General features: G+C 38.7%; 3 protein-coding genes across 3 annotated transcripts; 2 read left to right on the top strand and 1 right to left on the bottom strand.

The window, feature by feature from the left end:
• The first annotated feature begins 7,039 nt into the window (after positions 1–7,039).
• On the top strand, positions 7,040–11,777 carry LOC139716054 (sulfotransferase 1A1-like). The gene is made up of 4 exons (XM_071627607.1): positions 7,040–7,193; positions 9,786–10,045; positions 10,998–11,118; positions 11,740–11,777. Exons 1-4 carry the CDS (start codon positions 7,040–7,042, stop codon positions 11,775–11,777), a joined length of 573 nt encoding a protein of 190 aa, XP_071483708.1.
• An 18,671-nt stretch (positions 11,778–30,448) lies between these two features.
• On the bottom strand, positions 30,449–43,897 carry LOC139716082 (uncharacterized). The gene is made up of 9 exons (XM_071627635.1): positions 43,835–43,897; positions 41,379–41,463; positions 39,755–39,995; positions 38,142–38,899; positions 36,896–37,138; positions 35,852–35,982; positions 34,392–34,570; positions 31,364–31,452; positions 30,449–30,671 (listed from the first exon to the last, which is right to left on the bottom strand). The coding sequence occupies exons 3-9, from the start codon at positions 39,987–39,989 to the stop codon at positions 30,537–30,539; spliced, it is 1,770 nt and encodes a 589-aa protein (XP_071483736.1). The 5' UTR covers positions 39,990–39,995; positions 41,379–41,463; positions 43,835–43,897; the 3' UTR covers positions 30,449–30,536.
• Positions 43,898–47,169: 3,272 nt separating this feature from the next.
• Positions 47,170–61,256, top strand: LOC139716053 (matrilysin-like). The gene is made up of 8 exons (XM_071627605.1): positions 47,170–47,185; positions 48,147–48,235; positions 50,542–50,668; positions 57,265–57,452; positions 58,428–58,635; positions 59,340–59,498; positions 60,394–60,501; positions 61,240–61,256. The coding sequence occupies exons 1-8, from the start codon at positions 47,170–47,172 to the stop codon at positions 61,254–61,256; spliced, it is 912 nt and encodes a 303-aa protein (XP_071483706.1).
• Positions 61,257–72,089: the final 10,833 nt, after the last annotated feature.

The raw sequence follows: 72,089 nt of genomic DNA, 5'->3' as shown, positions 1-72,089 counted from the left end.
GTCGGTAGATTACACATACAAACACTGGATTTATTCGTTTTAATTTAACTTTAATCCAGATGACCTCCAAATCATTTCCACAAATATCTATTTCACAGAAGTTTAAGCTTTTTCTTACATAGAGTGCGACTCCTCCCCCATATCTTGATCGATCTTTACGTATTACAGTAAAATTGTCTATAAATAAATCCGTATCTGAAATTGTTGCATCACAATGAGTTTCACTAATAGCTACAATATCAAAAGGATCATTACCTAACAACAGACTCAACTCATCTATTTTATTCGGAAGAGAGTTTATGTTAACATGACATATCTTTAACCCAGAATAACAAACGTTGGGAATTATACCATCAATGAGTTCGTGATAGCTGTTTTTGTTCTCCACAGATTCTCTTTCATTGCGTTGTATCTCTTCTACGTTTTCTTCATTCGCGACATAATTCACTGATTCTGCTGAGCTAGCAGTGTTTTCGCGGTCTGCATAATGATAGTTGTAGTAGTAATGATAGTAATAATGATAATAATAATGATAATAATAATAATAATAATAATAATGATAATGATAATGATAATAACAAGATCTTATTTACTCAGGGTAGCCTCTTCAGTATTGCCACTGCTCTACCAGAGGGCCCTGTCATTATTATTCCCGTAGCGTTGCCAGGTACCCTTTCATCACACTGGACCGAGAGGGACACAGCGGGTAAAAACATCTCGTCCAAGGACGTAAAACACTGGGCGGGATTCGAACTCGGGTCCTCCGATCGGGAGTCGGGAGTCTTATCCACTATATGCCACAGCACCCCTACAGCGCCACCTTGTATCCGTGTTGATAATGTTTTCAGTCCGTAAATTATTTCCTTGCAATGGCTTACGTGATCCAAACTAACCGAATGTGCACCTTTGACTCATCATTTTCATAATGTACAAACTCATGGGCGTCACCAGGGGGGGGGGGGGGGGGGGGGGGGTGCGTTGGGTGCGAACGCACCCCCCTTCAGACAAAAAAAAAAAAAAAAAAAAAAAAAAAAAAACTTCAGTCTGTGAGCGACCTCAACGCCGGACACTAAATGATTATTATTTTTTGTTATCTATTGTTGTTGTTGTTTTTTTTTTGCATCGGGGACAAAAAAAATATATATATATCGTAGGCAAAGGTAATTCGCACCCCTGGTTCTGGCAGCACTGATTTTATACATAATTATCTACTAGTACAAGTGTATTCTATACAGTGTTGACTATATACATAGATTTTGGACATCCTTCCCATACTTGGTCACTTCCACGCCACCTCGCTGGTCATACCTCCCCCAGTCATGAACATAAACCGACACCCTTGACTACCAGTGGCGGATCCAGGGGAGGGGCGCACCGGGCGTCCCCCCCCCCCCGCCCCCTCTTAATTTCCAAAGCGAAAAAAGTATAGCTACAAACGGCAGTTTTTCGACTGTAAAATGTTAAAATATTCAATCTCGCTCGCTGGTATATAGTCGTAATGCCATTCTCCTGAAGTTGCTGCCGGTAATTGCCGGCAGTCCCCCCCCCCCCCCTTACTGCAAAAAATATAGCTACAAACGGCAGTTTTGAGACTGTAAAATGTCACAATTTTCAAGCTCTCTCGCTCCGCTGGCTCGCATTTAGATTCTCCTAATATTGCTGCCAGTAATTGCCAGCAGTTGCGCCCGGTGCGCCCCCTCAATTTCGAAAGCAAAAAAAGATATAGCATCAAACGGCAGTTTTGGGACTGTAAAATGTCAAAATTTTCAAGCTCGCTCGCATTTAATCTTTATGCAATTCCCCTGATGTTACTGCCAGTACTGTCTGCAGTTGCGCCCGGTGCCCCCCCCCTTAATTTCCAAAGCGAAAAACATATAGCTACAAACGGCAGTTTTTCTACAGTAAAATGTCAACATTTTCAAGCTCGCTCTCTTCGCTCGCTCGCATTGAATCGCTATGCAAATCACCTGATGTTGCTGCCAGTAATTGCCAGCAGTTGCGCCGGTGGCATGCGCTCCACCCCCCCCCTCAATTTCCAAAGCGAAAAAATATGGCTAAGAACGGCAGTTTTTGGACTGTAAAATGTAAAATTTTCAAGCTCGCTTGCATTTAATCGTTATGCAATTCACCTGATGTTGCTGCCAGTAATTGCCAGCAGTTCCGCCCGGTGCGCCCCCTCCCTTTATTTTCAAAGCGAAAAAATATGGCTAAGAACGGCAGTTTTGAGACTGTAAAATGTAAAATTTTCAAACTCGCTCTCTTCGCTCGCTCGCATTTAATCTTTATGCAATTCCCCTGATGTTACTGCCAGTAATTGTCTGCAGTTGCGCCCGGCGCACGCCACCCCCCTTAATTTCTAAAGCGAAAAAATATGGTTACAAACGGCAGTTTTTCTACTGTAAAATGTCAAAATTTTCAAGCTCGCTGTCTTCGCTCGCTCGCATTGAATCGTTATGCAATTCACCTGATGTCGCTGCCAGTAATTGCCAGCAGTTGCGCCCGGTAACATGTGCTCCACCCCCCGTTAATTTCCAAAGCGAAAAAACATGGCTAAGAACGGCAGTTTTTGGACTGTAAAATGTAAAATTTTCAAGCTCGCTTGCATTTAATCGTTATGCAATTCACCTGATGTAGCTGCCAGTAATTGCCAGCCGTTCCGCCCGGTGCGCCCCCTCCCTTAATTTCCAAAGCGAAAAAATATGGCTAAGAACGGGAGTTTTTGGACTGTCAAATGTAAAATTTTCAAGCTCGCTCTCTTCGCTCACTCGCATTTAATCTTTATGCAATTCCCCTGATGTTACTGCCAGTAATTGTCTGCAGTTGCGCCCGGTGCCCCCCCCCCTTAATTTCCAAAGCGAAAAACATATAGCTACAAACGGCAGTTTTTCTACTGTAAAATGTCAAAATTTTCGAGCTCGCTCTCTTTGCTCGCTCGCATTGAATCGTCATGCAATTCACCTGATGTTGCTGCCAGTAATTGCCAGCAGTTGCGCCGGTGGCATGCGCTCCACCCCCCTTAATTTCCAAAGCGAAAAAATATGGCTAAGAACGGCAGTTTTTGGACTGTAAAATGTAACATTTTCAAGCTCGCTTGCATTTAATCGTTATGCAATTCACCTGATGTTGCTGCCAGTAATTGCCAGTAGTTCCGCCCGGTGCGCCCCCCTCCCTTAATTTCCAAAGCGAAAAAATATGGCTAAGAACGGCAGTTTTTGGACTGTAAAATGTAAAATTTTCAAGCTCGCTCTCTTCGCTCGCTCGCATTTAATCGTTATGCAATTCACCTGATGTTGCTGCCAGTAATTGCCAGCAGTTCCGCCCGGTGCGCCCCCCCCCCCCCCCTCCCTTGATTTCCAAAGCGAAAAAAATATGGCTTTTGGACTGTAAAATGTAAATTTTTCAAGCTCGCTTGCATTTAATCGTTATGCAATTCACCTGATGTTACTGCCAGTAATTGCCAGCAGTTCCTCCCGGTGCGCCCCCTCTCTTGATTTCCAAAGCGAAATAATATAGCAACAAACGGCAGGTTTTTTTTTGTTTTTTTTTTTTTACTGTAAAATGTCAAATTATTCAAGCTCTGACGCTCCGCTCGCTCGCATTTAATTTTTATGCCTTTCTCCTGATGTTGCTGCCAGTAATTGCCGGCAGTTGCGCCCGGTGCGCCCTCCCCCCTTTATTTCCAAAGCGAAAAAATATAGCTCCAAGTGGTAGTTTTTTAACTGTAAAAGATGAAATCCTAGCTATGCCGGTGCCCGTTCCCCGCTTGGTTTCCCTCAACAACAGTAAAAGTCTGGGGATTGAGAGCTTCCTATATTCCAAATGTCGGTCCAAAAAAAATCTCGTTACATTAGGGTCAAAACGCACCCCCCTTGAAAAAAAGCTGGTGACGCCCCTGAAACTTGTATACTCTTTGCACACAGCCACTTGCCTCATTTTCAACATTGTGTATTAAATCACCATTAGATTCCGACATAGAGATTTGGGAATACTTATGCCCTTTTGCTAATACACATTCTTTTTTGGTCTCATTCAGACGGAGAAAAACACAAGAAGAAGAAAATGAAAAAGGGCGATAAAGAGAGAGGGAGAGACAGGGGGTGGGGGATAGAAGAGAGAATCACATATAGACACAATGGGAAGGAGAAGTAAGCAGTGCATTCATCCAGGCTTTTGAATCGGTCGCTTCTTTTCTCTCTCTCTCTTTTTTTTGTGTATTTTTTTCTTTTGTGTTTAAAAATTCTTTTTCATATAAACCAATTGTCTTGAGTAATGATGACATTTTTGTGAATGTGATATTGACTGTTGTTATATAAACTAATGGTATAATGCTGGTTTTAATGTAATTACGGTAAAAACTCCTGTGATTGTTATGATAATGACATTGGTGCAGGGTATGATTTATTATGAGGTTAAAGCAGGAGAAGTGAAAGAAGAAGAAGATAACAACGAAGCTGAATTCAAAGGATATTATTAAGTAATTATGATAATTCATAAGAATGAATAACGGTATTAGAAATATTGTAACTGTAATATGTGTGTTTGTTTTGTAGGAAAGGTTAATTTCATTGTGCGATAGTTGTGATGAATATGTTTGATATTCTTTTTGTATTCTATGTATTTTCTACTATCTTGTACATGTTTTTAAGTATTCAGGCCCATTCATGTAAAATGTCGACAAGTCAGCCTGCGGGCTGCAACGGATATTATTCAACAACGTATACCTTTTCAATTCAATTCAATTCAATTCAATTCAATTCAATTCAATTCAATTCAATTCAATTCAATTCAATTATTATTTTTATTATTACTATTATTATTACTATTATTTATAGTGCGCTTTTCCCACAAGGCCCAAAGCGCTTACAATCAATTCTAAACATGTACGACAGTATGTATAATTGGATAAATGTTACAGCTACGAACTAGTTGCTACTGAAAAGATGTGTTTTCAAAGCTTTTCAATTCAATTCAATTCAATTCAATTCAATTCAATTCAATTCAATTTAATTCAATTCAATTCAATTCAGTTCAATTCTTCTTTCACAAAGCAACTTCGTATATTTACATGGACTCGTACTTATTTACGATGCCGTTATAGTACACACACAACATAGCGATCAGTCTTTTTCTTCTCACAGACGAACAGTGAGACGAAAAATGGAATTGTTTGTTCAAGCTATGCTGCTCCTGTATGAATGCCTTTTGTACTGCCGTGAAATGTTCACTCCAAAGAAAAGAGACACTCTATGCTTTGGTACAGCTCTTAAGATTATGATACACTGGTTTACAGGTTGAAGTTCATTCTGTGCTTCAGTGGTATACACAGATGCTTTCAATATCTAATCTTCATGCGTTCTGTGTAGTGCGCGTGAATCCCACACGGATCTGCCTGGAAGCGGGGCATATCAAGGTGAGTGATGATATTCTGTTCAAGTTGTTTGCACTTTGTTCAGTTGTTACTTGAAAAGAATCTATATAGCTGCCGGAGAGGTAGACTGGTCGCCCCTTAAGAAGGAGAATACCTATAATCATAATGAAGACTGATAGAACTAGTGTATATATAGCACATACACACACAAAGTATCGACAGTGAGTGCAGTATTCTCGATTCTGAGACTAGCTGTGACAATCCAACCCATGTAGACCATGATTATTTGTTTGATATCAGGTTAGTCGAATGATATCGAAAATCCAGATGTTTTGATGGTGGTGACATGACTGTAAGAAACACTTCATAGATTGCAGTAACACAGATGATCAGAATTCAGTCATGGCATTACTTTATTTTTTTTAATAATATATTTTCTCAGTCCATGTAGTCTATATCCTTCTTTTTTTTCGCCTGTGTTCTAGGTACTTTACACACCCAATTCAATCAGACGTTATAGGCTTGTAATGTTTGACTGTTTTACCCAATAAAACATTTCAATTCATTATTCGATATGATTTTTACTGTCAATATTCCCGTTTCTAGATTGTTCCAATGATTACACGTTGTCTAGTATCATTGTTGGAAGCAGTTGAAGCTCATTAGATAAGACAATGGATACTCTTTCTTGAGGTCCTTAGTTCGAGTCCATCTGCCATATCATTTTCATCCTCATGCTCTGAGCCTCTCAAGAAAATGCATATGAGGTTTTGAAATTGCATGCTTGTAACATGGACCTACAACAACCATGGACCTGTAGTAGGTCCATGCTTTTAATAACTTCGATTGAAAAGCTCTGTTATCAAAAGCATAAAGTTTGTAAGGCAAAGACTATTCAAACAATGCGCTGTTGTATACGTGTGTCTGTTTACGTGTTCTGCGGGACTCCACCTTTGTCCCAGAGTCTATGTAGGCCCTATTGCTGTACTCCACAACTGTCCACCTACTCGCTTCCCAGTTCGGGAAGTTCAGCTTTAATTTCCTGGGACAAATTTGCGGCCGACAGCCTGCGAGTGGGGATCTTAATAAGTCTCCAACCTATACGTTTTCCCCTATGAGCTGTACGATTGCAATGTTCTCTATCAAAGTAAATTTACACCTGCATTGGGATCTTAAAAAGGCATTCCAAATTACCTTCACATCGTGATTCATAAATCGATAGTGCGCCATGTACAAATTTGTGAAATTTATAACGTTCCTTGAGCCTATAAACCAATACTGTGAAAACCAACGACATAATACACCGAACAAGGAAAATGACACAGGAGGCTCACACATATCCAGTAATGTAGCAATGTGACAACTCTATCACAATTCCCCTTGCTTAGCAAGAGTACCTGCGTGCAGACTTTTTGCATGCTTTTTTTTTCTGCTTCCACGAGCACCCAAATCATGTGTTATGTTGAAGCTGTTCGTCACCATCCTCGTTCATTGTGATTTGTTATCAATTTGTAAAACATTCTCATTTCTCATCACAATCTCTATAAGTTCTGAAACTCTGTGCGTATGAAATAAACAATCAAGATGTTTTACTGCAAAAGTATAATTGTCTTTGATGAATGTCTCCTTTAAATGCTCTCTATCTCCTAAGCATCGAATCTGACGGAAAACATGAGTGATCAGAGCCAAGTCCCGAACCTCTTTCGGACTCACACCTACAAAGGGGTCGTCTGGCCCAACATCATGCTGGATTCTAGTATCGATGCCATGGCAACGTTTGATGTGCGACAAGATGACGTGTGGGTCGTGACCTACCCAAAGTCAGGTCAGAGGTTACACTATACCCGCTCGTATTTGCGTCACTCCCACTGCTTTACAAAAAAAATAAAGTTTTATCGGCGTCCATACACTCATTGTGCATGAATTGTTGATGCAGTACTCTTATGTGGGGATATCTATGGATGTAAATGAAAGTCCACTTAAAATTCAGAATTAAAGTTGCCTTTTATTGTGAAAGAGAGTTAAAATTGTACAGTAGCCATGTTTTCATTTATCAATGCAGGCTATTTACTTTGCAGATTAATATTTTCCAGGCATTTGATGATAAAAACCAATACGGAATTCAAGAGTATGTATGCAATATAAAATCAAACATTCTCATCAGAACAGTTTTAGATTCGAGGGTTCCGACTGATGTTGCAGACCTAACATTGCTCACTGTAAAAAAAAAAAAAAAAAAAAGTCAAGGACTTGACTGGAGCAACTAAAGTGACACTGAAATACTCCCGTACACAACGAAAAAAGAAAACACCACAGGAACAATATGCTATTATAAACAAGGGGATTAAGGAATTCCGTAAAAAAAAAAAGAAGGGGGGGGGGGGGGCTTTGCAAAATTAAAGCGGGGCGTACGCGCACCCTCCATTTTTCCTTTTTATTGCTTTTGTTTTTCAAATATTAAAGGGTGGTGCGCGCCCGGTGAACCCCCTGGATCCGCCACTGATAAATGCTACAGAAAGACAAGATTTGACATTGTTTGAATTAGGCGTGTCTTCAAGTACTTCAAATTTGGTTTGTTTCCGTTTTCGACGAAAAAACCTCACAATGTACACCTCACTTTCTTTAGTGATTGCAATATTGTAAATAAGACATTGTGAAGTGCGCAGAATAAACAACAGTAATTGAAACATATACAGTAATGAAATATGCATTGTGCTAAAAATGGAGGGACCTGCTGAAAAGACAATGCTTCAGTGTGGGCCCCTCTTGGAAAATTTGTCGGTAGTCATTGTCATAATATCTACCGTTGAGTAAAATCAGTTCTCGTGAAGAGTTAGCCTTTTGTCAAGGCCCTTTCGCTGTAACGGGCGAGCGAAGCGAGCCCAGCCGAGCGCGACAGGGCGAGGGCCTTTTGAGATCTGCATCACACGTTATTATTCATGACACACGAACCCTACTGAAAATTCATATCAATGGGTTCCGGTCGAGCAAAGGAATGGCGCGCTCCCCACATCCTTCGTCTTGGCGTTGTTCGCACGCATCACCTACCACCAGTGAAGGCCTGTGGCATGCATTCGCTGTATGCAAATCGGGCTCGGGCAGACAGAAACGGTGATTGGTCGACTTTTGCTCCCGAAATCGGGAGCAGAAATCGGTACTAGTAACTCAAAGGGCTAACAAAGGGTGCGTTCGAGCGCTCTCCTAAAGCGAACTGTACCGTACCGTACTCGCGCCAGAGGAGCGCTCGAACGCTCCTAAAGTGTACCGTACCGTACTGTACCGAGCCAAAAGTGGACCACTTGGGGTGCGTTCGAGCGCTCTCCTGAAGCGAACCGTACCGTACCGTACCCGCCCCAGAGGAGCGCTCGAACGCTCCTAAAGTGTACCGTACCGTACTGTACCGAGCCAAAAGTGGACCACTTCCCGATGTGCTCCAAAAGCGTACCAAAGCGTACCAAAAGTTCGTTGTAAAACATGCGCGTATCTTGCGCATCATATACGTCACAATGCAAAGACATCATTCTCTTTGTTCGGGACAGCTGTAAGTTGTTCAAGCGCCAGGTGGATGACATTCTTGCGACAAAATGCGTGACCTTTTCTAAAAAATAACTCGTGAGGTACGCTTTCTCAACAATGCGCTCGAACGCTCCAAAACTGGCACAGTTCGGTACGGTACGCTTTGGTTCAGTTCGCTTTGGTTCGCTTTAGAGCGCTCGAACGCACCCAAAAGGATGCGAAGCAGATCTCAAAAGGCCCTCGCGCAAACCCACTCGGCTGGCCTCTCTTCACCATACAGCGATAGAGCCTTGACAAAAGGCTAGTGATGAGTAGGTTTGCGATGCTGCCATGGTGAATGTGTGTGTGTGTGGGGGGGGGGGGGAGGGAGGGAAAGGGAGGGATAGAGGGAGAGAATGTGTGTGTAGGCCCTATATGTGTGTGCGTATCTGGAGAAACGTTTCACCGATTGTCTTATTTTCATTTTAATTCAATTCAATTCACATTATTTCATACTTCTTACTTATGAATATCAAATCAGAAATAATAGTACAAGTTCTTTTACGTTGTCAACAATGTTCAATAACGAACAATATACATGGTAATAACACAGCAATTGTAATAATAACTGGTCGAAATCGAAATGGGGTTGAACAAAGAGAAGCATGACAGGACCTACATGAAAGCAAGCTTGTTTGCTGAACCCCGAATAATCAGTGTTTGTGAAAAAGAAACGAAGAACGGATAGAAGATTAGACTAGGCGATTAATGGTACCAAATAAGAGAAGCGGGGTATGCCTATGTGATTTAAAGAAAAAGAGGTAGAAGAAAAGTGAGTATAAAGTGACTATAAACTCAACTAAACGTACTACGTGAAACGATACTGATCATCAATCGATTCCTGTTTACGATATTCCACAAGGCACCCACTGGATGATGGAGATCGCCGGCCTTGTCTTGGCCGAAGGCTGTCCGGAGAAGATCGATCGATCGATGTTCTCCGCCAGCATCTGTATGATCGATGTCTCTCAAAGACTGCCCTCTACGAGGTCTGAGGAAGAGTTAGAGCCGCCGGACATGGCGCCCTTCTTGACGCAGGTGGAACGAGCTCCTTCCCCCAGGCTGATCTGGTCTCACCTATCCCTGGCCCTCTTGCCCCCAGACCTGCTTCAGCGGGCCAAGGTAGATAAACTGATCGTTGAATAGTAGGAACAGGCTTATGATCAAAACACGTGCAAAAGTAGGACTTAGCACTGAGAAAGGAATGTGTAATTAACGGTCACGACTCTAATTGGGGTCATCCCACGAGCTCGACACCCACGATTGATATGGCCCACGAACTAGACATTGAAAAAGGTCCACAAATCATACAGCCCATGAGCTAGACATCAAGTAAAACACTTGGCAAATAAGGCCCATGAACTCGACACTTGGGAAATAAGGCCCATGAGCTTGACACTACCTACATTAAGTCTTGTTTGCCTAGTGTCGAGCTCACTGGCCTTATTTGCCCAGTGTCAATTGCTCGTCGTGGGCCGTATAGCTCCTGGGCCTATTTTCTTGATGTTGTGTTCCTGGGCCTTGTTCATTAAAAAATCTCATCTAATGGGATATATGACTCTTTTTGTGACTAAAGAGTGGGTGTCGAGGTAGTGACGTGCACCCAGTTTATTTTACGATGATATTTTAACATATTAGATAGAGAAGGAGGGAGGAGTCAAGAGCGAGAGAAAAAGAATCTGATATAAAAGAAAGGGAAGGAGGTTGAGAGAAAGAAAGGGAGGGAAAGGAGAGAAGAGAGTATAAAAAAAAAGAAAGACAGAAGATGAGAAAGGAGAGAAAAAATAGAAAGGAGAAGAAGAAATATAACGAGAGATAGAGGGAGATAAGTAGATCGTGATCAGACATGTCTTTGAGTTGAAACAGCACACTTGAATGAGAAAGCAACAAAATCACCTGAGCCATAGTTGGTGATGTGTACACTAACTGGTTAATGTATATATACGTAGTAGTCATAACGTCATGATATCCAGTAGCGATAGGGGCCTACCTGTATATCGCTCATCTTACGGGATTGAAATGTTCACGCATTTTGGCGCCTTTTAAACCAGAATAGTATTTCATTCGATTCCAGGTGCTATATCTAGCAAGAAACCCGAAGGATGTCGTGACTTCCATGTATAACTTCTACACAAAGACTCCAATTCTGAAGGGAGTTCCGTTTGAAGCAGTTTTCGACCAGTTTATCAAGGAAGGTATTGTCAATCTGAATAACCATGTTTTGTGTATAAGTATACTTTTGTTTCACATCACACTCTTATACACACATACACGCTTTTGAATGTTTCTACACATAAACGGTGCTATATAAGTGCTGTTTCATCATCATCATCACATACACGTACATACATACACACACACACACACACAAGCACACGTGATATATGCACATAGAATTATACATACACGACTTTAATCATACCTACACACATTACTACAAGCATGACCTTGTCTAGTTACAACATGGATCCCAAAAACATGATTATACAATGCTATAATACATGAAGTCACTCACTACATGTTAGGGTTCAAAAACAAGGAAAGTGAGTTGCGACTAGTCCTTCAAAACCACCTTTTCATAAGAGGGGTTTCTTATATCCGATCCCTTCATATCAAGGTTCACTATTCAATATATTATGCTTACACACATAAACCCATGTTTCATACTATTACATTCCACTTCATTTCGTTTAATTTGATTTAATTTAATTTAATTCAATTTAATTTAACTTAATTCAATTTAATTCAATTCAATTCAGTTCAATTTAATCTAATTTGATTTAATTTAATTTGATTTCATTTCATTTTTATCAAAGAAATAATGTACACAAGAGTGAAGTTTGAAGAACAGTAGGCCTATGCTTATAGGATGGGTGTATGTGAAAGGCCATGACATGAAATACGCAACAGTCACGTAACAGCTAAGAACCACACGCAATCATAACATAAATGCATTACAATAGAGAGAAACACGAAGGAAAAAGAAGAAGTAGGAGAGTTTCTTGAGATTTAGAAATGTAATAACACTTCAAACTTGTGACACTAATTTACTTTTGTACATTTGACTTAATCTCATTTCATTATCATTTCATTCTATTTTCCATATCCCAATAATCAAAATTATTGCAAAATAGCGTTAACGATTTGTATAAGACGGTAACATTGCATGAAGTAAATGCAAATGCAAACAATAGTATAACATACAATAATAAACCTGCACATAATAGAAACACATAACATACAAATCGTTTCGACATTTCGATATTTTTGACACAATCAGAAAAACAATCCAAATCAATGGTTCTTGATAGAACGCTGTATAGATTTTAATATTTCAGATCGTGGCAAGCATAGTAGTTGATAATCATTCTTATTTCTGTTGTTTTACATAATTTATGCACAAAAGAATTCAAAATAAAATGATTTGAAGTGAAATTGGTTTATTTCCAGCGTAACCATTATCCATAAGGATATACACGTGTACCTGTGTAATGGAGATAATGTTTTATGACCACTAAATGCGATTGTGTTAATATGATGTATGCAAACAATTATGCACATAATACGTAAATGTTATAACGCAGCAATATACGTAAATCAAGCGTACTGGTTACGACATTATTACAACGACGTTATACATCTCATCATTTCTCTGTGAGATTGACAAATTGAAACACTTCACAGCCCCACGCAAGACTCACATTTTTCACCAGGTATTCAATTGCTAACTCTCTTGGAAGAGTGTGCGCCTTTGAATGTTCATAAAACAGATATGTCCCATGGCGCCATACAATAATGCTGTAGATCCTCCTCCTCCTCCTCTTCCTCCTCCTTATCATCATCTTCTTCTTCTTCGGATTGATTTGTTTTTCCACCACAGCTGTAGCCTTTTGCAAAGGCAGCTCGCTATAATTTCAGCACACAGAGAGCAATGGACTCGTACACACAGCGCTCGACCGGCGAGCTGCGAGAGTACTGTAGTTTATAGCTCGCTCCTGTCCGATCGCTGTGTGCGTGCGAGTCCACTGGTCTGCTCGCAGCTGTATGAGAGTCTATCTATTGCGAGCTGCCTTTGCAAAAGGCTACCATTACTGTCACTTCTCCATTTCTTAGAGATTCTGTGGGAAAATTGGGCTGATCACGTGAACGGATTCTGGGAAAAACGGGAGGAGGAGAATCTTCTCTTCTGTACCTATGAAGACATGAAGAAGGTTTGGAAAATATCTATATTTCATTCACCTATTATTGATAATATCATATTTGCCATTGTATGGATATTTCTTACTGATTTTTTGGCATTTGACTGACTTTTCTGACTTCTTCTGTGACTAAAAAGGCATTATTTGATCGGGTTCATACACCTTGACCACTCACCAACAAGTAATTATCATCTTATAGGTAATATCTCATCACCTACATACATCCAAAGCTGCCTTAGCGGCCGCCTAGTGTATACGATCATTGAAATCCCCCCCCCCCCTCCCCAGAGAAAAGTCATGTTTAAGACCCTGTCTGTCGTGGCCATTTGTCTACAACAGCCACTTTTCTTCTCCCTTATGATATATGTGACCGCTATGGACATGTTTGAATGTACTTGGCTTGTTACTAATTGTATTTCAAAGTAGGCCTATGCCATGTTTTATAATGGGGCACCTTAATTTTTCAAAACTCGCAGGTTTATTTCTTTTATGCCGTCTAGCTAAACGTAGGAACTCCAAGCCCGATTTCTTCATCAATTCTTCACCTTCATTGAATAACCCGTAAAAAAATTGAACTTTGCAAAATGTTTTGTTCTGACTTGTAAGGATCCAACCGAGTGGGTGAGAAGAATTGCGGAACACCTAGGGCGCCCTCTAACAGAAAATGCCTTACAGCGGGTGGTGGCCCACAGCTCATTTGCTGGTATGAAAACGACTTACACGAGTGTCGAGAAAAATTCGCCGTTCACGGCACCAACGTTTGGTAAAAGCCTGCCCGAGAGAGTTCCTTTCCTTAGTACAGGTAGGTATGAAGACCTGAATATAAGAACGACCCAAGTCCAATTTTTGGCCAAATTCAGTTTGACATGGAAAATAGTAGCTTATGCATGGACTCATCTTGTGTATAAATGATAAATCCCAAGTACCCCCGGAAGTGCCTGAAATGCATGAGTTAAATCTTATATTAATGTAAAAATGGAGGACTTGGGTCATTCTTACATTCATATAATAGCGCCCTCTCTCATCCTTCTCTCCTCTCTATAGCAGAATATCATGTATATGAATCAAAGAACGACCCAAGTCCACCACACAAAATGGCCTCTCCACAATTAATGTAAATGTTAATTGTCATGATAATATATGTTCTAATTTGTATATACAATGTTGCCTTCCCATCACAGTTAAATAGAATATTATTGGACAAATAAAAAAGATATGAAGTTTTTTTTTTATTTTTTAGTTTACTCGAAACATTAATGGTCTTCCATGGACTTGGGTCGTTCTTATATTCATATACTCTGATACTTGTCACGGTTTGTCATCTCTCCTTGTTGTCTTAGGTAGATTTCTATAAGTTAAATCAGCAAACAGAACGGCAGACAAGTAGTGGTAAAATCCTCCCAATCGACTTTGTCTTGAAAACAAATGAAATTAAAGATTCCATAAGATTTGATGTTAATTTTCAACTTAAATCATGTAAATCAATTTCTATCCTTCCTTGCCTTATATGGAGTGGTGATTCTTTTTGCTGAGTTTTAGTTGCTCTTTTCTCAGAGAAGGTTTGTAAAACATCTTTAAGAGTGTCTCATGATCAAACGCAATGTCGAAGAAATTTGCGGCACCATCAGAATGATCAGAATAATAACATTGTATGCACAAACACTGTGTCGAGATCAAGGTCATTGTTCATTGCATTCACAGAAAACAACATCAACAACAACAGCATCAACAACAACAACAACAACAACAACAACTTACTTTTGCAATGTAGAATCGAATCAAATCACGAAATTCACCATAGGCCCTATACAATGGCGGCATCTAGTTGTTACCTTTGCGTGTTTTTTTTTTAACTGGCACGAACAGTATTCCACATTTTCATATCACTTTCAAGTCGTCGTCGTCGTCAGCAGCAGCAGCAACAACAACAACAACAACAACAACAACAACAACGCTTTCACATTTAACTGCCTTTTCTTTAAAGATCTATTTAAAAATTGCTATGCTAAGCATGTGTACCTTTTTTGTTTTGTCGTTTTCAGGAGAGGTCGGAAAATGGAAGAACCGTTTCACAGTAGCCCAGAATGAAATGTTTGACGAATGGTACCAAAACAGATTCAAAGGATCGAGTATCAGATTTTCATTCGAATGATACGTCTGTAGCAAATTATCGCACCAGCGGTTACAGTTCGTTATTTAGAAGGTTTGTTAATCCGAAGAAGAAATAAAATTAGTTATTCCGAGAGTTCGTTTACCCGAAAGTGAAATTTTTCCCCATCATTGCGAAGGCTCGTTAATCCGAAAAAGAAATAAGTTTCGTAATTCCGATGTTTCCTCGGTGCGCACGTTCTTTCATATTCAAATTAACGAGCCTTCGGAATAACGAACTTTTGGAATAATGAACCTTCAGAATAACGCCACGCACACTGACAAATAAATCATTCGTATTAACGATACCTCTTCAATTCCGGATGAACGAACATCTAGGTACAGAGAATTTATGTATTCGGAATTGAGAACCTTTGGATTAACGAACCTTATTTCATTTTCAGATTAACGAACCTTAAAAATAACGAACATCATCCGTACCAGCTAGCAACCACCCTCTATTAAATTATATTCTATAACCATCTCGTGTAGTCTAACGAACATTACTATCTCTGTCGTTGTGAGCATCTATTGTGCAGTACAATGTGAGTCGGAAGATCCACTGCAGTATTCCGTGCAGATAGATTTATCAAAATTGGCAACATTTTCATGATCACTATTTTGGAGTGTATACTGCTGTTGTGAAAAAGTCTGACAAGAGGTTAATGTAAACCTTGTAATTACAATCAAGTACCGTTATAGGTTCTTGTCATAATTACGTATGTATATACACGTACTCGTTATGCATTCGTGATCTGACAATTATTTCATTTGATTATCATTTCAAAGTGTGTTTAGATTGGTGAAAAAGTTTTAAGTATGCCAGGAAATGTCATCAAAATATTGTATCGTTGTGGGCTGCGGTTATTTGTATGTATTAGTAATATTTGTGCTTTGATTATGGCGCTTTAGACAAAAAATGTTGGTTATAATTATGATCATTATATGATTTGATTTATATACGTGGCTGCAAAACGACAACAAATAAACAAAACAACAACAATAACAACAGTAACAACAAAAACACAATCATTGTTCCGTGGAAACATGTGACAAGTTACATTATAATTTCATATTCTGTGGTTTTAATTACACGTCTGTTATTTTGTTTCGTTGAATTTGACTGACGACACCGTAAAGTGAATAAGATGGGGTGGTTTGAAACTGACTTTATACGGCACAAAATTAATACTCGCATTGAATTCGTATAAAAATGAATACATCGGCAAATGACTAGTATACCGCAGGGTTAGTATATCAGCTTTTATGATAGAAATAACATTAGCAAATGGACTTCACTCGAATTCAGATGAACTCGATCGGCACGTAAACAAACCTTTAAGAGGTATAGATTCCGCTTAAAATTCAGCCTGGCATTGAGTGGAATCCAGAAAGGAGAACATTTAAAGTTTTCCTAGACTCGTAAAGAAAAAGTTAAAGGGCTCTGGAATCTAAAGTTTCAAAGACGTTTTGCGATCCATGCCACACGTACACTGTCACTGGCGTGCCTGCACAGTAGCAATAACGGAACAATATCATCTCGAGTTTGCTGAATGCTAGTAATCGAAAAGCCGTTATTACATGTGTGAGATGGCGGGGGCGGGGTTCCACGTGCTCTATCAGCGACGGCTGTTGGTATTATTATGCTACCCATCTGTCCAGGCCAATGTGTTCACGGGTACAGAAGGTCACGTGTGACAAGAGGAGGTGACTTCTACAACTCTCCATAAGGAGCCTTGTTTTGGCCAGAAAGGCGAGAAGACAACTTGTACAAATTCGCTCAGGAACATTGTTTAAAACGAGAAAAATGAGGAGGCGATTGGTATAATTATACACTACTATATGCATACTCATTTAAACTCGCCAAGTCGCCTTGTCTGTGACAAAAATGCATGAAGGCGGCTGGTATAAAGGCGTGGAGACATCTGCTTAACACGAAATACTAGTAGCGTGAAGGCGACATCTACAAAACTCTCCAAGGCACCTAGTTTCAGAGACAAAGACACGAAGGCAAGTTTTAAAACTTTACAAGTCGCTTTGATGTCTACGACGAAAAGGTTAGTTTGTTATTTAAAAGTTTCTCTCGCCCCCCTCCAATTGTTATTTGGATAATACAAAGGAATACATTGCGAGTACCCACTGTGAGTTTGAGTCGAGTTTATTTATTTAACCACGGTAAAAAAACTTGCTATCATTACTTTTGTGAGCCCTAGCCCATGTATTGCTTCCCAGTTTATACTTTGTCAGACGTAAACAGTGTATTTGTGTTATTGTATTAATTGTGTTATTTTTACGTGATTATATGTAATGTTATTGTTTATTTTATTTATTTTTTATTTATTCAAGATTTCATGCAAGTTCACAAAATAGGAGTGCATACAAAATGTATAATAAGTACATCTCGTATTGCCAAGACAGAATATATACGATAAGTATACATTGATAAGAAGCAGTTACAGAAATAGTATACAACTCTAAGAGAGCTACATTATTCAAGGTAACGAACAGGCAAAGGAATTGCAACATAAGCTTAAAGCTTGAAAATCGTTGCAACCCCCGTGCACACAATCTATATGCTTGCAAATATTTAAATAATGAGTTGGGGGGGGGGGGTATTTACAAAGAGAGGAACATGAGGGGGGAAAGAAGAAATGCATGTGTGGTGCCTATTTGTCCTGTCGGACATTGACAAGAGAGAACAAAAAAAAAGATTAAAGTGTCAAGTCATTATAAGCGAATTATACTGATTAAATTTCTCATTTCTGATTGTCATTCTCATTTGGCTGAATAAATAATAATGATGATGATAATAATAATAATAATAATAATAATAATAATAACAGTAATAATAACAACAACAGCTGTTTTTCAGGAAGGTGTATGTGTGTGTGTGTGTGTGTGTGAGGGTGTGTATATGTACAACTGTATGTGTACGTTTGTCTGTCTATGAGCCTGCGTGCACGCTTATGCAGTTTTTTGTTTTTGTTTGTTTGTTTTTTACTCACACTCTGATGGGGTGCTACACATTAGATGCGTTTAACGTTGATCCAAAAATGAAATAAAAATTCGCAATATATATATATATATATATATATATATATATATAAAGTTTTGTTAGTCCGCACCTTCTTTCATATTCGAATTACGTAGCCTTCGGAATAATGAACTTTCGGAATAATGAAACCTTCAGAATAACGCCACGCACACTGACAAATAAATTATTCGTATCGACGAAAATCATGAAAAAAGAATAATGCTGATGTAATCAACTGAATGAACTGGTTGGCCTTTTGAATGTTGATCTCGATGAGCATTCAATTAATTCGCTCGAACGTTGTAATCGTGAGATGATCGCTCTTTTAGACATAATGGGCTCAGCGTGCAACACAAAAGGGAGTATTTGGTGACGTCATGGTTGCCCATTTTGAGATTTTGGAGGCCAAACATGAAAGCAAAGGTAACTAATCATCAACCCATTTTGAATCTTCGTTGTCCGATCGGCCACAAAAAGGTAAATTTGGTAGCCCAACAACATTTTGTGTGTGTGTGTGTGTGTGTGTGTGTGTGTGACTACATGTATAATCATACACTGTATATATATATATATATATATATAATAATAACCAAACCGTGTCTTCATTTATCGTTCTCTGCTGAACATAACGAATGCACGAAGCAGAATCCACTTTCAGCGCTGGAATCAGACTTTCAGCAGCAAGTTGGGTAAAACAGATATATGTATACAATTATATATATATATATATATATATATATATATATATATATATATATATTCATCTTGGAACTTTCAACGTGTTGGACTTCTCGTTGGCTCCATGGCGTACTTGAGACTCTTTCTTCTTATATATAGGATATAAGAAGAAATAATACACACATGTACATGTATATATGATAAACATGTTATGTTATGTTATGTATATTATATACACTTGGAAGCATGTCTTGATTCTTTTAATGTTTCTTGGTGCAATATTATGTACAGATGTTATAGTGACGAATATGAAATGCGTACACACTCAAATGAGGACACACAAGTTTACGAGCAATACGTGCATGCCCTCGCAGGTGAAAGCACTGCTTTATTTTCCTCATCTATGAACACTTCAGCAGAATCACAACCCTGTGCGGTGTACACAGCGAATCACGTGGTATGGACTGGGCATGTCTACGGCACCCGAACACGGCTGCCTGAACGTGACATTGTACAAGTTTCTCTCATAGCTCTGAAGATCTTATGAAAAAAAAAATACTAGTCCATGATATGCTTTGACAATCATGAAGAAGTCAGTTACCAGAGTCTACTCGCTTGTTTGACTTGACAATGTGGAAATGTGCAGTCAAACACCGCCTTTTCAACAAAATCACCAATGCACACAATGATACCAGCAGAAAACACTTCAAATTGCGTGGTCGGCAAAATACATCAATGTCCATATCACATACATGTACAGCAATATCCTCAACAATTACAACGAGCGCTTTGCAACAGTGTCGATCCAAGTCAGAAAACGTATAGGTTTCTCCGGCGTACTGCACATGCGCGTACAGAGTTGTGAATCCACTGATGAGGGCAGTGTGATTTAGCAAATTCTGAGCACGGCAACTTCTGCTGCTAACACAAAAGGACTGAACATCAAAAATATCATCTTTATAAATCTGATAATATATATAAGCTCTTTTAAAGTCATAAAAGATATATATGAATTTACAAAGTATGACTGAAAGCGCTTAATAGTACTTGATACACTTCGTTTTTTTATACAAACACTTAATTATGATGAATACTAGAAGCTGGTGGAAAAACGCATGTGGTAGACAAAATACCGTTTCTAAAATCATACGGAAAGTAGAATTAGATATGAAGTCTGTAAAAAGTGTGCAATACGTATCATTTTTTACTTCATATTATGTACACAGGTATACCTGAGGCCCTGTTATATACAGCCAAATCCTAAATCAAACAGAGTTACTGCAAATATTCCGTACCAAAAGGAGCATTAATCATATGTGCAGAATTTTAACCGCCCCCAAAATCAAACGAAGTCGAATTCCATGTTTAATTCCAAAGATAATAATTCTATAAACAGGGCCTTGTTGTCGCACATCTGCTGTCCTAAAAAGATACATTATTCAGTTGCAGGAGGCAGAAATTTCAGCCAATATTCATACATTGTAAATGCCTTACCATATTAGACCCTACCTGTACATATTCAATTTGCCGTCATTTGTAATAGATACCAATACAGAAGCAATCACACAGCAATAGCTCTAGGCAAAAATAGAGCCATTTGGTCCGCCAAATCTACACTCACAACCTTATAGCGCCATGTTTACAACGCCACTACCACAAGAACACAAAATTAGCAGTAGCTTAAAAAGTTCCTCATTTTCTATCTGTAATAACACGTATAAAAATCACATTACTCACATTAAAATTAGTGCTCTTGTGATAAAAAAAACAAAGAAAAAATTAATCATCTTAGAAATTCATATTTCTGTGGGAGATCATACATTACGAATTTTGAAAGTTAAATTTGTGTAAACGATTGATTTCAAATTTGTCCCATAATTCCCAATGCATCTCGGCTGTATTCGCTTGCCTGTTGATCCTTTGCCCGAGTAAACTATTTCTTTAATTTTGTTTGGAAATTGAGGACTGAAACCTTGACATTTGCTTAAGACTCAATGGGCTCAAGGAGGATTTAACTTATTATAGAAGATTATTAACATCCTTTCTTTTTTTTTTCCAAATTGTTCAACAACATGAGTTGACAAATATGTACTTTGTATAACGTATCACTTTTTTGTTTTATTAGAATAAAGAATACATAATTTTGAATTGAAAATTGAACCGGATTTTATCGAATTGAATTGAAAATTGAATTAAATACAATTCATACATTATTCATCCCTCAAAATGTAATGTTATTCATTTCACGAAAAACTGTATGTCTCAAAAAAAAGTGCATCACGAAACCTCAAACACAATAATGGATCTCCACGAAACAATTAACGTGTGGGTCATGACAGTGTTCAGGGTATAAAGGTTTTCAGCCGCAGTCTCCATACGGAAAATATAGACCCGCACGAAAACAAACAAACAAACAAAAAAACAAAACAAAACAAGCGAACTACCAAACCTATATTCCGCTATGGGACAATAGTATCTTACACTCGGTATCACACAGACAATTTTGTGAACGACCTAGACAAATTTTCTCAGAATCAGCAGATAACACATGGGATATAATAGTTCTCATCTCTAATAGAAATGTACAAAATAACCAAAAACCCTGACAGAGTAACGTTAGTTTCATATGTACAGATAAAATACGTCATTAAATTACAAATTTCTCACATCATATACAGAACTTTGTTTTAACCTGAGCCGTTACAAAAACAAAATTCTCATTTTTTTTCTTTCATTTCAGATTTATGACAATGCTACCATCTACCACAGTCGGTTCTATTTCGAAGCGAAATTTCTGATTTAATTGTAACATGTCAGATTTCAAACTTTCACCTCTTAAATGGTTGTAATGATGGTAACTTACATTTTCAATCACATTCCCTGAAGCAAGCTGAACACTTTGTTTGCCATTTACGTGATAAAGTGTAATACTGCAAAATTTTGTCAGAAAAAAAAAAAAAAAATCTTCATTGAAGCAGCTATGCAGACACTATACAGACTTTGTACAATCTTTTGCCCTTCTCTTTCACAAAGAAAAAAAAATGAAGTGGCAAATTCTGAGTGCTATTTTCAAACCAAACTTCAATTATCAACGCAATATGGAATACTCTGTACATTTTATCATTAGTATTATCATTATTTTTTTTTGTACATTGATGTTATGTCTCAACACTATGAAAAAAAAATAGAACAGAGATTACTGTATAATCGATTCTGTTATCTCATCGCATGAGGGGTAGGGTATAGCTGGGCATGAACAGCTAACTTTTTAATTTCTATAATTCACTTATGTTTAAATCTATTTCTTAAATTGAACATCTCTAACAGGAGAACATACAACATGCAAGTACAGTACATAATGAAGACATTTCCCGATGAACTCACATAGTTCCTTTTACACCTGAGTACGCCGGAGGAAGTTTTATACATTGTACATTCACGAAATCACAGTCTACGGCCAAATTTACAATATTTGATTCTCTGTTGTCGGGGACAAAATGAAATAAAAAGTATGCACAAATGTATAACAGTAAATATTTGATGATTTCCCTGAAGTAACTACTGTACATGGTATATACTGTGTATAATACGCAAACAAAATAAACAATGGTATCATTGGGTAAACAGCTGCACTTACAAATAACAAATGCAACACTCACAAATATACTGGCTTCCACTGATGAGGAATGAACTCTTTACTTGTCAAAATATGACTGCGTGTGATCCCACTGTAATTTAAACTGTTCCTCTTCTATGACTGCCTATTGTCAATGAAAAGGCAACATGAAGACATTCAGAGATTCTAACTTTTTAGTTATAGCAAGAAACTTGACAAATGTTTCACTTAAATTTGCATTCAGGCCAAAACTTTTGACATCATATGTCAAAACATTGATTTTTCTGTCTGTAAAAGACAAACCAATACATAACTATGTAAACATATTGTGTAATACATGAATACCTTCGCTGACAACTCGTCAGTGCAAGCATACATGGTCTTTGGGATTTTTCTTTGTTTTTGTTCTGTTTTTGTGGCCAATTTTAATATTCAAGTCCGTTCAATCCTATGCCACGTCAGCTTTCTCTTTCCTATTAAAATACATATAATCAGTGATGATTCGCAACTTGTAGATGGTTACCATTGATTATATCCCTTCTGATACAATTTCTTATGACAATAAACTTTATATATCAAAGATGAGTATCTAGTTTACATTCTCAAAGAGTATGTTGGCGCTTTGAAGAGGTTTTTAAAGTCCATAAAATTACAGGATGGACTCGATGCCCATACACACAAAGAACAGGCAAACCTCCAAAACTGATGGATAAAAAATCTCAGGTGCTCGTTGAAAGTTTTGGAATGCACTCATGAAGTTGGAGTGTCAAAAATCTTGTCTAAAATTGTTGAACCTCTCACTCGTAGCATTATGTCAGTTTCCAGATGTGTGTTGTACAATATCATCAAAAACCAGAAATGTGTGCCACCAGAAACTGCTTAAGTTCAAAGTGAACATAGATATGCAAATCTTTTTCTCACTTGATCTGTGGGGTAACCAGAGTAAAGTGGTTGAAGGCATCCAAAAGTGGCATTTCATTCTACAAAATTATGAACTTTGCATTGAGCCATATGCAAATCTTACCTCATATACTGAAAGATATTGTTCTATGGACTTCATAACCATCTTCACCTCTTCCAAATAAAAATATTTACAATTCCTGTCAGTAAGATGTCATTTTCTTTCCATGGATTACAAACAAAGCTCTTAATGATGAAACACACTCTGTCACATAGACAATATGAGGTTTGAGAGTGTGCCTACAAACACCATTTCAAATCTACCGCAATGATAATTAGGCCTACATCACAGCAAGAACAAATTGTTATGTTCACTAGATGTGTACACAATAATGTCATCAAGTAGTAATATACACACATATGTGTGCACACACACACACACACACACACACACATCTGATTAGTAACTATTTGGTACATGTAGGGCCTACATTAAAATACACAAGCAGGTGAAATTATACCCCCCCCCCCCCACACACACACACATAAAAAAATACATGCATTCATTCGCTGAGTGTTTTTCTATTTTTGTTGTTGTTGTTGCCATTAATATGGCATCCTGCCTGAGAAAGCATAAAAACAAAAACGGGGTAAAAAAACTGTACATCCTATTTGTTTAGCAGTGCATTTTGAAGACCAGTCCCTTTTGAAGACAGACTTTCATGTCCTTTTTTTTTTTCTGCTTCTTCATCTTCTTCTATTACGGTGTTGTACTTGCATCTTCAGTCTTTTTGCTTTGATTTAAAGCGCCTTGAGCATTTAATTAAAGTGGAGAATGCCGCTATAGAAATTGCATGTATTATTATTATTATTACATCGATAAGCATCACTGACTTAAAGGAATCCCACAGAACGTATAGTTCTGCGGCTTACGCTGAAGCCTCTACATTACATCACTTACATTTACATCAAAGCCACATTGTTATGCCATTTGTATTACACTATATCTTGAAAAAAAAATGGCACTTTGATACCAAACCTGATATTTGGTAGATATTATCTTATATGGATGTGTGAGTAGTATTATGGCATTACCATTCACTATGAATTCACTTAAGTCTAAATCATTTGATTCACTGTACTTCCCCAATTTTCCCATAGAATATAGAGGGAAGGGATTTCACATTTAATAGCATCTTGAGCTTGTAAATATAGAAAAAAAAATAGAAAAAGGATGTATATCTCATCTAATTCAAAATTATTCCGATTGAAAACATTTTAAGAATAGCTGGGCCTAACTCATGTCAGCTAATTCATTAAAAAACAATAAAAAGAGGTCATTCCTAAGCCCAAGCTACCATGTGTGAGCAATAATTAAGCCTTTCAAGGTAATTAAACATTTCTCTATGCACTTTGACATCCATTAACATTCCTGCCAACATGTAAATGCATACAAACAGCAAATTAAGCACACAAACATTCCACTGGACAGGTGACAAAGGTCAGCCTCAAAAAATTTGCAGAAAAGAAACAACAGACAATTTCCCACAGTACAAATACAAAATTGCACATGTGTGCAACAATATGGCACAGCTTCATCTACATAATGCTCTTCACATAACCATTTAAGAAAGTACACTGTATATCAGCATTTGTTTTGATATTTGATTCTACTGTCTTTTTTTTATGTTATGTGGGTACATGCTTTAAGTGTGTAATCGTTACTAGGCATGGCACATGTATCTGGCCATCCCTCCGAATACTTGATATCTCTAACAACAATCACAAACAAAACTGAAATAAAGAGAACAGCAATGTATCAATGCCTTTGTAAAAAATAATGAAAATATTATGATACACTCTTTTGTTCTGATTCAGTTGGTTTAGCTTTACCAAAATTAAGCCATACTATTAACCCTATTCTAACTGGGCTATTTGAGACCAAGTTTTTACTGGGGGTGGGGGCCAATTTGACCCCCCCCCCCCCAGATCTCGGCCACCCAAGGCGCGATCGCCGCAAAATTTTGCCTGAACATAGAGCCAGATGTCAACTACAAGATTACATGGTCATACAATAGAATGATATTGATTTTCTATTTTTAGTAAATTAATTATGTACATCTATGTATGAAATTCGTATTTTCACCTGTAACTCCATTAAAATGACTGAAGAATTGCTAAATTTTTGTTTCAGAATTCCTGAAGACACATCAAACAATTTTCTTGTAAAAAAATATCACAATCAAAATCAATTTCTTCTGTTTTTTATTGTTTTGTTAATTTCTTATGTATTTTATTGTTTTCTGACCTTTTGTTTTCTACTGTTTTTGTCCAAATTTTGGTGCAGGCACTTTTTGAAGCTTATCTACATTAGAACTGACTAATTGCAATGATTAAAAGTGGAAATAATCTAATTTATGTCAATTTAACAAAAAACACAATTTTCATTTGATTTGCACACGGTATCGTAAGTTTGAGCTGTTTTTGGGTTGACATGCATACAGTCAGACCGCAGCACATATGCTAATGAGCCGATCCGGCAAGATTTATTCAGCACTCTCGTTGACGATCTTTGCGTTCGAAAGGTGTCTAGTACGTGCGAGATTTTGCGAGAGTTTGACAGGGCTATGGTTTTCAGAGTGTAGCGACTTGTACAAACATTCATCATGGCTACAAGTCACGGTAAATTGTTCTCCAGACTTTGATCTTTATTTTGATACCAAATTTGCATATGATATCGGTTCTTATCATGACGATATAATCAGTTGAATTAGCGTAAATTTTACCTGCTTTTCACGGAAGATTTTGTCGTCTAAAGTTCGTTTTTGGTTCCTGACCAGATTAGGAAACTGTTGTTTCTGATTTTGGCTTTTTCGTAGAGAGGAAACTTAGATGCTCATCATATATTTAAGTCAAGGAGACGCAAGCATGATTTATACTAGTTTTTCCGTTTTGAAATGTCTGTAAAATTCACTCTCAAGCCGGAAGTATGCTCCACACAAAGTGTACAGTGGCGCGAAAGAGCTCTCTCATTGGACAGTGCTTGCATTCAGTGCTTGAACTTGGCTTGAACTACACGCGTGCCTGTATGCAAGCATGCGCTATGCACGCACGTGGCATGAAACCGTAGTAGCGTAATGATGTAATGCAAGTGCTGAATGCAAGCGCTGTCCAATGAGAGAGCTTACTCTTGAGATTGCACGGTTTCGAGCTGACAAGCACTGACATTGATGTATATTTTACTGGTTCCTGACCGGATTAAGCAACAAATTGTCAAGATATTTACATAAATACAAAGATTAAGAGATGGACTACCAAATAATGCATTTTCATTGAGACGCAAGGTGAATTTGGTATTCTTTTGACGTCTTGAATGTGTACTTCACAAATTACGGTATGATATTTTTCATTTACAATAATTTGAGTAACATGTGACGATAGCTTACATATTTTCCTTAAATTTGATACCAAATTTGTGAATATAAGGTGCATTTTTGTTGCCGAAAGCCAAGGACAAAATCCCCTTACGCAGCTCATTATGTATGCAAGCCTCGAGCGGGCTTGCATACGAGTTGAATAAATACGAGCAAATTATCGGGTGCTGCGGTCTGACTGCATATGCAAATCATTTCGTAACTTCAGAACGGTGTACCCAGACATTGCAAATCTGGTCTCAAAATATGCGGGAGACTTCAATGAAAAAAGTCATGAAATGATGCGGCACCATCTTTGCGCGTTGGGGAATCATGGTGCGATGTGACCCCCCCCCCCCCCCCCCCCAGTTAAGATAGGGTTAAACCACCCCGTCACAGCCAGAAAATACGTAGGTTTGAAGACCGCAAATAAATACATGATGGACTGAAGAACATTGCTACCGTGATCTTGCATCTTCAAAAGTTGTTTTCATGATATTTCATTACAGTTTATGTCTTCCTCTGGAAAGTTTTCACTTTGATCAATTTAAGGGATGTTGAAGCAGGGGGTTGTGGAATTAATACCCCCTCCCCCCCCCCCCCCCAAAAAAAAAGAGCAAGTGAACAAATAAACTACATGTAGGTACATAAATTAACAAATCTGGGGGGAAAAAGGTATCTAAATTAATATTAAATCCTTGACAAAACAGAGAAAAGAAATTTATGATAGGGAGAATGACTCTTCAATAACTACACACTTCACTGAAAGAAGAAACTAGTGTAAATGTGGATATTTCATGCGATTAATTCTCCGCGCTCGGCCGGGTAAGATGACTTTCGCATGTTTCTAATTCGGCGGAATCAAGACATCAACTACTGGGACATATGGCAAGCAAAAATTATCCTGTGCTTTTATTTTTGTGCTAGTTTCTGGTTGCACAAAATGCATGAAAATTTGCATTTTTGCAGTACCTAATTTTCCATCAAAAGTGGGAATAATCTACTTCCTATATCAACAGAGGTATACAATACTAAAACACAGCAAAGTCTGTCTAGACATCTGTTAATGCTGACTCTGCAACACTGAGTGATCCAGACAAGGAGCTCATTGAACAAACTAAATAAATAATGAAGAACCGTCTAAATAGTAGTGAATTACTGAACTGTTCTAGTCAAGGTATACACAAGAAATGCATTGTATGCCATACATGCACACAAACAGCTATGAGGTAAGAGGATCCACCCAAGTTTGTGTACCCATAATCCATAAGATGGCTTTACTCAAACCCTGAATAAATACAATCCGTGTGTATCCATGTCAATGAGGGGCAATTTGTCGATCAGTTGCCAGAGAAACAACTGGATGCAAGAAACACTAATTTGAATAAATATGCTCTACTCACTGCTATAAGGGATCAGTGCCATCACTGGCAAATGGGCAGGAAGTCGGTAGTCTCGTGGATATGACACCTGCTTAGCAATGAGAAGGTTGTGGGTTCGAATCCCACCAGAGTATGATAAGCCCACAACCCTCTTCGAGAGTATTACTCAAACACTAAATAATCAGTCTGCACTTATGTCAATGAAGGGCAGTTTGTCAATCACTTGCACGAAGAGCGTGCCTGCTAACAAGCCAAAGAAAACAATGTCTACCCTACATCACATCCCCCCCTTCCCAACTCCCCCCCCCCAAAAAAAAAAAGATAAGATAAAATCAATTCGAAATGCCAAGCTCAAATACATGTATGCCAAACATTTTGTAACGTTTCCACAAAAATCATTTGTCAACACAGAAAGTCATAAATTTGCCACTACATTTGGGTGATATATTGCGGCAGCACTATCCCCTAGTCCTCAGACATAGCAGCCTCTCAAACTCATAATTCAGTTCTCTCAACTTTCATCTTTGTCTTGAAATGGCACTACCTATTAAAATGAAATTAATATTGACCTACTGGTTCATTGGGTAGGGCCCTATACACTGTATCTGAGCTGCCAGCATTCATATGTCAGAATCAAGGAGATTTTGAAGAGCAATCAGGGAGATATTATACAAATGATGCACAGGATAGAGTGGATCGGTGAGAATTGGATCCACGAGTTGAACTTTGGAACTGTTTAAACCCATGAGCGCAGCGAGTGGGTTTTAAACTGTTCCAAAATTAAATGAGAGCATCCAATTCTCACCGATCCACTCTATCCTGTGCATCATTTGTGTTATAGAATGGGCCCGTAAATTCATGAAATAAAACCATCTTCCCCATCACCCGTCAAGTACACTTGCTACACTATACCAGACTTGAGCCATGCGTTCAGAGTTTACCAAATGCATGGCTCAGAGTGGATCAGTACAAAGCAATGCATTCCATTACAATAAGCCAGTTCGTAATTAGCTCATGAACACATTGGTACAAATGACTTTTCTTTTTTCTCAGTTGGTTAGGCACTTCACTCGTTTTCAAAAAGGTATGATGCATATGCTTGCTTGACATAACAATTTATGGAATTCATGTTCAAACAAAGAGTGAACTTGCGTTTAGATCAGGTGATCAGAATACCCCATCAGTTGACAATTTAGCAGGCATCCAATTCATTGTTTTGTATTGAATGCAGTAACAGTCTATTTCCTTTTATATTGCAAAATACCATTTTTGCTATCAGGTGGATGCAGTGGCAAGCACCATTTAGATAAGGAACAAATGAATAATCATCGCATCACAGATGCTTATCTCAGTGAATTTACAAACCAAAATGCTTGTTGGTACAAATGACCTTTTTCTGCTCATGCGCAAAGTGGAATTACGAACTGGTCTATTGACCAATCAGATTGCAGAAATTCTAAAGCCCATTTTTTAATTCTGTATAAATATTATGCATCTCAGTGAGCATTCAGTCGCAAGGGAGATTTTTACACTTAACTAATGCAGACTTGAAGAGCTGATGCACCACGCCATGCCCAGGGTTGTGAGTATTAACCTATAGAGGAAGAACTGACTCTGCTACAACATACATTTCCCATAAACACCTGCACAAGAGAATACGTGGGACTAGCCTTCAATGGGTTAAGTGTGTGGTTGACTTGCATTCCATTGTTGACAACTGCTGTTTGATTATTATACCAAAAGAATACTTGACTTTCCACACTTGCATACACTGTCACCTCAGACTACACACAGTTGGTCTCTCACCAGTGCTACAGTTTGAATTGATATGATGCTGTAACACATCAGAACCCCTCGCTCCCTCCCACCCCCCTCCCCTCTCCCGTATCATAAAGAAACATTGCAATTCTTGATAGATGTTATTCTTGCACTGTCTTACTAAAATGTGCTCATCATCATAGTACTTTCATGTATGTAGAAAACGATATGAATCCACTTTCCTTTCGACAGCTCCACTACAGAATATAACAAAGCAGATGAAGTGCTGTCATCAAAAAACAACAAACAGATAAAGACATGTACTGCATAAACCTGGTACCCCTCCCCTCCCCCCCCCCCCCACAAAAAAAAGACTAACACAACGAAAACAATAACAACATACCAATCACAGGCAGACAGAGAAGAAAACTGATATAAGCATAGTTTGGCTCTACCTCGGGTTCGTTGACCCTTTCTATTATTGCTCAATAGAGGGAGCTGGCTGTAAAGTCATCCACAGGGAAATAGGAGGTCAGTGTGGTGTGGCCTGCAATCTTCTGGGCCATGAGGGCGCTATTGGCCGCCTTGGTGTCAGCTGCATCCTCAAACTCCACAAAGGCCTGTAGTATTGAGATGGGGGATAAAAACAAACAAACTCTGCTACACACAAGGGTATGAAAATTTGCTTGTATAGAACTGCCATGCTACCTGCTTCCACAGTAACAGAAATTTCTACTTTCATAAAGCTACCATTCTTTTTCTCATGAATGAAGAATACAATGTTATCTTCTAATTCGTGATGAATAACAATAGGAAAGAGTGTGTCACAGGAAAACACACACCTGTTTTTAATATGGTGACGTGACAGTCACCTAAAAATAAGTCTTGAAAGCAGATCTTGAAAGTGTGCAATGTAGCATGCACGAGGCATGGTCCACAAGTACTAAAACAGGCACACTTCCATGAAATACTTACCGAAGTATGTTCTCTTTGATGCTGAAAACACAATGCAACACGAAGCTTGACTTGCGTTTTAAATTTATATCAATTTCGTAGTATAAAGACTCCAAATTATTTTACACAGGTCCTCTTGAAAAGAAAGTCATTTATTTTTTCCAGAATTGGAAGATTGCTAGTAACCAAGGCTACCAGCTGTGCACACAGCAGCATATTGCTCTAGTGCAAACATCTGCAAACCTTCAAGATAAGCCTGGATGTTTCTCACAATACAGCACAGTGATGCAATGCTTTCTTTTTCAATAACAGTAAAGAAAAAGAAGGGAAAGTAAGAGCATTGGAAACAAGATCTCACCATGCCTTTGCCTGATCCTTCTTTGGGAATGACAAGGGTCTTGATTGGTCCAAATTTGAGGCACTCCCGTTTGACTTCCTGATAGAAAGCTGAAAGGTGGAAATCGATATGAAATCGACCCAAGGTTATTCAAGCATCTTTGTGTGGTCATGCACTAAGCTTTTTAATATAACTTGAAAAGCCTTTTCATCAACATTCAGAAATCCTTCCACAATGGACCTAGTTATAAAGTCACAAGTTAATTAGGTAACTCAAATGAAGCAAAGCACCGAAGTTCAACATAAAGGCCTAGTTAACACAACGGGGATTAGGGGGATTAGGTAATCTCTATTCATTGACAACCTGGTTTCAGACATCTGTGCCAACTGGTGAACAAACCACTCAAGTGTGCATGCTTGTTGGTGAACTAGGCATAGTAAAAGGTTTAGATATGTGAAAACATACAATACAAGGTACAGCTGTTCTTACAGTGATGATGACTGAAGATGTCTACACTAGGTGAACTATAGTATATGGCATGATTAACATAAGGTTAACAGTAGAATATTGTATTTCCTTTGTTCACATAGAGCATCAGATAATATCGGACAGTAAAATCTTGAATGTTGTAATGGTGGCAGGTGGGGCAAGATAAGAGAAAGTACACCACTTTCATGGATACCAACCACTGTATATCAAAGACTGCGTTTATCATCTTTCTCCTATTTGAAAAGCCCTTTCCAAAGCCGTTTCCAAAGCCCTTTAGAAATGACTTCCAAAATAGTTGCGTTTATCAACTCATCGCGAACACGAAAACTGGCCTTGTCACTTCGCAGCTGCATTGCGCAATTTGACCCGAGGAGAAGGGGTCATATAACGGAACCACAGCCAAAGCCGTTTCAAAACAGCTTTGCATTTACAATTTTGTATCTTGCTTCAAAGGGCTTCTAGAAACAGGTTTCTGGAAACCTGTTTCGGAAAGCACAAATTTGTGGCTTTCAAAAAGGCTTTCCGAACCCCATAATCAAAACAGCTTTGCGTTTATCATCTCGTAAAAAATCCCAGAAAGCCGTTTGGAAAACCTGTTTCTGCCGAGTAAAAGAGTTGATAGACGCACCCAAATATGAAGCTGATGCATGAGAAAGGAAAGAATAAGTTCTGAGGGGAGCCAACACATCCCTGTAGGGTTGATAAAGCTGCAAATGTAAAGCATAGGATGGACCTTCACATTTGCACATTGGCACAATTTGAAACAGGTTATTTTCAGTGAGGAAAAAACATTTCAGCTGACGGCTTTAACAGCATTACTACATTTGTTTTTAATACATACATGATGAAGCGTTCGGATATAAAAGCAGATAAATGTCATTTTCAATGATTCTTAAGGTCATCATCAAATGTGACCGTGCACCTCAAAACGAATATAAAGTCGCACACACTGATTTTGCGTAAGGACTGAAAATAAGTGAAATGGGTCAACCTAGCCGAACTTGACTTTTTCATATTCTCTGAAAGAGCGGGTCTTCTTTTACATTATGCTAAAATTTGGTATCATAAAACGGGCAGGAAAGCGTGTTCTTTTAGCAGTTTATCTCGAACATTTTTTTGTAGAATAGTGTGATTAGGTGTGTCTTTAGAATCCCTTTCAATTTCTGAAAAACCTTGTCCACACTCTTCACTTTCAACTCTAATAACTTTTGAAAGGATAGTGCTACTGCTTTTAAAGTTTGCATTATTTATGGAGAGAATGTGGTAATGAGGCATGCTAAATTTCAGTTTAATCTGATAATCCCTTCATTGTTGTTACTCTGGTGGTTTACTTCCTGTTTTTTGTCCCATTCATTGCACAGCCAGCACAGTTTTGTAAAGATTAAGCGCTTGAATAGACACTGTACTTCAGAGCCTCTTTTCTCAGTTCACATTTTTCCTGAGTTTGTGCTTTCTTTCCAATACAGTGTATTTAGATAGGTTAGGAGAGTCCATTTTGATTTGAGTTATACATCATTTTAAAGCTTAAAGTCTGCTCTTTCAGAATATGGTCGTTACTAAAAATTCATGTATGGCGACTTTTTGTTTGTTTTGAGGTGCAGGGTCACAAATAAAGAAAATCAAATCTTTTCAATGATACTGCACTCCTCACTCAGCAAGATATATCTCTGAAGAGATCAACATCGTCTCATACATTTAATTCTTTTGCTTTGCTTTTCAGCAGCTTCACTCTCAATTTGAGAGTCTCAAATATCTCAAGCAGATGAAAATGGATGTTTTGATTTCTGCATTTAAACTCCTCATAAAAGAACTGACGTCCTCTTAACCCCTCTGACATCACAACTATGTCAAACCATCTTTTCAAATCCCTATAAAAAAGGGAAAAAGATAAAACAACCTACACAGTAGCTGCATCTGATTAAAAAACTACACACATTAGCTATAGCATAGCTAAGCACTGTGTAGGGCAGTATGCATATTTGCTTGAGCTACAGGCGTTAGAATGTTGGCTGTGTAGATGTGCTTGAGAAACAAGAATGGCTTGGCTAAAACCAGAATATACTGTAAAACAAGAAATGTTCGCGTGCATTTAAATTTGCGAATTTCGCGAGCGCCAAGATTCGCGAAATTAAAATGCATGTGAAATTTCTTATCTACACTATATGCATTGAACGCAAGAGGCAATTCGCGAAAATTTCTTGCCACGAAAAAGGCTGTCGGCTCCAATTCGCGAAAATTTCGTGCCGCGAATATATCTTGTTTTACAGTACATCCATGGTATAGAGTAGACCTCTTCTTACTTTAAGTGTGTTGCCATTCCTGAACTCATGCTCCTGTGCGACCCCCGCCCCCATCGACAAATGTGAATCTCATGAACATATATATGCAAACACACTGGCAAATATGTGAATTCCTAATTCTTAAAACTATTCAATACAAGCTAAATCTGGAAACAAACAAAATATGCATATTCATTTAAACCTTCAATGAATTAAGAGAGATGGTGAGCAAGTTTTTGTCAAAATTTTGTTGAAAGAAATGGGTTCAAATTATAACTTACAGCTGAACACTTTCTGATTGGTCAGATCCAAAGTGGAGGAGGCAAGGATAGACAGGCGTAGAGTTCTCATTGGTAGAAGCAGGAGGTCTTTGGCACTTGGGGTCAGCTCACTGGAGAAAAAGGGGTGAGCCAGAATCTCAGCTGCTGAGGGACGACGTTGGATGTCGCATTGTAACATGCTAGGCATTATGGGATAGAAAGAAGAACAAGAAAAAAGGTCATCTCATTTTATTTCATTGTCATGGACAATGATATTTCACCACTTTTCATTCTTGACGATGTTGTTCATTCTTGACTAATTCTCAAACTAACCCACTCTCCCCCCCCCCAAAAAAAAAAAAACACCTGTAAGTAGTTAAAAGACAAATGACATGAATTATGTCATCATGATTATACAATGTGATGATTCTCGAGGGATATCAGTCAAGAAATAACTTCATAGACGATTTTGGCAATATACACTTGTACATACCTTTAAATAGCATACAACAAGCTGTACCCTAATGTTTGAGAACCAATTTCTTGAAACTTCACCTACATTACGCAAGTGAGCGAGAAGAACACAGCCAAAATATCTTGAATGGAGTCAACTATCAACATTGAGTGTATGTTTTGGTGCATATATTTGCTGACCAGTGTTATTCATGGTTCTCCAATGTACCCTAGTAGGCAGTGAATAAATTAGGCCATCCCTGAATCCCCATTCTCTTGGGTCTTTAATATAAGCAAATAACTGCAATTACTTGAATCTTCAGTTGCTCTGTACTGCCTGAATTCTTCATATGGATGAGTACATTTTCCTTCCTTCAAACTTAGTAACAAAGGGAGAAATATGAATTGGCTGCAATGAAATCATTAAAATGCTTCCTTTGCAAACCTTTGAATCGTATGACATAAATTTGCTAAGCATCCCTTAAAGCAATACTAGTACATGATTCAGCATGCCATACTCTGGGGTACCATAGAAACTTGGGGTATGGCGTTGTGTAGTGCCATCTCGTGTCCATTGTCATACAGTTGTGCAATGCTGTCATGGCGACTATTTTCTCATCAGCGCCGGCATAAATCGGTGCAGCGATAACGATCCCAATGCTGACTTTCCTTCCATGTCAGCTTGTGTAATCTACTCTAAGACTTACAATAACATGCACTATGATAATAAATAGTGAAGATTACAACAGAGCATGCAAATGAGAAAAAGTTATTACTTGCATGCATTACTTGCTGCATAATCACAAACAAGTAAACATTTTTGTGCGTAACTATACTAGAAATTAATTTTACACATTTTTGGGTAACCCAGGGTGCCAAATACTGCATCATATATCGCTTCTTCAGTTTCAATCCGATTCACTTCTGTAGTAAGGTTGCAATGCAGGAGCCCGAGAAGCGAGTTAGGTTGTGGTGCCAGTGACTTGTGGCTGCTTTTGACATGACGGGTCACATATCTGGGCACTCACCTCTTGACTAGGTCAAGGAGTTTGCGCACAGCTGCTCGGTGAGAAGAAGAAAACTTGGGGTGTGTCATCTTTGGTTTGAAGAGGGACTCGACGAGGGGTTCGCACTCACAGGACGTGTTCAACGATGCCTTCTGCAAAGTGAGCCCACACAGAGACACCATGTCATGTTTATCTCAATGTTATCATCACATACATAATGTGCAGTATATGAATTACTTCATCTGGATTATATTGATGTGAAGGCATTTCAAATGTAAATCCTGTTTACTTTGTTCATTTGCTTTGTATCAAATGGTAGATCAAATAATTGAGAAGGACCTGGCTTTTTAATTTTCTTTTTTTTTAACACTTTCCTCCCCTTCTTGCTTCTGGTAAACTTCTACAAATTAAACCGATAAGGTCTTGATACAAGCTGGTACAACCAATCAGTTTGTCAGACTAGTGCAACACAGACTCTGTCACTCTATCAGGGCTGGGGCTTGGGGTGTACGTTGTAGATACTGTATGAAAGGAGCCTCCACAGCCTTCATGCTACAACTGTATATAACGTCGCTGGGGCGACAAGACCTCGTATACTACAAAATGTCAAATGTTCAGGAGAGCCCCAAAACATGGCGGCCAAAGCACTATAGCGAATGGGATAGCCTTTCCTTTGACAAGCTGTGGTGGCTTCATTTTTGGAGTAAGACAGTTGGGATTTGGACAGGACATCACTTAACCCATTATTTGACTATTAGGACCCTAATCCAAAAAAGTCATTTTCACCAAAATTGCAGATACAAGGTCTTGTCACCCCAGCAACAATAAACTATATAGTGCAGTCCTTTTTATCAATCACTAAAAAAGAGACAAGTGAAAATGAAAAAGTATCTGAGCTCTTTATACTGATGTGATGCAAAAAACATTCATGTATACTGCCATTCTGATGTAGATCTGGTTTCTAACTGTTATTGCTGACACAGAACTATGCAGTAGGATACATAAACTTGTCCTTGAGAGTCTCTGACAAACTTTAGAATGACTGCACATCAGCTTTAGTCTCACCCTGCACTGTCGACAAGCCCCTGGAAGAACATCATCCTGTCCGTACAGCTTGATTCCTGTGTAGGCGCCGACAACCACACAACCGAGGCTCCAGATGTCGGCAGCATGGGTGCACTCTGGCACCCCTTCATCCACGGCGCTGAGCTTGTGCACACCGCGTTGGTTGCCAAGGCTACTGACGAAGGCGTTCCAGATCTTGGCTTCAGGGGACTGATAGCAGAGACTCTGAATCTGACTGAAATCCTGTTTGAGGACACAACATGCTCAAAAGTGAGGAGGACTGCTATTGTAATGAGACATCAGCCACATACATTGTACATAAAGCCAAAAAAATAGTGTGAAATTTACACAATGTATCAAAAGGGAGGTGTGAAAAGTAATTTAAATACTTTGAGATGCAATATTTATTACTCTATCCAAAGAAATTCCTCACAAAGATTTCTCAGAAGCAATCTTCCATAGAATTGTACTTGACCTGAACGTCATACTGTATTATTTGTGTGTGTGTGTGTGTGTGTTTGTGCAAACAAATAATCATAGGTTCTCATTTCATCCAGTGTCGACTGGACAGTGGTTATGTAGTGCAAGGTAGTTTAGTAATGAAGGCAAATATATTTAATATACACCAAATCACTATTCTTGCCAAGAGCAGCTTGGCCACTAAACTGACTGTGATTCTGTCTCTACATAATGAAGGGTACAAGAGTTAACCAATGGCTGGACTCCTTTGTCAAATGTGTATACTAAATCCATCTGATGTTATATCCAAATGGTGACATGTACAAGTAACAGAATGTAATCACGCATACCTGAAAGTTTGACTTATGTGACAGAGGGTAATCATCTGATATGGAACATGATTATCAGCTTGGTGCGTGTGGTCTGAGGGTCTTCTTCAATGAAAGGATATTGTGTGTGTGTATGTGTGACATAGCTTCTTGCCTATCTAAGCCATAACTGAAAGTGCAGTACAACCCGTTGAGGACAAGTCCCCAGTATACACGGGCAGGTATCTATGGGAAATGCATGCTGTAGCAAAATCAGCCTGTCCTCAACGATTAAAGAAGTGGTTTCAAAGCATGCCGACTATTTTTGATCATGCTACCATGACATGTAAATACAAATGTAATGAGTTGGTGCACATGTTAACTTGTCATGTTAGTTATATGAGCTATTGACCTACGGCCTTTTCATTTTAAGCGTTAAATTTCCCCTGTAAATGGAGCCTAGCCCAATTCTCCCTCACCTGGTGTCCCTCCTGGAAGCTGTGTCCAAAGTCCACAATCTTCCAGCTGCCTTCCTGTGAGCTCCACATGATGTTGGCTGGCTTCAGGTCACCATGGACCCAGCCGCAGGTCTGGATGAACTGGAGGCAGGAGGCCACATCCCTGAGGAGTTTCTGCATCATGTACAGCGAGAGTCCATAGTTGGCCAAATTCTCTCCTCCCTCGGAGACTTCGCCATCACCATCGTCATCGGCGTCCTCCTCGTTGCCTTCGCAGCTGTCGCCATGATCGCTGGATTTGGCGTCATCGTGCACTACCACGTCTCTACTTCGTCTTCCTGATGGTTCTACTGCATCACTTGAGGAGCTGCCCACCTGGGAGGGCTTCTCGATGGTCCTCGGTGGGTCTGCACCCCCTGCTGACTGCCCTCTCGTACTCTGTCTGGTCCGCCTCTGTGTTCCCTGTCCTTCCGCCCCGCTCTTTCTCTTCTTCGTTGGATGCTCCTCCGATCTCTCCTCCCTCTTGCTTCGCGATGCAGCGCTGACGGTTACCGCGGTACCACCACCACCACCCGGGTGGGACTTTCTGTCTTTGACGCTTGCATCAGGAGCAGTCAAGATGTTGTTGTTATTGTTGCAGACAACCTGGGGCAGCTCCACCGTGGGCTGGCTGATGGTGCAATTCTCACTCTGGTAGATAAACTCCTTCAGGTTGAAATCCAGTAGTTCCATGGCCAGACAGGGGTGCCCTTTGTGGGTGAACGTTCCATACACTGAAACTGGCATGAAAAGTGAAAAAAAAAAATGCTCAAGAATTCTCATCTTCTTTTCAATGCCAAACAGGTTGATTGGTGTGATACTGTGATTTCTCCACAAGTTAGTATCCTGATAACTACATGTTTTTATGGATGCCCTCTGGATCTGTATCTGACTTGTATGCTGAAGCACAAAGTAATTTCTTCTTGAGTCACAATATTAGATATATACTTACTATAAATAATAGTGATGACTATAGTGATTACCTGGTTAAACTCACATGACACCACTATTCCAAGTCCAAAAATGTTAAACATGGAACCAGTTATGCTGTGATCCATGGCTGCCATATAATGGTAACCCTAAACCAGGGCTCCACACCAACTTTTATTTTTGGTGGCCCAAAGGCAAACATCCGACCTTTTTGGTGGCCCGATCAGGCTACCAAATTCTTCATTTCTGAAATTTTGGTGACCCGACATGCATTTTTGGTGGCCCTGGGCCACCGTTAGTGTCGAGCCCTGCCTAAACCATACAATTTCATGTAAATCGGTATCCTATATAGTTTGTAGGGTTAGGATCTGCGTCTGTCAGTGACAATATGGCAACAGAACCAACAAAAGGAAATCAGTATATTTATGACTTGGCACAATACCAGCAGTAAGGCAGTGAGGAGAAAGTGATATTCACATAGATTAACTTTATGTAACTGAGGATCACAAGAAATACCATGATACATAACATTGCTTTCGACTGAAACTCTGTCTTTTTTAAGCAATCCTGTCTACATACAAATGATCTTCCATATGTTGAAAAAAAGAAAATAGGAATGGCTCAGTTACTATCAGTCTCCATGTTCTATGCTTGTGTAAACTCACTGATTCGTCTGTCTCCATACACTGCATCCAGATTGTACACCTCCTTGATGAAAGCCAGACGGTATTTCTCCTCCTTCCGATAAACCTTGACTGCCGCCTGAATGCTGCCCTCGTTTGTTGACATGTGGTAGACCTTGGCACAGCGTCCCATGCCGAGCACTTTGGCTAGCGTCCAAGTGTGCCCAAGGCCGGTCACCCGGGTGCCTTCCTCAAACTGGGGGAAGAGTTCTTGCATGGTGACCTTATGAAAATATAAGAACAAAAACATACTTTTATATTAAATGGGTTAGTCAAATACCGGTTAGTGATTGGATATTTAACAGAGTCACGTGATGGAGGTTCATTCGTTATGTTCGCCCATGGGCGAACATTCTTGGTAATGTTCTCCCATGGGAAAACATTTTCACGTAACAAATGACAGAAGGCCTAGGACCGCGCGCGCACAGTGAATTTGGCTCTGCGCTATGCGCGAGCGAGCGATCGAGTGCGTTGTGCTGCATGCTGGTGGTTAAAGTTGCAAAGATCATACACTGAATCTCTACGATCTTTGGTGGTTAACGTTGACGTATTTGACTAACCCATATAATATAACAGATGATGACTTTTGTTGTCGGGAACATATACCAAACGTTCCACCCTCAGGGTTGAAATGCTATTTCGGGAGGCTATAAGTCCCTCAATAGCATTTCAAACCCTTCGGGTGGAACATTCAGTATGTTCCCTCCCCCGCCAGTCATCATCCATATAATGTACAATGTACACATTCTTGAGACTTGCAGATCAAGGATGCTTGTTGCATGCATGAAACTTCCCATCACAAAGCTAACATACAGTCAGCAAAAACACATTCATTAGCAGGTGTCAGATTTATTAATTTCACAGAATAAGAAAATACACTTGTGGCCTTAATCATTATGTCTCCGATACATTGGATGTTCTGAACAGCAATAGTGGTAGAATTCTGAACCTGTCACACTATATCATTTCGTATGATTTTAAGAATTCAAGATTGAGCATTATTATTATTTTTATTTTTCGGTTGTGTGATGGGAGGTCACATATTACAAACACATATTGCCATCTTGTATGTTTAAACATTATCATTTGCAATTTTATTAGGACAAGCCCATAAAATGGATGAAGAAATGTGCATAGGCCTACAGGTAACTCTTGCTATAACCAAGTCCTTGGGACCAGCAATTTTCTTTCGTTGAAATCTTGAAATTTTGTTTGGAACAAAGATTTATATTTATCTATAGATTACAATTTTGGGGCCCCGACATTTTATTTCTTTGTAACAAAATTTCATTATATCCTTGATCATCATACTGTAACCTTCCTTGTATAAAGCAGAAGTGAACTGCACATAGAAATTCTGATCATCATTATCTCAATTATCATTTGCATACTAATCATCATTGTAGATAGGACTACACTGTATCATCATCAAAGTTCCCATCCATCTACAATGTATGCAAATCAAGTCACAATACAGTGACATATGTGCAACAAGAATACATGTCTGTACAGACATGTCTATGAATAAAGGACATTGCAAGTGAAAAAGTGCAACTGAGGAAATGGCTAGGGAGAATGGAAGGGAGGCAGGGAGAGAAACTGTTACCTGAGTTTAATTGCAAGCAGCTCTCAAAATCCCTCTAATCTCATGGTGGTTGAACAGTCTGTCCAAATTCCTTGCCTAGAGGAATCTGATTGGGAGAGAGAATTGAAATCACAGGTATTCGATTCCTGGATGAAAGATTTCACTGCAAGCCATGTGAACAAATATAGTGCATATAATGTTAACATAGATTCCTGCTGTAATTTAATTTTGTTAAAGGGATGGTACAGTATTGGTGGAGATGAGAATTGGGCTTTTAACTTTTTGCGAGATACCAAGAAAACACTTATGATATAGTACAGAGCATACCATTTTAAGAGGAATTCAAAGTTTATTTGATGAAAATCGGATTCGGAATGACTGAAACATCTAAAAACAAAGTAAAACAAAGTAAAACAAAGCGATCGTAATAAAGTGTGGGTCCCACACTTTATTAGAATCGCTCTTTTTTGGATATCTCAGCCATTTCAAAACCAATTTTCATCAAATAAACGTCGAATCCCTCATAGAATTACATGCTCTTTCATATTATTTTCATAAGAGGTTTCTCATTATCTCACCAAAAAATGTTAGAAACCTGAAATCAGGTCTCAACCAAAACTGTACGGTAATAGTTGTTCATGCAAATGGTGTCAAAAAACTCCTCAGAGGATTGGACCCCAGTAAATCAACTGGCCCTGATAATATCCCAGCCATTCTTCTGAAAGAGGTAGCCGCTGAAGTCAGCCCTATTCTCACCCACATCTACAACCAATCACTAAAATCTGGCGAGCTGCCCAATGATTGGAAGAAGGCCCATGTTGTTCCGGTCTTCAAGAAAGGGGATAGGACGAAGGATAAAAATTACAGACCCATTTCCTTAACCAGCATTGCCTGTAAAACCCTAGAACATATTGTTGTTTCTTCAGTGATGAAACATCTCGACACCTACTCCATCCTTTCTTCCTGTCAGCATGGATTTAGAAGAAAACATTCCTGCGAGACGCAATTGCTACTCACATCACATGATCTTGCCAATTCATACAGGAAGAAGAAGCAAGTTGATATGATCATGTTAGATTTCTCAAAGGCCTTTGACAAGGTTCCACACAAATGCCTTATACTCAAACTCAAACATTACGGAATCCAAAACCATAGCCTCCTGTGGATACAAGACTTTCTCTCCAGCCGTCAGCAGTCCGTAGTCATTGAAGGTGCCACATCCAGGGCCTCATCCGTCACCTCGGGTGTTCCCCAGGGTACCGTTTTGGGCCCTACAATTTTCCTTCTCTACATAAATGACCTGCCTGAAGTAACCTCATCCACAACCAGACTTTTCGCAGATGACTGCATGTTATACCGGGAAGTCAGCAGTAGCACAGACTCCCAGATGCTACAGAAAGATCTTGATGCACTGCAGCAGTGGGAAAACACCTGGCTGATGTCATTTAACCCCAGCAAGTGTTTCGTAGTAAGGTTTTGCCCCTCCCGATCCACAATGAATTGCAGCTACTACATCCATAACACTGCTCTTCAAAAGTGTGAGTCTGTTAAATATCTTGGTGTCATGTTATCTAATGACTTGAAGTGGTCATCACATATCTCAGCAATCTCCATGAAAGCTATTAAATCAACATCTTGGTTTCATCCGGCGTAACACAAGACAAGGTTCTTCCCTCAGTCATTCAGGGAGGCAGCTTATGTAAGTCCCTTGTACGACCCCATCTAGAATATTGCTGTAGTGTCTGGGATCCACACATGGCCTCGGACATTCAAAAACTGGAAAGGATTCAACGCCAGGCAGCTCGCTTTGTCACAGCTGATTATAGAAGAACAAGCAGTGTGACCAGTATGATTAATAAGTTGAAATGGCCCAGCCTATCTTCACGACGTACTGTGAGCAGATTAACTATGGTGTACAGAATCATGAACGACTCTGTTGCAATTCATCCAGATACATTCTTCACAATCAACTCGTCCAAAACCAGGAAAAATCACGACATGTGCTTCCAAACATACCGCCCCAGGGGCAACATCAACAAATTTGCATTTGGCCAGAGATCCATACCTGAGTGGAACAAACTTCCAAGCTCTGTAGTTTGTGCAGTCTCACCTGAGCAGTTCAAGGAGCACTTAATGACCCACCTCAAAATCACATCCTGTGATTAAGCCCACACCCCTCCTCTCATCGTGCACACAAGTTGTATTCATCTTCGTGATAGGCTGAGAGCCCTTTGAAGATTATAGAAGAAGAAGAAGAAGGAGAAGACTGGAGTTGTGCAAGTCACCTGTACCCTGGCCTGGCCCTGGGCCTGACCCCAAGTGTCAATTGCTTCTCTGGCATTTCGCCTAGGCCTACTAGTATTAGATTACTAGTGTCTAGTCTATTGCAAATCGAAGTAGATATCTAGATTCTAAACACCACTAATGCCACCACCTTGCCTTGTCCACGTAGACCTATATAAATTTAATAAGTTTACCTCACATCTTGACTGATGTCTCCAGTGCTAAGTCGACACTGCACTGCGTTGATTTCAACGTTGAATGTAGACCTACAAGGTATAGACAAGCTACAAAAGTTTTAGGTCACAGCCCAATCGGCAATGATGCCACGGCCACGGTATGAACAGAGACTTTGTCTTTGCTTGCGTCCACGTCGTCCGTACCGTGCTCCGCCGTGCCGCGGTGGTAGCTGGAAGACTCAACCCGCACAAAATCGATAGGATGGGACCGAAGCGGTGCCTATTGCGTCGTATCAGCTAGGCAACAACAACTAAGCTTCAGTGTCTACCAACAAAACCTACTGCATCGAAGTTTAGCAGAGTTTGCTTCACTTGAACCATTTCCTCGATATTTTCAAGCATAGAAAACACTTCAGCGGTCTTTTAAGGAAAATATCTCAGACTCGAATCCGAAATATCCGCATCTTCCATCTGCTTCTCCACTCAACATATCTTTGTTGGGACAGTTCGACCCTGTCGACTCGACCCCGGCCCTGGTGCTTCGCCCGGCCGCCACTGGGATTTTATTTTTTTTCCCTATGGACTTATAGGGTTAGGGTTTGGGTCTGCCGCCAGCCCCAACAGGTTTCCATAGCATGGACCAGGGAGGGTCACCTCCCTGCATGGACCTACTGCTAGGTCCATAGTGATAGGGTTTTAGGATTAGTTTGATGTGTAACTATACACAGCCCAGTCGCTGTTACATACTGGTCGGGCTATTGCTTTTACATGGTTAGGGTTATGTTTGGTTTAGCGTGCAGATATTCCATGGGATCGTAGCAAAATAAAATGTCATATGGGATCTCACTTGCTACATTATACAGAATAGGGCCTTATATATAGGTGTCAAAGATTGTACACGTACATGATTTACAGGTAAAACGCTGGTGACAGAGTCTAAATAATATCATAATTTTGTCATTTCAGTTTGCAGGGCAAACACTGTGTTACTCAGAAGTTCCTTCGCAATTTAAGAGTGACTGAGAATTAAGACGATTGCATTGCTTGGAAATTCTTCAAATGAATTCTCTATCATACGTTACTGGTCTAATTCAAAACGCATTGACAAAAAAACACCCCCCGGAAAAAACAAAACAAAAACGAAAACAAAGACAAAAACACGTTTCATTCACTAAAAATCTGTCAATCTAGAAGATACGAGTCCATAAAGTTAATAGATCGAACTGTCTGATAAGAAACTTCACCCGGTCGAGCTGTCCAAAGCTCAGGTCGTGTTACATACGGTCGGATATTTTAGAGGCGAGCTGTCTGCCCTATTTGCAGTCGGTCAAGAAAAACATTAGGCCCTAGGCCCTACAGTTAGAAGGTTCCCGCGAGCGGCCGGGAGTGCGCCAACAGTGGCAGCTGTCCTGTCAGGATTCTGTTGAATTTCATTTCGTTTTCTATAGGCCTATATAATCAGGTCGCCATGATATGATCGAAGTAAGACACGAACAAAATTAAGAAATATTCGACTTCATTATATCACAGACCCAGATTCTCTGTTACCATAGAGTCATGCATGAGTTAGCCTTTACATTAATTCCATACCTTTATCTTATACCTCGATCCGAACACCAATAACATTCAACAGAAATCGGAATCATTTAAAATGAATTTAAAAAATGCAAATGAAAAGGATGAATCTTCCTAAGTGGATATTAACCAGGTCATGAGTAGGACCTAATATCCTCTAAACTAGGACTATCTCTACAATATTTTATACTCGTTACTTTATAGAAAAACAGTGAAAATGCATCTAGTTCACTCTAGAGAAGGAGTGAATAACACAAAAGAGTGATCTTCGAGTGGATCACTCGAAAATTATTGAACTCGTGATCCCTGACGTCACTCCAAAATTAGTGAAAATAAACATTTTCATTCAAAATTCACCAAAATTTCACTCTAACCTCAGTCTTTTCTGTTATTCACTCCCTCAGGAGTGAATATTTAATTTGCACTCGTTTTTTGTTTTGTTTTTGAGAGAGAAAGATTGTGCATGTGTAGATGTGTGTTCGTATGACCAATAGGCGCTACACAGTATAATATGCGATATCATGCATAGGCCTATTCTTTCACTTTAATACACAGATAAAACACCCGGCTTAATCATATTAACAGAACCGAGATATATTGAGATTAATGTTCAGGTGCTCAGATTTGTATCTTTTTCCTTTCACTAAGTACACACTCTTGCACCCCCGGAATAATGTGCGATCCCTGAACATCGCAGTTGCCCTTAGCAACTAAGTGCATCCAATGATAGGGCGCCGTTTTGCAGGGCTGTTGCTTTTTAAAAATGCTGGCAAAGAAAGTAGGAAATTGTTCATCTTTAGTCCTTAAAGGACAAGTTCACCTTCATAGACATGTGGATTGAGCCTCGGTGAATGCAGCAATAGGCCTATTAGCGATTAGTAGAACACATCAGTGAGCGTTTGGAGAAAATGAGACAATCCATTCAAAAGTTGTGAATTTTTGAAGTTTCCGCTCAGTCAGTGCTGGATGAGAAGACTACTGCAGCTTGTGATGTCACATGTGTACAACAATATAAAGATAATATAAAGAAAATTCAACATTTGTTCACTTTTCTCCCATAATAAAAGAACACTTGACATCCCCTTTTCAAAAGGCAGATAGAACAATATTACCTTTAACATACTATACGTCAGTGACAAGTCAAGAAATTGTTTTTTTTCCAAAAAGTGAAATTTTGTGAAATTCTCTTTAAATTTTCCTTATATTGTTACGTATATGACATCATACACTATAGTAGTTTCTCATCTAGCAGTGACTGTGCAGATATTTCAAAGATTCATAACATCTGAACAGATCGTCCAATTTTCCCCAAACTTTCATCGATAAGTTCTACTAATATTGATGCATTCGCTCAATCTACATGATTGTATAAGAAGGTGGACTTGTCCTTTAAGTATTTTTCAAGTTTGTCTAAAGTCATTCTTGTCAATTCTATCTTTGTGTATGTTCCATCTTTCTTTTTCAGTGTTTGTGAGCTGTGCAGTAGCCTATACAACCTATATTAGCGCGTTGGAGCTCGTGCATCCCCGCATGTATACTGCAGCTGGTCACTGTAGTCTGATTTACTCAAAATGTGATACACCGTTGATGACAATCTATAAAGGTAATCACAATATCTAGATCATTCAGTATCACCTCTTATCCAATGATGCGAGCCCGCGGAGTTACGATTATTCCCAACCTGCGCTATTATGACAAAACCTGTAAGCAAAGCTACCTGTAGCTGTTGAACGGAGGAATAATCGATGATTATAGGCCTACGGCCTTTGTTACTCGCAATGACCGATGCCCGAGGTGAGTTAATCCGCAAACCGGATACTACCTCGCCACCCTCACCTGAGCTACAGTTTGGCGTTTCTTATAGATCCAACCAACAAAAGACGGATTAAAACGAGATAAAAGCCTTTTCTTCTCCCTCCTCCTCCTCCTCCTCCTCATTCTGAAAATCTGAGAGTTGCCTATAATCGGATTACAAAAAATGTAGGATCGAGGCAATGAACTTCTAATAGACCTCTCAATTTTACGTTGTAAAGTGATTACAGTGTCACTTGAACCGTTTAGAGGTTCGAAATGACTATTCATAGAAAAGGATGCTTCATCCAATCACGGTAAATCTTCATGATGTTATGTCAAGGGGGGGGGGGGGAGTGGGGAAGGTATATTGAGATGAGTTCAATAAAATGCCACCATGACAACGAGTAAATATTTCGACAACATAAGAGACACTATTTTCCCAGGTTAAGTGTATTATGTTCATTTTACCGCATCACGCTTATTCAGACAAGTTCGAGAGTATCGCTAACTCGGGGATATAGGCCTATACCTGCACTGCTGCACAGGGACCTCCGTCTGCTCTGCGTACCCCGGCTTAACATTTTATTATGCTGCATCTATATTTCTGATAATTCGATTTTGAATTGTTTTCTGATGCACGATAGTTCGCTTGCAGCGATTCAAATATTAATGTTAACCACTGCTTGAAAACCAACAACAGTAATCATCATACCTCAAGTAGGCTATACTGAACGCCAAAAGTCACCAGCACCTTTGTGAACTTTCGCTGCGCTTCATAGTGATAGCTAATATCGTTTACTTCACGGATTGAATGAACAGATTTGTAAGCTCGAAGATACGTATTTAGTTCTGTTTGGTGTATCAATATCACTTGGTGAACTTCCTGAGATGAATTTCATCCTATTGTCTTGCTGCCTGAGTTTTCTATGTATTGCTGCTGTGACTGCGCGGCCCACACCAGCCATCCAACCGGGATATAGTGAAGAACCGACTGTCGAACCTGCTGAAAACAGTGCCGCCACTAATTCGATCGACTCCGCGGAGGCTGAGGTAAGGGCAATTTAAACGTATTTTACACTATCTTTATCAGATGGGTAGCTCAATTCCGAACCAAAATCCGAAAGAGCTTAATGAAAAATGCTTATTCAAAGATGAAAATAGTTTTGGGATTTTAGAAATTAGATATTTATACACAATACTCATATTGGTCTCGCCCACACGAACAAAATAGAAGAGAACATCGTTTCATTACATCACATAAACATTATTGCCCTCTTGGTTTGCTCTAAGGACATGATTTAACACAATACAAACTAATAATAACACAATAAACTAGCAACTGTCATTTCCCGCTACAAATGCCCTGCATATACGACAATGACGTGTTGCGAATGGATTTTTCTGCAGGTGTATACGTATGTGTTGCTTCTGAAATATTCCTTGAGGGAACATGTGCTATAGATTTTATGTGTTGAATAGTACATGTACTAAGTTACAATTAATGGAAGTAAACGTAACACGAGGTTGATACACATGCAATGGATGCAACCTATTTTTGTTGTTGTTGTTGTTGCTGTTCATGTCTAGAAAGAAAGTTTAGTGAAGGTTGTTGTCACTGCGTGGGATTATGTGATTATCATGGAAATACCTCCTCTGACTTTCACCTGTTACGCGAAAGCATGTAGCAGTTCAGAATTGTATAAACATCTTATTGTAGGTTCATTTCATAAAACATCTACCATTCTATCTGTCCACTTTTCCCTTTTTACTGAAGGCAACACTGTACTTAAAAGAGTTGTGCTTTATATACGCAGGCCATTCTACAATAATGTGTTTGTGTTTGTTTTTTCTTTCTGTGGCAAAAAAAAAAAAACCTGCTGTTTTTTTTTCGGTAAAATGGTGACGGTGCTCGTCTATCCGCTCTCTGCAGCTCCAGCTTAGCTCACAACAATGCACAAAACACACACACACGCACACACACGCATACACACACATGCGCACACACATACACACATACACACACTTTTTTGTTTTTCAACGATGTTTATTCTGTTCCATTCAAAGTAATAGAAAAAAATAACAATTTTCATTTGCTACAATTGAAATGACGAAAATATACATTTGTGATCATAATAGCAAATTTGCTATTGCTGTACATAATGACATAACAAAAATTACATTTTCATGAACAATTATCAATTTACAATTATCAATTTACACACACACGCACACACACACACACACACACACACACACACTCACACAGACGTACACACCCAAACAAACACTTTGCTATAACTTTAAAAGGTTTTTAGATCGCTTCCCCCGTGTGGGAACTCGATTCAATCAGAGGTAATAATTGCTTTTCCCTGTCTTCCCTTTGTGTTTACGGCAGAATGCATCAGGCTTGCCAGATGTATGGGCTAAAAGTTGGATGCTCACTCTATTTTTGAGTCTGTTCAAGAAAATCGAACTTCGAATAGAAAAAGTACAACTTTCAATGGAATCAGGCATGGGACAAGGGAATTACAGGTCCACGTTTTCACAAAACAGTGATACTGGTCGTAATTACATCGGAAAACAATATGAAATGTGATATCACCGCTTCACAAGTCTTCCACCGACCGTCACACATTATTATTATTATTATTATTATTATTATTATTGTTATTATTATTATCTTATTATCATTATCATAATTATTATAATTTTTATTATTACTATTATCATCATTATTATTATTATCATTTTTTCTGAAGAATCCCTTTTCGGAAACGTATTATTAAAGCATGAATCGTAACCGCTGTACGAAATAGTGCACTGTATTAAGTTAGCATTAATGATGCTTTTGGAGGGTCACAGTTGGACTAGTTGCTTTAAAAGAATGCCAACAAAACAATATTTGACACCCCCCCCCCCCCCATTTTTCTGCTAACATAATTATCCAAGAGGGAGGAGCAGACGTCAGATATGATGTGAGTATCATGGGTGACTATAATGTCTGCTTCTCGAAAACATCATTTGAAACATTCCGTGTCTTCTTGCTCAATGTTAAGCGTTAATGAATACTGTGCCTCTCTATTTGGTAGATTGCACTCATGCATCAATACCCAATTCGCCAAAGGGTTTTCAACATGACGTGGATTTGAACTTTTCCACATGTAATCAGCTACTTTAGCGCCTTTAGGTCCAATTTATTTTTGTTTTTAAACGATGTGCTAATGACTCTTTCAGCGACACTCTTCTTAACAAGGACTCAACGAAATCATAGGTGTCAACCTTGTTTAGCACACATTACTGATAAAGTATTAAATCTCCAATCCTTCTTTGATTTTTTCCTTCCCCTTTGTTTTTAGAAATTCCTGAGTGATTTCGGCTTTCTTCCAATTCCTATGGCAGCGCATATGAATCCAGACGAGATAAACACCAACCTCACTGAAGCCATTGTCAAGTTTCAGGAATTCTTTCATCTACCTCAGTCGGGTAAGTATCTGTTCCTCTCATATAGACATGTATGGGTGAAATATTCACTGTGTTTCTTATACTTTAATCTAGAAAAATCAAAATAGAAATAAGAATTTCGATATCAAACTACAACTCGTTCATTAAAGGATAATTATCAAACAATATAGATGCCCTTTCAGAATTTGGATTGTGAATGGTATACTAGCTCTGTTGGTTTTCCATTTCACGTCATGTCATTTCATTTCTGATCAGCTATTTTCATTTTCAACAAAGAGTGTCAGTTAGCGGTGCAGTCAGGTCAGTTATACATTATATTCTGTTATTTCTGGGATAAGGTGAGCTTTGCGAAGTACCACCTTATTCTACACACAGAGAAATTACGGTTCTAATTTGCACCCTAGAGGGTGCATATCGTTGTAACACCAGCGGCTCCATTTAGGGTTCTATTTTTGGGGGTGCTTATTTAGCACCCTATATTTAACACCATATATGGTGCATATTTGCACCCCTCCATTGGGTTCCCTTTCTGCACCCAATAGGGTTCATATCGTTGTAACACCAGCGGCTCCATTTAGGGTTCTATTTTTTGGGGTGCATATTTGCACCCCTCCATTGGGTTCCCTTTCTGCACCCCATAGGGTGAACAAAAATTCAGGTGCAAATTTGCACCCTTTCTGGTTCATATCGTTGTAACACCAGCGGCTCCATTTAGGGTTCTATTTTGGGGGGTTCTTATTTAGCACCCTATATTCAACACCCAAAAAGGTGCAAATATAGACCTCTATACAGGGTTCCTCTTCTGCACCTCATACCTGCACCCATTATGGTTCATATTGTTATTGTTGTAATTTTGCACCCTATGGGGTGATAAAGTCACCGCAATATAGGATGCAATACAATTTGCACACGTCTCTATATAGGGTTACCTTTCTGCACCCCATATGGTGAAAATTATAACCTTTTTGTTAAAACCAAAATAATTATATTCTGGATGCCTTCACTAACTTCACAAACAATTACCTAAGGTCTACTGGATGCCTTAACTGACTTCACAATTAACTAAGGTAACACTCCAGACATGAAGCAAAATAGCATGCATACAGTAGATTTACACACAGTTTCTCAGTCAATTAAATCCACAATCTTTCGAAAACTGAAGTCAGAGACTTCAATTCAACAACAAATAGAACATAAACATGATGAATACAGTGCATACTTACATATAGATTATTAACATTTTAATATATGTCTCATGGAAGAGGGACAAGTTAACAGCGATTTTCTTTTTCATGGTTTACTTTAAATTGAACATGAAATATACATTGTATTTCTACAAATTCTAATACGAGATGCATATTTTGTCATAAAAAGGGCAATGTAAATCAAAAATGTATGAAATTTGGTCAGTGCATTGAATAAGAAAAATAATATTCGTTCTTTCCATCACATGATTACCTTTTCTTCTTTTAAAGGAAGTTACCACATTGACAAAAAGCACTAATTCTTTTTATTCAAAAAAATCCCTGAAGCTTGCGCAGAGTAATAGTAAACTATGTGACAAATATCTTTCACATTGTCCTTCTACTTCTAGAATGGATCATAGATATGCACCTTTAATTTACCGGTACATCTTACGGTAATCAAAAGCACCTTTATGACGCTCTTAGACATTAACAGCGATATGTCAACTCTGATTTCTGGTACACAAGTTATTGCCAAAACAATGAAGGGTATGGCAAAGTTCTGTCATATATATTTGAAACTCACTACTTGTACTGACATATTCCATCCAATTCCAAGCTTGAGAGCTTGCAAATGTGCCCCATTATACAATAAGTATACTTCACATTTTGTTTTTCATATATAATTACACCAATGATAAGAAAGGTGAAAAAAGAATAAAAAAATGAAGAATGCACATCTAAATTTGGTTACTTTTTTATGCACACAGCTAAAGATATGTCCCAGCTATAAATCTTGGGCAGAATAGCACATCTGAAAACACTTTTCATTGCATCAAATTAACATTAACAATTCCAAAGAAAATGTTAACTCAGAAAGGGAAAATAAGGTTAACCAATCAGTGGTATTACAAACTGGACATAAAGAGGAAGGAATATGTCTTGTGAGACAAGTTTAAAAACAAATTTTTTGATACATTGTGGGTTTTTTTTCAAGCGATGGAAACAAGAAGCACATTGTACTCAGTAGACCATAAATATAATTACACAATGTATGCAGTTTAGCCCCAACATTCAAAATATTGTAAAGAGCAGTCGATTTTTCACATTCATAAAGCAGGTATTGGTATTGGCACCATCACAAGCATAATGATCAGGAGCAAAATATATTATTATTACTATTATTATTATTATTATCATTATTATCATTATTACTATTACCATTAATATTTTACAGATTTATGATCATGCATGAGAAATACCTCAAGTGTTGATGTATACAGTCTCACAACTCTTCCAATCATTTTAACACTTAATTTTCACCAAACCTTACACAAATATATCAGCACTTTATACAACCTACTTAAAGAAAGCTTAAAATTATAATCAGAGTTAGAGGGCAAGTCCACCTTCATATAGACCTACATGTGGATTGAGTGAATGCGCTGCAATAAGCCAGTCCGGAGATAGCTCATGTGCACAAAGGTACAAATGACCTTTAATTTTTCTCAGTTGGTTAGGCACTTCACTCAACTCAAAGTGACATAATGCAGCAGCTTGCCCACCATAGCCATTTATGGAACTCATATTCAAAGAAAGAATGAACCTAACCAGTGTAGATGAAGTGACCAGTATGGTTCGTCAGTCAACACTTAGGGAATCATCTATTTTATCAAGTGCTGTTTTGAATATGTTAACAAACTTTTTTTGTGTGTTAACATTGCCAAATACCAGGCTTGCTGTCAAGTGGATGTACTGGCAGGCACCATTTATAAGGATTCCATGAATAATCCTAGCATTACAGATGCTTATCTCAGTGAAATTAAAAAAACCTGTCTCTCGGTACAAATAACCTTTTTTTCGCACATGCTCAAACTGGTACCCCGAACTGGCTTATACGATTAGAACACATCAGTAAAAAAATTGAAAAGCGGACATTCAATTCAAAAGTTAACAATCTTTAAATCATTTGTGCAGTCGCATGCGTAGAACAATTCAAGGAAAACCTAAAGAGAATTTCACATTTCTTTTCTCTTAGGAAAAACATGCACATTTCCTCGACAAGTCACTGACGTAAGGGCAATGATAATAGTTTCTGCCTTCTTAAAGAGTGAAGTCCAGTGTTCTTTTATATGCAAAAAAAGTAGATATGATATGTTGAGTTTTCTCAGGTTTTGGAACAAACTCTATTTTTCAATCCTTATATTATACATAAAGGGTTTGTGAGAAAATCATGCTTTTGTCAAGTGTCACAAAGCTACTCCACTTATGACATTGCATTGCCAGAGATTGCCCAAAATTGACATACATTGTGTGGCTGTCTACTACAAAAAACATCAGGCGACTTATTTTTTGTTTGTTCTCTACTTAAACAATCAATTCAAAGTGTGCAGGTGTTGTTGAAGCACTGAGGCTATCGATGGTGAAGAAATATCTAAAATATGAACAATACAAACTAACCCCATGTAGTATGAAATATAATGGAAAGCATACTTTGAGTATTTTATATCCATTAGCAGATTCATATTTTCATCCATAATCCACCCTCCCCCCCAAAAAAAAGAAGAAGATAAAAGTGAATAGAAGTCAAGTTCTCTTAAGTTCGTTCTCTTGTATTTTTCTATTATATATTTCTTTAGAGTATTCTTGTAAATATTCAAGGCCACTGCATTCTAAGAAAGGGAATAACCTGACAACAGTTTAAAAGACAGAATGAATAGTTATCATTATCTATGAAATTAAACATTTTCACATACATTTTGCAAAAGAAAAAATGCTAATCTTCATTTCATGGAGTGGCTTCATGCTCACCCTCGGCTAAAAACAGGGAGTTGATTACTTTCTGGATTAAAATGGAAAGATGTTTCTAGAGCCGTGGTGTTTAGCAATTCTAATGGGGGGGGGGGGGGGGGGGGGGAGGGGGGAGATTCAATGTGACCCGTCTCAAATTATATATGGTTTAAACATACATGACATATTATAGGAGTCTCATTATTATGCCTCCGCCCTGAATGGTGCCGGAGGCATATGTTTTCTGGTTGCCTGTCTGTCTCCCGGTCTGTACGGATGTATCTACGGAAAAATTGATGGGCTTTCATCAAACCTGGTTCAGGGATACTACATGATGCTGATGATCTTATTGGCTTTTGGACTATATCTGCTAAAAGTAAAAAAAAAAATTGAAAATAACTTTTTTGCTACTTCTCTAGTCAGGGAAATCGGTGTACTCGTGTGTACTGGTTGGTTGGCGCATTCAGTTGGATACAGCAAGGTTTCATCCTCTGCTTTCACAGGAAAGCCGACTCCCAACTTCTTGTTCTCGTAGTCAAGGTATATCTGCTCCTCTGCTTCAGCAACCTGCAGCTTGGTCTCATAGCTAATCTCATCTTACGCTGCATAAGTCGAAACTCCTCGAGCTCTAGTTTTTGATGCGTTTCTATAGCAGCTGCTTCAGCTGCCAAATAGTATGCACTTCAGGCCATCACTCTCAGAAGAACTGGCATGGCTTCCACACTGACTCAACGAGGAACCAGGATTGACATCCTGAACATCTTCCATCTCCAGCTCTGGCATCCTATATGGCTCACCAGTCTCTCGAGGTTGACCTGCATCACTCATCCTGAAGACCATTATTGAACTTGATGCATAGTGAACTCGATGATAAATAATCAATCAAACACAGGTCCCTTTGGCCCAGTATGAGACCAAGCTAACACCATGCATCAGCATGGATCAGCAAGGTTCAACCTGTAATTGAATAAAACAAAGTTCAACATACAATCAATATTGGAATAGGCCTACATGTATCTACCTGCTAAAGTATGGGATCAAGTGGTTGTACTTCTGAAGTGATTTACCGTTTACATTACATACCTTGTTTGTGTGACTTATTTTATGTCATGTCTAGCACATGCAACTGCTCCAGTGGATATTATCTAAATTCACATATCGTGTATCATTGCTTATGCTCTGTGACTATGGCACTGCTAATTTATAACACACATTCTAGTTTCATTGATAGACAACAAGGACTTAAGGCCAACCTAAATTTTCTGACTTCAATCTTCATACAAGTCTTAAATTCTCCTAAATGAACCAGGAACACTATTTTTCTTCATTAGGCACACCATACATGCATACATCGTTCTTTCTGTCAACTTCACAGAAACCAATATCCAACTGAGCCTCAACTCGGCTCAAACGTAATAATTCCCATTAACGAAAATGATGCGACTATATCCGGTCACCTATTTACGTACATACCTTGGTAACTGCGTCCAGCAGCCCCATGCGCATAGCGTAATTACGCTATGCGTTTGGGGCTGTTGGTCGTAGTTAGTACCTTGGTTGAGGCTTTCCGTATTACCGTGCACTTTCATTGACTTATTCGCTATGCTTTACTGTAGGTATGATCGCACTTCTGACATGTTAGTACACATGTACCTCGATACAACTCTTTCGCATCAGTTTTCACCACTCAGCATTCTATGAGCATAATTCACACATATCATCATCGATTACTGTGAAATATTTTCAACGGAATTACAGTACAATTATCTACTCACAACGTTTGGCTCATCAAAAAGATTAATTCATCACCCCAACCTCACGGTCGTCTGTCCGTTCCAAACGAGGAACTTCAGTAGTATGCACGTACGTATACCGCGCGACCTACGGCGTGGCGTGCGCATGCAATTTTAGCTTTGCCATTGACCAAGTGCTCAACGGTCCACGCGTGCACGCATAAAATACGTGTACTTGTACTCGTTTGCTTTCTCTCTATGATAACGTCATTGAAATGATATTCTTGATCCCGGTGCGAGAAGAAAAAACAAATGTTTAATTCAAGTAGTAATTTTTTTAGTACAGTATTACTGATGACACTGTTAATCTTTAACAACGTGTAGTTATATTTTCAAATAAAAATATACGATAATATCCAAAAATAGTGTGGCATTTTAAGCAAACACCATTCAACACCCACATGTCAGCTTTCGGGAAAGACTATGGAATGGTTCCAAATTCGAACCCTTAAGACTTGGCTCCCTTTAGGGTTCGGATTTGCACCCCTACATCCATCCCGAACCCTATAAGGTGCCACGTAGTTAGATTTGCTCGTAGGGTGAAAATAAGAACCCTAATAGAACCCTAATTTCTCTGTGTGTACCGGTAAATATTCTGACCTGCTACTTCAACATATCGCTTTTCTTTTCTTTATAATAATGTCTAACAGTGGTCAAAACATTATGCATGAAGGACTTACACTTATCCCAGAAATAACTTGAGAACAGAGGAGTTATTACTGTAAACGGCAGTTAAAAAAATGTAGAAGACATGCAGACAGGGCTTGTAAAGTTTAAGTCATAGAATGGGTTTTACAAGGTGAAAATTATGCAAGTGTTTATCAGTTTCTTATGGCAATTTTAACTCCAGGTTCACTGGACAACCGTACGGTTTCGCTGATGCGATCATCGCGATGCGGACTTCCCGACATCGTCTCGTACTCGCTCGCCTGGTCACGATGGTACGATCACAATTTGACCTATCGTATCGTTGAATACCACGATAGTATGTCGATAGATCACCGTGATATTCGACAGACGATACGAGAAGCCATGCAGGTATGAGTAAACGAAATTTTATTTTTGTGTCTCAGAAAGTGCATGCGAGAACATGACGTCTGTATGTTTTCATGTTAATCACTAATTGGGCTGTCAGTTTTATCGGGTCGAGCTACCCATTTGCGTGTGCGAATACGTGTGCACGTATTATGCTGAGTTGTGGCAAGTTATGTTCGTTTGTAAAAACATATGCATCCTTAACAAAATAACTGTATCTATACTTTTACAAATAAACCATTCCAAATTTTCGGAATTTGCTGTATTAAAAAAAGAAATCTTGAGAAATAACTCGATCCCAAATAACATGAGTGGGCAACTTGAATATCTGTGTATTGATATCTGGATTACAAGAGTTTAAGAAATGTTATTACACGCGAACTTTATTACGAGGAATGGTTTATTGTTTTCCTGTGCCAAGTTTGCCCATACTGGTTTGATCACATTAATCCGTCTTCCTTATCTTCCCCTTATTGTCTTCATTGTCGACATCGTTGCGATGCCTCTATAGTGACATGATTAATTTGTTATGTCCGATCTTCACCCGTGGGAAGGTGCTTTCTAGATGATGTTCGTTAGTGAGTGTTTGTGTAGTCTGTTATCCCCGTTATTATAACTTACAGTGGATGGAATGGCACAATTTACATCTAGCAGTGTACACTGATTGAAGAGCATTTCAGAATATAGCATTCTATGCTATGGTTGGCCTAACACATCCGTAACATAATACAGGAATCATGTTTTGTCTTTGACTTCGTGGCTCATTATCCACTGTTAACCATCATTAGCCCATACATAAAGCTCTTGTCCAGAAGCATAACAACGGTCACCCATAACAAATATTGGACATGATGTTCACATTCATAATTATAAAGCACATCACGTTACTATCACAAAAATGATCACTTTGCGAAATCATAATTGTAATCATTCGATATTTATTATTGAAAGTACACTTTCTTATGATACTTTCGACAGATGTGGATGGAAGTAACGCCTCTCATTTTGTGCGAAGAGGACGACCCGGACGTCGACGTCGACATCAACATACGACACGTGCGGGGTGAGCACGGCGATGGCATCGCGTTCGACGGTCCGGGAGGCACCCTGGGACACGCCTTTCTGCCGACATGGGGCGAAGTCCACTTCGATTCCGACGAGAACTGGTCGATGAGAACCGACGAAGGTGAGACGAATAATCTGATTTCCCATCACCTACAAGAGTTTGTCATCATCTTTGGAGCCATGTTAAGCTGCGTGTTGACCTGTTAAATGCGTCAGTGCCGTATTTAATAAACGCGACAGCGTTAGATCACACCAGAAACGGAGAACAACGCACATTACACACACACACACACAAAGCCAAAGAATCTAGTTACTTCAGAGTCATACGTAACTCCTTATGTGCCATGGTGTAAAATAAGTAACTGTATATATATATATATATATATATATATATATATAATCAATTCATATGAACGACTAAACAGACTAATGAATCAAGGCGCACTGAAAGCAAATATAGAGAAAAAAAATAAAGTGAAGTGAAAAATCTGTGAAGCGTCGAATAGACAAATTGAATAATATATATATATATATATATATATAATCAATTCATATGAACGACTAAACAGACTAATGAATCAAGGCGCACTGAAAGCAAATGGAGAGAAAAAAAATAAAGTGAAGTGAAAAATCTGTGAAGCGTCGAATAGACAAATTGAATAAAGACATCCATATATCTATTATACAAGAGTACATATCCACACATAATATTACATACGATGAATATACAAACAAAACGGATATTGCAGATGCTATAGACAGTCTAGTTATTATTATTTTTTTGTTTGTCCATTATGAATGTTATTCAATATGATTTTTCTTCAGGCGGGATAAACTACCTGAACGTTGCTGTGCATGAAATTGGACATGTCCTGGGTTTGTTGCACTCTGGCGAAGAGGACGCTATAATGTTTCCTTTCTACACATATCGTCCTGTTGTGAGACTGGCTAATGACGACATCAATGGCATACAGCTTATGTATGGTAAGACAATATTTGACGCAAGGCTTCGGGCGTGCCTTGATCTATCCCCCTCCATTTCTTGTAAGCAATTTACCTTGGACGTAACTCTTTCAAAAGAAGAAGAAGAAGAAGAAGAAGAAGAAGAAGAAGGAGAAGAAGAAATCCTTCCTTTGCAAAAGTTTTTAGTACTGTCCCCTGTTCAAATGGGATTGAAATTGAAAATAACTATCCCATCAATGTAAATCGATGTAACCCAAAGATATGTCAGAAGAGTATATGTATCAAAGAACATAATAAGGCGAGTCGGTATAGTAGAAATTTGGTTAATATCATGTAAAACAATATTACCATGCTTTGGTAATTCGCATGCAATGTCTGCTAAAACCAAAGCAATTCAGTATAAATGGTTCTTATACCCCCATAAACGTAAAACGGACATTTAATCGGGCTACATTATAATGTTCTTATATTCTTCAGATGAATTTTCAATTCATCGTCCTCGTTGTTTCTTACGTGCTTCATCCCCTTTCATTAGACTGTAGTTCAAGTGAACTCACTCAGTGTGAATAATGTGTTTCAGTCTGTGTCTCAGTGTGAGACATACGTGTTTCATTATGTGTTCTTCAATGCCTGACTCAAGAATTAACGAAGAATGGTTCAAAGCATCCTCGAAAGCTTTACTTGGATGTAAAGCTGACTTATGATACACATACACGATACATAATTATTATGTTAGTCATCAGGTGTTGCGAATCTATAGCGTACATCAACTGCACAGGTCCTTGTAGTGTTGTTACAATGATCACGTTTAACGTGCTTGCTATCTCCGAGATGCTCTGGCACTGCTTTTGTTTTGGATAAAACAAGAGATATGTTATTTCATTAATCTGACGTCATGTAAACTTTGTCTTTCAAGGAACGCCTGACATCAGAGGCGACGGAGAGGCAAGATATCGCTGCCCAAAGGTCGACACAGACAGAAGTAATTCCACGTCACAGGAACCAGTAACAACGGATGTGACAAGTACACTTGCAACAAGTTTTACTACCACGCTCGATTCATCCACAACTAGCCGTCGAAGTGCAGCAACAACTGAGTTGGAAGAAACAGAGTCATCTGGCATATCACCATCAGCCTCCGAAGAGCTATTGTCTTTTCTTGGAAGTGTGTCCACAACATCAGCTCTTGAGGATCATGATAACTCTAGCCCGACCTCCTTCGTACGTTCTGAGACAATGTTTGTCGTCGATGGCACAACACGGGATCTGGTTTCACCGTTAGCACAGTCATCACCACCATCATCATCATCGTCATCATCATCAACATCATCATCCAAATCGACGCATTTATCGTCACGTTTATCATCGTCAACTTCGCTACCAGTATCATCACCGTTATCACAACCATCAAATTTGGAGTCAACATCCTTTCTCATGAATACCGCTGCAGAGCTTCTTCAGCAAATTCAGGCAGATGATTCATTGTTTGATGCAACATACCCGCCATGGAATGAACATTTAGATGACGACGTGATATCTGGCTGTAGAGGATATACATGGAACCACGTGGAGTCGTTGGTGACTGCCTGCTTATTTCTCGTATTATTTTTACAATTCTATTGAAGTGTACGTTCAACACTATCACAATTCGTGGACTGGTGAAACGAGCAAAATGACACTATGGAGTGTGATTGACTTGTGTAGCACTAGCCACGCATTCTTAAATTTATATTACTCCATAAGACTATATTTGGATCTCCAGGGCCAATCATGGGCTAATGGTCAACAGATGCAGCCAAATCATCGTGATCTTATATATATATATATACTTAATCGACTGGCACGTAGAAAGCAGAAGCCATGGATCAAAATTTTTATGAACTAAATTGAATAGGAAGGTCAACATTTCATTTGTTCTCCATCAAAATCCCTTTTAATCGCTTTTTATTTTCTTCGAAGAAGAAAATCGCTAACAAATAGATATACATGCATTCCTCTTCATGTATCCTCCTTTCACACTAAACCATAGATGAAAGCTATCAAAACTGTGCAAGTTTTGTCGTGAAATCATCTGTCCGAACCGCTAAAAGAGAGAGAGAACAAATGACCTGCACGCGAAATCAAGCCATCACACGACTTGACGAAACAAGGTCTACACATGAAGCAAGTTGAACGTTTTAACGCAATTCTCCCGGACGCGTTCAGTTAGGTTAGGTTAGATTATGTTCAGAGCTAGTAAGTGCGTCTCTTGCAGGCATGTCATGGAAAACATTCTAGAGTATAGGCAGAATGGTAATCTCGAAATGTGGAAATCTCGAATAAACTCTGTGATTGTCAGAAGGATAGCGAGAGCGGTCCTTAGAGAGCACTAGGTTAAACAAGCAACTCATGTCTATAATTGGAACATACAGTATGTTGATGTAATCATATATATATACATGTATATCGTATATTTCCATTTGACTTTATGGCAATATCATGAACTTATAAGCACTTCAATCTGTAATTACATCTTGCAGCAAAAGATGTCACTTGATGGTGGTTTGACATTGATAAATTTTAGATTTACTCTTCGTTGAATGCATCTGGCATGTCTGGTGCATGGAAAGTATTATCATACTCCCGGCACTAAGCCTGTTATATGAGTAAAAAAAATATACCTTTTCCGTGATCGAAATTAACAGTGATGGTCTAGCATTCAAAGCAAAGTGGTTACGACTTTCTGTCTCCAGAATCAATAAGAAAGCGACCACTCTGACGGAATGGACAACTTCTCAACCTAAATGTCTTCGTACAAGTTATTTGACTCTTCGCTTGTGTTTTAAGACCGCAATCTTCACACTGGTGCGAATGTGAAAGTATTGGTCTAACCATGGACTACGGTCTAACCACTGAGCCCCTAAACTGTAATGATCATTTCTTTCGTGATAACCATAGGCCCTTGTTGCAGTGCATCCTATCTCAACAATTAAAACACTTGAGCGATGAGAACGCAAGCAACTCTCGCTACCACGGCGCATTGAAATCGAAATATAACTATCTCTATAATGATAACATGTACGTATGTATGTATGTGGCATACATCATGTGTGAATATATATATATATATATATATATATATATATATTTATATATATATAATCATATATATATATAATTATATATATATATATATAATTACATATATATATATATTTATATATATATATATATATATATATCTATATATATATATATATATATATATATATCCCTAGTTGGCACCTTAGGGAGACATATTGGGGGGAAGTGTCTTCATTAGGGAGACAACTGGTCATTAAGGAGACAATTTTCGTGTCTCCATTGCGTAAATTGCCATTGAACATGTATTTTAAACTTTGCATATAAAACAAATGGAAATGTCTTCCAAATGACCCATCTAGGAGTATATATATATATATATATATATATATTGAGTATATGAATATAAGAACGACCCAAGTCCATGGAAGACCATTTCGAGTAAACTAAGAAAAACTTCATATCTTTTTTATTTGTCCAATAATATTCTATTTAACTGTGATGGGAAGGCAACATTGTATATACAAATTAGAACATATATTATTATGACAATTAACATTTACATTAATTGTGGAGAGGCCATTTTGTGTGGTGGACTTGGGTCGTTCTTTGATTCATATACATGATATTCTGCTATAGAGATGAGAGAAGGATGAGAGAGGGCGCTAGTATATGAATGTAAGAATGACCCAAGTCCTTCATTCTTACATTAATATAAGATTTAACTCATTCATTTCAGGCACTTCCGGGGGTAATTAGGATTTATCATTTATACACAAGATGAGTCCATGCATAAGCTACAATTTCAAATGTCAAACTGAATTTGGCCAAAAGATTGGACTTGGGTCGTTCTTATATTCAGGTCTTCATATATATATACCTATCATTCATACAACTATAGGGGACTAACTATATATATATATATATATATATATATATATATATATATAAGATTTGCTTCTCCCGAAATGAAAGTAGTATTCGTTAATGAGAAACATACTCTCGAGGAGCTTTTTAAAAACTATAATTACTCGTCATACATGATCCATTGTGATGATGATAAAATGGATAAGGAGGAGGTGGAAGAGGAGGAAAACACAATATCAAATTCATCAGTATGACAACTGCAAACATCGATTTCCAGTTAATTAATACATTTGTGTGTTTATGAACGTGAACGTGAATGTGTGTATGAGCAGTTGATGAGTGTGTGTGTGTTTCTTTGTAACGGGAGCATAAAGGAGTATAGAAGCCTGCAGGTATCTCCCTGTCAACGGTAAATTTTGCCTATCCTGAAAATAAAAAAACGCGAATATGACACTGTAGGGATGCGGATAAAGGAAGGGGGGGGGGGGAGCGGGGAGATGGTGGAGGATGGGGAAGGCACCCAATAATTTTTAGGACGGTGTGACCTACCATCTCACACACCCACATACAAACTGCGTTGCCATGCAATGAAACATAGCTAAAAATCATATTGCTATTGAAACTCGATAAAGATAGATATAACAAAATACATATAAATAGATCCAACGAATTCCTCCGGTCCCAATGAATTTATTTCCTTTGTTTTGTATTGTATATTGACTACTGATATAACAAAATATCTGATATACAGAACAAAATGTCTTGGTCCCAAGGATCTCGTCATACATGTACTTAGATTCTACTGTAGTACTGAAGCATGCAAGTCTTTTTGATAGTAAGGTGCATTCCAAGATCTTCTGAACAGTCACAGTAATTTAGGAGTGAGGGCGCTAAGGCATTATGGATGAGACTACCGACTCACAATCGGAGGTCGAGAGGTCGATACCAGCCCATCTGCCAGTGCTTACGTCCTTGGATAAGATGTTTTTACCGAACTACTAGTATATCCCTCTCGAACCAGGTCTATGAATGGGCGCCTGACAACGCTGGGGTAATAATAATAACAGGGCCCTTTTGTAGAGCAGCGGCAACACTGGAGGGCTACCCTGGATAAAAACAACAACACAACAACCTTATTTGTATATTATTCTTATTGTTATTATTGCTATTATTATCATTATTATTATTATTATTATTATTATTATTATTATCATTAAAGTTATTATTATCATTATTATAACTACTATGCCTACTGCTATACTACTACTACTACTACTACTTTTAATATCATTACAATTATTAACTGACAGAGATAATGATGCCATCCACACAAATTTGGTTCTGAAACTTCTCATTTGCCGGCAAATCCAAGTAATCTGAGGAAGAAAAGCAGAAAAACTTCTTAAAAGATTACTGCACATTATGCATTTGGCCACGTGAATAATGATCATAGGATATTGATAATTGAGTATATGAATATAAGAACGACCCAAGTCCATGGAAGATCATTTCGAGTAAACTACAAAAAAACTTCATATCTTTTTTATTTATTTTGTCCAATAATATTCTATTTAAATGTGATGGGAAGGCAACATTGTATATACAAATTAGAACATATATTATTATGACAATTAACATTTACATTAATTGTGGAGAGGCCATTTTGTGTGGTGGACTTGGGTCGTTCTTTGATTCATATAGGCCTACATGATATTCTGCTATAGAGATGGGAGAAGGATGAGAGAGGGCGCTATTATATGAATGTAAGAATGACCCAAGTCCTTCATTCTTACATTAATATAAGATTTAACTCATTCATTTCGGGCACTTCCGGGGGTAATTAGGATTTATCATTTACACACAAGATGAGTCCATGCATAAGCTACAATTTCTCATGTCAAACTGAATTTGGCCAAAAATTGGACTTGGGTCGTTCTTATATTCATATACTCAATTGTGTAGCGGTATATCAATCATGGGCAAATTCGATGTATGTCAGTGATACCATATTCAAATTGCAAGAGAAAGCTATTCGTATGATAATGTGCAAATGCTGGTTATTATGATCACAGAGATCCCCTCTATGTCTGTTTTTAAGACTTTACAAATAAAAGATGTGTATATTTTTTAATACGTAACACCAACTCCATAATATTATATTCATTAAAAAGAAACAGTTGAGAACATGATCACACAGTACCAGCACGACCAGTGATGTTCTGTGCAGAAACCCTTCCCTATATGCATTCTTTATCCCTGGCTTTTATACATGCTTGTTCTTAAAACTCTGCACAAGCGGGACGCGCCTGCCTACGCCTATTCTGCACTCCTCCCATACTTATACGTCTTTGTCTTTGTCTCTGCTGTCTGTTATTCTTGTTATGTCGGACATGTTATACTCTTGTATACTCCCTGGTAGGGAGCTGAACTATGTATACTTCTTAGTTGTTTTAATTTTTCTTCTATTCTTAATTCAATGTAATCTTGTTGACAATAGCAACACTGAATCACTGTCTATTTGTGAGTGAATATGTGAATACATTACTGTAATCTATAATCATGTACACGTGTATGTTTATTGTGAGTTTGATCTGGTAAGCCTGGTATCGGAAGGTTTCTATCACCCTCTCTTCCTTGTTCTTTCTGTCTCTTCTATTATTCCCCTTATCCACGAGCATCATGTTGGACGCCCTTCTCCTATTGTATCAACGTATATTGCATCATCGCTTGCCAAAGAGTCAAGCTTATTGCTTATTATTGGTGACTGTTCTGTAATGGTTATTCATAAGACAATGTACTCTAATTACGTCACAGATGAATGTGTAATCAAAGTTTTTGGAATTGTAGAAACCAACTATAATGAGTATCGTATTCGTATATTGTTATGTTTGATTATGTCGATAAAAAAATGTTACTGATGCAATACGAAGAATAAATAAATCAAATCAAATCAAAAATCAAATCAAACATTACGGCAGTAAAACAGTTTGCTAATGAGTGTGAGTATACATTGTATATGTATTATATAATAATCAGGGCTCCACGCTAACTTTTTTTTTTGTTTGGTGGCCCAATAGGACCACCAAAATCCTCAATTTCAAATTTTTGGTGGCTCGAGAGAAAAATTTGGTGGCCCGAAAAAAAAAAAACAATAAAAGACATTAAAAGTACTGTTTTTTTTTTAATCGGAAGTTGGACAACATTAAAAACCTCAACAAACTCCCAACACTCAATTCCAGGCACTCATTCAGTCCTTTTTATCCATCCTTTGAACAAATTTAACTGCTAATTTTCGGCGCTAAAAGTTACGAATTTATTGACATACTTTTCAAAAAAAAAAAAATTGTGACCCGAGGCGGGCCACCGGGCCACCGTTAGTGTCGAGCCTACCATAGTGTGTGTTCATATAAATCTGTCTTATTAGGTGCGTGCGTCTATCCATTTGATTTTCATTGGGTAATATTTTCACTTTTTGAGTGGTCAATTTTCACATACTCCTTCTCCTCCTGAAAATGTTACGAGATTGGCAGGTTATATCTCTGGGATGATAATTTAATATTCACAAACAGACATCATGCCACACTTGATGGCCGCCGTATAGGGACTTCATAGAACCCAAACTTTCACGGGTACTATGCTGCCCATATTATAGGCGGATTACGTGAAAACAGAATATTAGTAGAAGCATCAGTGAAATTTTGAGGAAAATCTACCAAAACTAATCCTTTTTAAACTTCTGCCACCCTTGGATGAAAAGAATTCAGCAGTTCAAGATGTCACTGCATGATGGTAACATAACAATGAAAAGTAGATGTAAAGAGAATTCTGCAAAATTTCATGTTAATAAAAAGAGTACACATTCCTGCGAGTTGTTCTATACTAACGAGTTAAGGGTAATAAAATCCTTTTGAAGGAGGTGAGTCATCGCTCGTTCGTTTTGATAGGACAATAAAGAGGCGGTGAATTGCATTTCCTCGATTTCGTTGTCCTGCAGCGACCTCTAGATCTGTTGTGGTCTTCTCATCCAGTGATGACACCACTGAAACCCCCCCCCCCCAAAAAAAAAAAAAAAAAAAAAAAAATTAAATAAAAACCCAAACAAAACAAAAGACCCAATAACTTTCGAACAGATTGACCGATCGATTCTCCTCAAACCTCACTAAAATCAATTTAATCAGATCCATTAATCCAGATTAAAATCCTGACGTCACTGTCCCGCAGTGTCTTCACAATAATATGTAAAACTAGAGAGGGGCCGTCAAAGGCGGCAGACCCACGCCTTGTACAAAGTCGGGGTAAACATACTGTGCATTCGGTCATCTACCAGAATTCGGTCACTTAATTGCCAGTGTCCTTTATCACCAGCCAGTGCGTTCTACCAAAGATCGTACACTGAAGTGTACGATCTTTGGTTCTACAGTCACATCACACGCAAATCACATCATTTCACATACGGTAACACTCATTCACCACAGGAAAGTTCTTTAGTCTCCTCCAAAAATCCATCGAAAATCCCAAATTCCACCGTCAAAAGTGCAGATTCGGAACTTTTCCAAGCGCGCGCGAATTAAGTCCAGTTTTAAGAGTATTGTCTACGCGACGGGTCGCCGAAAAAGCGCTAAAAATCGAGAAATACGCCGTTTTCTCGCGGGATATTTTGCTTATAGCAAGCCGAGAGTGTGTTGATATCAAAGGTCGTATGAGTGTACGATCTTTGATGGTATCCACAAAAGCGCAAAAGAAAAACAAAATTTACGTACCCCCTAGGCAATTACCCCTATGATTAGTGTCTACGGGAATTATTCAATGCAAGGGTTAAGTGCAAGTGTCTACTGCACCAGTATTCGGTCACCAACGAGCGCCGCAACGTCCCCGATGCTATTTTGCACCAACAGGGTAGAGCGCGATGCATTTTCAGCGGCCTTGCACACGCATTGACATTGAGCGAGCATATCGTGCAGTGTGACTGCGACCGAGCAAATGCTCCTCCAACGAAAAAAAACAATCAATTTTAATTTGAAAAATCATCAAAATACGGGCCAGTTTGTGACTACGGAGAACGAACTTTCATAAATCCAGAAGGACATAGTCCTTCAAATAGGCCTAAACGTAAATTTCGGAATTCTTACGAACATGAGCAGCGAAGTCCGATCGTTTGGGAGTTTATGTTTTCGTATGGTAGCGGAAAATCGCAAAGTGAGAAACGGGAAATTTTCGGAGTGGTCACTATACCATGGGGTCAAAACGTAAAGGTCGCACAGAATTTGCAAGGGTCAACCGATTATCACCAAAATCTAATCGATTCTTTCCTGTCATTATCCAGACATCCCCTGAACATTTCGTGCAAATCCGTTTACCCGTTCTCTTGTTATCTTGTACACAAACAAACAAACAAACAAACAAACAAACACACAAACAAACTAGAGAGGGGCCGTCAAAGGCGGCAGACCCACGCCTAAGTACAAAGTCGGGGTAAACATAATGTGCATTCGGTCATCTACCAGAATTCGGCCACTTAATTGCCAGTGTGCTTTATCACCAGCCAGTGAGTTCTACAAAAGATCGTACACTGAAGTGTACGATCTTTGGTTCTACAGTCACATCACACGCAAATCACATCATTACACATACGGTATTAACACTCATTCACGTACAGGAAAGTCCTTAAGTCTCCTCCAAAAATCCATCGAAAATCCCAAATTCCACCGTCAAAAGTGCAGAATCGGAACTTTTCCAAGCGCGCGCGAATTAAGTCCAGTTTTAAGAGTATTGTCTACACGACGGGTCGCGGAAAAAGCGCTAAAAATCGAGAAATACGCCGTTTTCTTACGGGATATTTTGATTATAGCAAGCCGAGAGTGTGATGATATCAAAGGTCGTATGAGTGTACGATCTTTGATGGTATCCACAAAAGCAAAAAAGAAAAACAAAATTTACGTACCCCCTAGGCAATTACCCCTATGATTAGTGTCTACGGGAATTATTCAATGCAAGGGTTGAATGCAAATGTCTACTGCACCAGTATTCGGCCACCAACGAGCGCCGCAACGTCCCCGGTGCAATTTTGCACCAACAGTGTAGAGCGCGATGCATTTTCAGCGGCCTTGCACACGCATTGACATTGAGCACGCATATCGTGCAGTGTGACTGCGACCGAGCAAAATGCTCCTCTAACGAAAAAAACAATCAATGTTAATTTGAAAAATCATCAAATATCAAAGGTCGTATGAGTGTACGATCTTTGATGGTATCCACAAAAGCAAAAAAGAAAAACAAAATTTACGTACCCCCTAGGCAATTACCCCTATGAAATAGTGTCTACGGGAATTATTCAATGCAAGGGTTGAATGCAAATGTCTACTGCACCAGTATTCGGCCACCAACGAGCGCCGCAACGTCCCCGGTGCAATTTTGCACCAACAGTGTAGAGCGCGATGCATTTTCAGCGGCCTTGCACACGCATTGACATTGAGCACGCATATCGTGCAGTGTGACTGCGACCGAGCAAAATGCTCCTCCAACGAAAAAAACAATCAATGTTAATTTGAAAAATCATCAAATATCAAAGGTCGTATGAGTGTACGATCTTTGATGGTATCCACAAAAGCAAAAAAGAAAAACAAAATTTACGTACCCCCTAGGCAATTACCCCTATGATTAGTGTCTACGGGAATTATTCAATGCAAGGGTTGAATGCAAATGTCTACTGCACCAGTATTCGGCTACCAACGAGCGCCGCAACGTCCCCGGTGCAATTTTGCACCAACAGTGTAGAGCGCGATGCATTTTCAGCGGCCTTGCACACGCATTGACATTGAGCACGCATATCGTGCAGTGTGACTGCGACCGAGCAAAATGCTCCTCTAACGAAAAAAACAATCAATGTTAATTTGAAAAATCATCAAAATACGGGCCAGTTTGTGATGACGGAGAACGAACTTTCATAAATCTAGAAGGACATAGTCCCTCAAATAGGCCTAAACGTAAATTTCGGAATTCTTACGAACATTTGAGCAGCGAAGTCGGATCGTTGGGGAGTTTATGTGTTCGTATGGTAGCGGAAAATCGCAAAGTGAGAAACGGGAAATTTTCGGAATGGTCACTATACCATGGGGTCAAAACTTCAAGGTCACACAGAATTTGCAAGGGTCAACCGATTATCACCAAAATCTAATCGATTCTTTCCTGTCATTATCCAAACATTCCCTGAACATTTCGTGCAAATCCGTTTACCCGTTCTCTTGTTATCTTGTACACAAACAAACAAACAAACAAACAAACAAACAAACATACAAACAAACAAACAAACAAACAAACAAACAAACAAAAAAAAAACAAAAAAACAAACAAACAAACAAACAAACAAACAAACATACGGAACCCTTTACATAACCCCCTGCCGATTTTCATCGGCGTGGGTAACAAACAAACAATCAAACAAACAAACAAACAAACAAACATACGGAACCGTTTACATAACCCCCTGCCGATTTTCATCGGCGTGGGTAAAAATAGAAGACTATGTGAAAATGAAACGATTCAACAGTGTGAAGACTGTTTCACACTGTAGTGTGCAGCTTCCGCAGAGTGTTTACATTGTAATGTTCTGCTTCACCAGAGAGGTGAACCTCCCTGGCTTCACACTGTAATTATTCACAATGTTAAAACATTTAACAGTTTCAGGAGATTTCACCCTGTTTTCATATTGTGTTGACACTGTGTTTCACATTGTTTTCACATTGTTGGACCATGTGTTCTGTCCAGCAGGGAATCCTCAATTATGAATCCTCATCATGAGCCCTTCTAAATGACAAAGTATTGAGACAATTCGAGTTTTCACAGTATGCACCTCCCATTGTGGCTGTCCCTATTTCGTATCAATCATTATAATTCCATTACAATTAAGTTCATCCATGCAGGCTCAGATTGTCAAGAGAGTGTCTTAGTGTTCTATACACGAAACCGCCTGCCGATACATGCGGCAAGGTTTCATTCTTCTCATGAGCCCTTCTAAATGACAAAGTATTGAGACAATTCGAGTTTTCACAGTATGCACCTCCCATTGTGGCTGTCCCTATTTCGTATCAATCATTATAATTCCATTACAATTAAGTTCATCCATGCAGGCTCAGATTGTCAAGAGAGTGTCTTAGTGTTCTATTCCATCTTGGTATTTACAAACATCCATTTAGCCAAATGTTGAACCACAAAGTAATGTGAACATGTCAGGTGTTATATTATCTTTTTTCTGGCCCGCGGTTAATGACTCTCGGTCCTCCACGTTTTCCAGGAGAATTCAACTCAGTACGTTGTTTAATGCCAACTAGCAACATTCCGATCCTAAGGCGACAAATCGATCGTCATTCCACATTATATACGATGTTATGTGTAGCCAGGTTCCATTCCACTTCTTTTATGTGTCCCTCTAAAGAGAGTGTAATGAAACAACTAGTGCCTTTACAACGTGTGAAGACAAGATGTTTAAGACTTGGATACAGTATGCATCAGTTAGAATGTTCAGTGTTCTGTTCCATCTATGGTATTTGGTAAACATCTATTTAGATAAACTGAATTTAATCTGAGAGATTTTTTTTTTCACTGACCGACAAGATACTGTGTGTACTTTTATTATTGGCCCACGGTCAATGACTGGCTCGACCAGGTTTTGCATTCAACTAACTAAGT

Source organism: Diadema antillarum, unplaced genomic scaffold (assembly GCF_040938485.1).
Source record: "Diadema antillarum isolate AM-2024a unplaced genomic scaffold, OU_Dant_1.0 scf00000060, whole genome shotgun sequence".
NCBI lineage: Eukaryota > Metazoa > Echinodermata > Echinoidea > Diadematoida > Diadematidae > Diadema > Diadema antillarum.
This window is presented reverse-complemented; position numbering and strand designations above follow the sequence as displayed.

Coding starts and splice junctions, on each gene's coding strand:
- LOC139716054 (XM_071627607.1), top strand. CDS start 7,040: ATGAGTGATCAGAGCCAAGTCCCGAACCTCTTTCGGACTCACACCTAC. Junction 10,046..10,997: donor ACCTGCTTCAGCGGGCCAAG/GTAGATAAACTG, acceptor ATTCGATTCCAG/GTGCTATATCTAGCAAGAAA. Junction 11,119..11,739: donor CGACCAGTTTATCAAGGAAG/GTATTGTCAATC, acceptor TTTTTATCAAAG/AAATAATGTACACAAGAGTG.
- LOC139716082 (XM_071627635.1), bottom strand. CDS start 39,989: ATGCAAGAACTCTTCCCCCAGTTTGAGGAAGGCACCCGGGTGACCGGC. Junction 35,983..36,895: donor GGGCTTGTCGACAGTGCAGG/GTGAGACTAAAG, acceptor CTCACTTTGCAG/AAGGCATCGTTGAACACGTC. Junction 31,453..34,391: donor CAATCAGAAAGTGTTCAGCT/GTAAGTTATAAT, acceptor TCCACCTTTCAG/CTTTCTATCAGGAAGTCAAA.
- LOC139716053 (XM_071627605.1), top strand. Junction 48,236..50,541: donor TCGACTCCGCGGAGGCTGAG/GTAAGGGCAATT, acceptor CTTTGTTTTTAG/AAATTCCTGAGTGATTTCGG. Junction 57,453..58,427: donor CGATACGAGAAGCCATGCAG/GTATGAGTAAAC, acceptor TACTTTCGACAG/ATGTGGATGGAAGTAACGCC.